This window comes from Tamandua tetradactyla, chromosome 21, assembly GCF_023851605.1.
Source record: "Tamandua tetradactyla isolate mTamTet1 chromosome 21, mTamTet1.pri, whole genome shotgun sequence".
Classification (NCBI taxonomy): domain Eukaryota; kingdom Metazoa; phylum Chordata; class Mammalia; order Pilosa; family Myrmecophagidae; genus Tamandua; species Tamandua tetradactyla.
The window spans coordinates 25,622,987-25,695,075 of NC_135347.1; the positions used below are offsets into that span (position 1 = coordinate 25,622,987).

A 72,089-nucleotide genomic window follows, 5' to 3' on the forward strand; every position below is an offset into this window, starting at 1 on the left:
TGGTTTCCATTGAGCTTACTAATCTACTTTAAGAGGGAACCATTTTAGAAAGAGTTTGAGAGCCACCACAACAGAGCCCAGGCAGCCAGAGACCGTTCCCCTCCAGGAAACCATTGAGGAAGCCTGAGAGAAAGCTAGCAAACGTTGCCATGTGCCTTTCCAGCTCAGAGAGAAACCCCGAACATCATTGGCCTTCTTGAGCCAAAGTATCTGTCCTTGAATGCCTTAATTTGGACATTTTCATAGTCTTAGAACTATAAACGTCCAACTTTATATATTTCCTTTTTAAAAGTTGTTCCATTTCTGATATATTGCATTCTGGCAGCTTATAAACTATAACAGCAATTAAAGGAGGGTTTAGAATGAAATAGAGCAATTATGAATAAATCAACTGTAAAAATCCATAGTATTCATACTCATACATAAAGCTTTTCAACAATCTGTGTTTTAAAAAAAATTTTTGGTCTTAACTTTTTAATATAATTTGTCTTGGGAAATCATGATTCCATTAAAAAATATGGAATTGTGTAATTGTTTTAGTCTTTAAATTTAAACTATAGGTTAAAAAACAACTTTAGTCTAAATTTACAAAACAATTTAAGATTCACCATATTTAAACTTAATTTCTTAGAATCTATCAATTGCATACTTGGCAGTTCATTTGATTAGACAATTCAGGAACTTAAAAAGAAAATAAATTGTTGGGCGGGTCACAGTGGCTCATCAGGCAAAGTTCTCACCAGCCATGCCAGAGACCTGGGTTAGATTCCTGGTGCCTGTCCATGCAAAACAAACAAACAAAAAAAAAAAAGGAAAAGAAATTGTTAAAAGCATAAATTCTGATAATTTTATATAACCTTGTAAAGAAAATTATGAAAGTCTTCTTAAGAGTGATGTTATACTACATTTTTAGAGATATTAATAACATTTGTTAGTTCAATTAAAGTGCTGTTTTTAAAATATATTGATTCACCAAATTGAATGTCAGTTTAAAAAACTCAAGTTAACACAAATAACTTTTTCTGTTTACTAAGACCACCATCAATTACTAAAAGAAAATACAACTCAGTTTAAAGCACGTATTAAGTTCTCAAGAAATATTTGTTGAATAAATCAATAAATGAGTCATTGGTGTTTTTGTTTTTTTCCTTTATTCAATCTTCAAAATCATCTATGGTGTTTATGTTTAACAATTCAGATTTGCAGAGTGTCCCTCACCTAAAACTATTAATTTTGTGAGTCTAAATGGAATCCAGCAATCTGTTTTTCACTATTGTCTCATTTTATTCTAACAATTAGCAAAATTGTAATACAATGCCCTAAGGCACACACCTAATTGGCTTCCCCCCATATTTGTCAAGGCTCTGAAGTCTTTGTATTAAGGCCCAAGTCTTATTCCACCAATAATCTTAGTGCAAATTATTTCCTTGCAGTAGACATGCATCAATGCTGGTTGATTCTCTGTGTACCTAACTGAGATATTTAGTTGTCTCCAGATTAGACTTCTTTTATTATTTATCTTGACCTAAGAATCTTGGATAATGTGTTCTGATTCATCAGCATTGCTAGCCAAGCTCATTCCATAATTTTTTTTTAATGTATGACAGCCAACTGTTGATAGAAATAGACATGAAAATAGAAAATCTGGATGGCGACACGTACTCAAACTTGTCTATGTTTTAGTCCTTTCAGAGAAGCAACTCACCTAGTATGTTTACTTGCATATGTTTAGATTACACTAAGGATCTTGAGTGACCTTTTTTTTTTTTACTCCTTCCTAAAATGTACCCATTTTTTACTATTTATAATCAAATGAATACTTCATCCAATTGAAAATGAAGACAATAACTTTCCAGTTTAGTGATCTATCCCTGAGATAGGCTATTTGAACATTAATAGCTCTTTTTCTAATTCGTAGATCCTCATTTTTCTTTGAAATGATGTACTTTCCTGAGTAAAGTCACAGGTAAACATGCTTATTCAATAGCCACGAGACAAAAAGTTTACTCAGACAATGGCATATTGATTCTTAAAGTTATTGAAATCTATGCCATTTTCTCCTGTCGCTTTATATTCAAAACACTTCATCTGAATGAGAACTGTGATTATTGAAGACCATCTTACTCTCTGCCAGCAAAATTACTAAAGCATGTGAAAATTTAAAATCAAATGCTTTTTTCTCAAAAAATAAAATGCAGAAACCTATCATCTAAGATAGATGATTATCAGGTAGCCAGTGAATAAAAATGTTTGCTATCCATGAAATTTTTATCTACAAGGTAGAGCTAACACTCTGTGTCCCAACTAACTCGAAATTAAATTCACCCTTGTATTTATGCTTATTTTCACTTTCTTTTTCGTAGATTGAAAGCACAATTCAGTCATTTTTAAACCTAAAATAAGAACATTACCTTTTGTTAATCTTGCCATCTCTTAATTGAAGTCAGAAAGTTTGAGACAGCAGGGTCTTATAGAATCACCATAGTTGCTAATTTGCTGCACAATAATTGTGCAACATGTGCTAACTAACTGTCCAGCTGAGCCAGTCACTCTCAGTCAGCAAGTAAGGAAGAAAAGAGGAGAAAAATAATCAATGGTAACCATACCCATGTTTTTCTTTCCCTTCAAATGCACTGTTATTTCATTTATAGGAGAAAAAGAAAAAAAAATAGTTATCAAAATGAAAAGTGCAATCCAGAGGCAGGGAATATCCATGTGAGTTGAGCAGAAAGTTTAATTTCTTCAATTAATTTTTGCAACAAGAAAGGATAACGATATATTGTTATAGTGACAGTGGTTATTGCAGTAGGAATCCATAAGAATTGTGTGATGAATTGAATCAGACTATGCATATCAGTGGTAGATAAGTAGACAAACTGGATTAGAGATTATAATAATACATGGAGACTCTGATCCATAGTGTATCACTTTTTGAACCTAATGACAAAAAAAAAATGAGTACTATACTGTTCTAAATGTACAGCTAACTGAAAACAGTTTCTGTACTAAATAAAGCTGACCATAATATACATTTCCTTTCCAGTATACTTTTCTAGTGTGCAGATATGTAGGTCCCATCATTTATACCAATGTTAAACTGAGCTTAAAGCTTCTATCATTCCACATAATATTAATTTGTATATGTATGCATATAAGTATACTTTCAGGCATGAGCTCAATTTGAATAAAGATATGCACGCAATGTGATTTAAAGCTAATAGCCTAATCAAAATTCTTCAAGCAATCAAATTGCAAAATTTGATTTTATAATATTCTTGTATAACCTACACATAATAAGGCAAACTCAAATGAATTCACTTACATACTTGGATTTCTTTTTTCTTTCAGGATGTTGAAATAGTCTATCCAGAGACAAAATGAGCTGTTTATGTCTAAGGTTTTAGACATAATCTTAGTGTGTTTGGATCTCACTTTCTGCCTCTTATATAAGTTCTCAAATTATTTGGCTCTCCACACAGGTGCCATGATTATTTCTAGCTATCTGAATAATGTTCTAAAGGCCAACATTCCAGATACTCAGCAACATACACAATTACCTGTTGATTGAGTGACTAGTTCTCTAAAGTGAAATCTACTTCTCAGATAAATTTTTCCTGGCTGAACAGAACTCATGAGTGATCACATCAATGTGTTTTTCTCTTAGGTAATATGGCCCAGTGTGAATCCCCAGCAAGGTATCAACCAGTCAGACAAGAATCTTTTTGACACTTCGGAATTTATCACATAGAGTCTTCTCCCTTTCACTGATGAGACTTTGCAATCTTCTTCCTTAAAGTGATAGGAGTACATATGTGATCAAGTTGCTCCCAAGTTTGCTCAAAATACAGGTACCATTTCCTTATAGATATCCCCTACGGTTGAAATGAGTAATAGACACCTTCCACATTTTCAAAGATTTATTTCTAAATCTTGAAATTATATTTATATAAATATATATGTACAAGTTCAAGCTTCTTGAACTTATAACTTTGGCCCTTGGAGGCATGAGCTTTATTTTACTTATTAAAAGACACTTATTTTAGAATACTTCTACATTTACAGAAAAGTTGTAGAGATAATAAATTCCTCAAAATGTCACAGCTGATTTCTGCTATTATTAACATTATGACACATTATTATAATTAATGAACCGATAGTGTTATATTATTAATAACTACACAAAAGCTTACATGAATTTTGATTGCATTGAATCCATAGATCAAGTTTGGAAGAATTGACATCATAAGAATATTGAGTATTTCCATGTATGAACATGGATTATCTTTCCATCTCTTTAAATCTTCTTTAATATCTTTCATCTTATAGTTTTCCAAATACAGATCATACATATTTTGTTAAATATATACCTAAGTACTTTTTAAATTTTTTTAGTACTATTGTAAATGACATTTTTTCCATTTAAATTTTAATTTTTCATTGTTGGTATACATAAAAGTTATTGACATTTTTATATTGACCTTGTACCCTGTGACCTTGTTATATTCGCTTATGAATTCCAGCATTTGTTTATTTACTTATTTTAGAAACTTCAGGAGTTTTGCATACACTGTCATGCCAACTGTGCACAAAGATAGTTTTATATCTTCTTTTTAATCTGCGTATAATGTATTTGTTTCTTACATTGTTGCACTAGCACAATGTTGAATAGGAGTAGTGACAAAGTGCATCTTTGTTGATATGAGAAAGGGGGAGAGGGTCTCTTCATTTTTCTGAGTCTGGGTAGGAATTAATTGAAGCTACTCATTGTGCCTTACTCCTATACCATGGGTGTGAGGGACACGATGTACCTCAGTATTGTTGCCTACTGGGCCTTAATTGACACTACAGGTGGTGGCCCCCTGAAAACTATGTCGGTGACAGTCCTGACTCACCAGTCAATATCCTTTGACACCATCTCAGCAGGAAAAGGGAGAGGTGCTGCATTGCTGAGAGATGGGGCTGGAGTTCAGGCTCCTCCACTGGGGCTGCAGGGGTGGGGTAGGGAGGTGGTGTCTCATTAATGTGGGCTCTGGTGAAAGTGTCTGGTCTCCATTCTGCCTTCTTTGATTGCACCTCTGCAGAAGGAAAGGGAGATGCTGAAGGCCCTCAACACAACCTGGTGAGAGTGGAACTCTCACTCTTCCCAACTCCTTGGTTTTTGCTGCTGGAGGAGAATATCTGGCCACATGTTTTTTCCGTTGTTCTTTGCTGTTGAAAAGCAGTCATTATTCAACATTTCCTATCTTACCAGCCAGCTCCATTCCTAAACTCTTGGTTGGAGAGAGCCAATACTTGTCTATACTTGTTGACCCTTCCAGGTTGCTAGTTTCTCCAGCACCCCATTTGGAATACATGAGGCAAAAAAAAAAAAAAAAAAAAACTCAGAAAATTCGCTGTCCATTAGGTTTCAAGGGCCTTAGCTTATCTGCTTTCTCTCTACCTTCCAAGTCTTCTAATGTTTGTTTTATACGATATCATCAGGCCTTTTAGCTGTACTTAGAAGGTGGAATAGGAGACAGTATAACAGCTCCTTCTCCCTAGAATTTCTAGTTCTGTTGAAGCACTTTGTACGTGGAAGTGGTATAATCACATTTATTCTTTAGAGAGAAAAATCTTATAAGGGAAAACAATTGCAAAGTACGGGAACATACTAAGCAAGAAATGATGAAATGCATAACTAAGACATTGTCTTTGCCACTGAAAGAAGGAAGACATATAAAAACTACTATTGTTTGAGACAAAATGTCTTCTAGTAAACATTTACAATTTACAAAAATTCATGGTGGCCCTAGAGACTTGTCTTCCCTACATTGAAGTTCTAAAGAAATGTTTTCAATCACCAGACTCTAATTCATATTTTAATGTATTTTGAAAGATCCCAATCTAAAACATGGCAGAAAATGTGCTTTAATCAATTGCAACAATGTGCATTATAGATCAAATAACAATTCCATAAGAGTTACCAAGCTAGTTACATTCAGAGTCACATGAATTTCTGGAGAGTAAGGTGACATAATCAGAAACACTGGTAATTTTTTAGACATATCTGTAAACACTGGAAAAATATCAGATGAAAAAGATCAGTTTCTAGTGATAAGTGCCTTAAGTGGTGAAACTTACTTTTCTGCACATGCTAAAAATAAAATATAATAGGAAGAAAAGTTATGAGTAAAGAGGTGAAATTTTAAAAGCAAATACCTAAAAATGACAAGTAAATGTGGATTTTATATTTGCATTTATTAGGGATGTATACGTATGAATGATATTGGCTTTTCACCCAACATCTAAATACATACACACACTTTGAATATCCAAGCACATTTTGCTCATTAACAAAAAAATGCACCTTGTTTATTAATAGCGATATTTGTTTATTTCTTCAACAAATAGTTACTGAAGTCCTATCATGAATTAAACACTATTCTAGGCTCTGCAAAGACAATAGCATTCAAATCAAAACAAGCCTCTTGCCCTTACAGAGTTCACAATCTAATTGGGGAAGACAGACAGCATGTTCGATGGTCATAAAACCAGGAAATGATAGTGTTCTGTAAAACAAAAGATAGCTATGTATGATGGTGAGAAACGCAACTTTAATCTGTGATATTGTTCATCACTGGCTTAGTTCAAGAAGAAAGGATAGTAGTGTTCATGTTTATTAAATCTGAATGTTTTGAAATTTTAGCATGTACCTTGGCATCATGGATGATTATTAAGGTATGCTTTTTATCTCTTAGACGCTAATACTATAATAATGTAAAAATATTATGGATCATCTAGGGTAATTTAATTGATTTCTCTTGAGGCCTGAAATTTTTGTCTAAAGAGAAATTTGGGAGGTTAAATCATTAAGACAATATGGGGGACCCACAACTGGTAGTGAAGAATATAGGATGATTTATTATTAGACAAGCAAAACTCAGAAAATGTCCATATAGGAAATTTCAATGTCACCTTGTAGCATTTTAAGAGAAGAAAGAGTTTGAAAAAGTGCAGCTTATAAGCAACCTGTAGTTGCTCCGCAAAAACATAATCTTCATAGAAGGCTGAGATATATCCGATTCTTGTGTAGATACTCTTAGTCTACAGGCAGTTTCCTGAAATCGTCTCAGATGGTTTCAACCTGCCTGGGAAGAGAACACAGGAACTACTGGTATTTAATGGAATGTAAAAATGTCACAACTTTATGTATTGTTTAGGATGACTTTACATATGGGGAAACTGTGGCACGCTATCATTTAAAAGTTTGCTAGAGTTCAGCTAAACTTAAATATAATGTTCCAAGGTGGTGGGGAGTTGATTTGTTATTTAATACTATTTATCTCTAGAAGCACCCTGACCCTTAGAATTTCATAATAATGCATTGTTTTAAAAATTACATGTAATATTGCTTTTAATGGAAAAAAATAGCAGTGATGCACCTCTAGGAAAAAAAAGTTCTTCAATAAATCTGAATTTCAATTAATATGAAATCCTAGACTTAAGTGTTCATGTTGCTGATGAAAATTCACAAACCAACCTTTATTAAATATTTCATACTCAACTTTTGACAGCAATTCCTCCAGATCCTAAATGTCTTCCTTAAATTTCAAGATCAAAATTTTAGTCATAAAAGCTATAAATCAAGTGACTGTTTATAACTTTTTCATCTTGTAAATGTTGTTTTGTCCTGATAAATAATAATAATGATGATAAAAATAATGATGAGCTGATATTAATAGCTAGAAGTTAATGATACTTAACCCTATAAGATGCTCTGTGACAAATATTTATGTGCACAATCTCATTTGCAGCTGACAGAACATAGCTGTGCAAAGCTAGTAAGTGACAAGAGAAAATAAAATTCCAATCTCCTGCCATATGTCTGTGCACTTAATCCCTATTACACTAACTTGGATTTGGATATCTTTAAATTTTCTTTTAAAATATTTGTGCTTTTTTGATAGGGTAAATAAGACATGTCCTCCAAATCTCAGAATAATTCTACCAATGTCAAGTTTTGATGCCTAAAAAAGATAAAATTACTATAAATGTAAAAAAATAATTCTCTAGTTTACTTTTGGAAAAAATAATACCTCAGCTCACTGACAAGCATACATGGGTATAAACAATGTGTCATGTATCTTTAAAAGTTGTGGACAAAATTAGAAACACTTTATCCATATGTATTTACTATCATTTATTTTATGGAACTCTTTACAGAATTTACTAAACCTGTGGAGAACATTAGTCACCATCCTATATTATCCCTTTAAGCCATACATGGAGAGTAAATTCTAAAGAATACATGTCAAATGCAACATAACTGTTTTTATTTTAAAGTCAGTACTTAGCACATAGTAGGTTTCTAATCATAGGTTTTTTAATTGTTTAAATAGTAACTCCAGGAAAGCATGCTGGCATTATATAGTGCACTTGCTGCAGACATCAATTCCATCAGGTTCAGTCTCATCATTCATTTGTAGCATATGCAACTTTGCTCAGATAGCATTCAATTGTGAGTCCAGGAAAACGTGAGTAAGATTTATCATAGGTAGAGGATGTTTACTAATGGGGGGTGAAATGATCAAGCTTTTTTCCACAAGGGAGGATATAACAAGTGACATTTTTTAATAGTTCTCATATATAATCCTGAATTCTGTTTCTTCCTTTACCTGTAGCTGATTTCAAAAGCAATTTTAACTCTAAACATTAAAGGACAAACAAAAAAGGATGGTATATTTCATACTTTGAAAAATCAATTCTGAAAAGCAACTCTGAACCACATTTCAAATTTTTATATAAGAATTCTTGAGTAAAATACATACCTAATCTATGAAATAAGCCATTATTGGACTGGTTAGTACACTTTTAAGAATAATTTAATGTAATTTCATGTCTATTGCCTTCCTTTTGACAGTCAATAGAGTAACAAAGCGGAAGATGTTAAATACAATGTATTTAAGCAGTCTTAAATAAACATATTGAGGAATCATGCTTATAGTGGTATTCCTTTTCAGAGTTAATCATTTTACACTTAAGAACACACATTTAAACTGTTACAGTTGAAATAGTACCTGAAATGACACTGGCACAAATGCTTTTCTATATTGTATGCTTTTACTGATTTCTTTCACTTGTTTTAAATTAGCAAGCTGTCAGTTTATAGAAAAATCATGCAGAATTTACAGATTTCTTATATAGTCCCCCCCCCATAGTTTTACCTATTTTTAACATTTTCTGTTATATGGCCCCTTTACTGTAACTGATGAAATGATATTATTATAATTATATTATTAACTACAGTACATAGTTGTATTAGGGTTTAATGCTTGTGTTGTACAGGTCTATGTATTTTGAAAATTTTTGTTCTGGTAGCCTGTATGTAAACTAAAATTTCCCATTTTAACCACATTCAAACATACAGGTCACTGGTGTTAATTACATTTCCAATGTTGTTTTACTATCTTACTGATTTTGATAGCAGGCAGAAAATACAAAATTTGAACCAAAAATCTATCTTTCTCCAAATCAGCAGCATATCAGCTTGATGTTTCCTTATCTTTATCTCTTTCCCACACCCAGTGAACAAAAGTTGGCAATTGTCAATATCCTAACGAGCTCTTACTTTGACGTAGGATGACTTAAAACTCATTTTATTTTTAAGACTTAGATGTTTATTATAATCTCCAAGATAATCACAGGAAAAATAACTAAATTATACTTGAAAGGAAAGAAGAGAATCAAAATGATACACCAAAAAAAAAAAATTATCAAAATACACAGGAAAAAAGGCAGAAATGGAGTAACCAATGAGCAAAATCATAAAGACGAACAGAAAACAAATAACTCAATGGCAGAAGTCTTTCCTCAGTGATAATCTGGAATGCAAATAGATCAAACTCACCAGTCAAAAGTTCAGATGTTGACAAGCAAAATACAACAACCAAAAAACATGAGCCACCCAAATGCTGAATATACAAGAGGCTCACTAAATACAATGACACAAAGACTTTTTCCTTGCTATATCTTCTATATATTTTATGAGAGTTTCTCTTTTTTAATTTGCTTCAAGAACATTTTCAAAGCTTGCAGGGACATTTTAATGGCTGCTGCTTTAAAAACTTCGTCAGATAATTCCAGCATCTGAGTCATCTCAGTGCTGGTGTCTGTTAATTGTCTTTTCTCATTCAAGTTGTGATTATCCTGCTTCTTGGTATGATGGGTGATTTTCTACTGTTCCTGGATATTTTGATTATTGCATCATGAGACCTTGTTCAGACTGTTTGGGTATAGTGCACAGGTCCTGGTGGGGATGGATAGTCAGCTCTTCTGACCCCACACTAATAAAAGCAGAACTGACTAATACCACTTCAGTGTAGATTGTTGGTGTGGAAGTTTAACTCACTCCTTGACTCTATTAATACCTTTCCAATGAAAAGAGAGCACCAACTCACATTGCCTTGTTACCAACAAACGAGAGTGTTAGTTCAGCTGCTGGTTGGACCAAGTGACACTGGTAGAGAGAAGGCAAAGTGCCTGTATCCCTGCCTTCAATTGTCTGTTTCACCTTGTTGATGACAGAAGGAGTTGGAATTATGCCTTGTCTGTAGACCCTGCTGACACCAGAGTGGAGGATGCAGAATAGACTCACCTGGCACTGCCTCTTTCAGTCTCACTGATGCCAGATGCAGATGGAGTCTCAGCTTGCTGATGGATTCTGCTGACACAAAGGTGGGTGGGAAGCAGAGTTTCAAGTAGCGTGCTTCACACAATCTCATTCAGACTTAATGTTCTGGATAGGGGCCCTATCTATGGGAAGCACAGTTCTAAGATGGTGCCCAAGATTCACATACATGGGGTATATGCCCTGTATAATCCTGTCCTTTGGTTTGTGGTTAGGACCTTTGATTATGATGGGCTATGACTTTGGTGATTGTGTTTTGTTATGTGCCTAAAGAATTTTTGCAGATGCAATTAAGGTTCCCAATCAGTAGTCTTTGACTTAATTATAGGGAGGTTACCCTGGTAGTGAGGTGAACCCTTTTCCGTGCCCAAATTTCCTTTGCTTATAAGGACTCTAGTCATATGGAATCAAAGCCCACCCTGATTCACTTTGGCCTCATCTTAATGGGATCTTTGGTGATGCCATGGTAATGAGTGCACTCACAGGGTTGAAATGACTCAATCCCCAGCAAACACCTCTAGCAGTGAAAGATAGATGATTACTAAGGATAAGTCTATAAAATGGATTTTAATCATTTAAATTTTTTTTTATATTCTGAGAAAGTATATTACTTCAAATAAAATAGCCATTCTTCATATATTTTCACTCAATAGGCCTAGAAAACAACCTCCTGCCTAATCCTTGCTGATAAATCTTCCCAAGTAGTTAAAATTGGTTAAGCTCCTCCTATGTGGTAGGCCTGGTGTACACATTGAACTTAACATTTCCTACACTAACCAAAAAAAGGCAGAGGTAGGTTTTAACCTCAAATGCAGAGGCTGTAGCTTAGCAACTTGCCCTGAGGACACAGCCAATGAAGCAGAGTAAAGATGTTAACCATCTGTCTGATTCTGGAGCCACTTTTCTTTCCCAGCCCAAATTCCTCTCCATCATTTCTATGCCTCTCCTGTCTATCAGTAGCAACTACTTAGATTGGTTTCCTTTCCCTGGCTTCCTCAAAGAGCATCGTAAGCTTCATTGCCTCTCATCACTGAATTCTGAAGCCAGTTAACAAGCTAAGTAAAATGGAAAAAGCCAAATGGAGAAAATTAAAAAGGAATCATATTCTCCTTCCCCTTTCAGCCTTCCATTATAGAGCTGGTGAAAAGACTAAATATAATGGCAAGCTTGGCGTTTTGATTCTTCTTTTGGGCTGGGTGGGCATTCTTACTTCTGAATCAATACTCTATTCAAAACTAAAAATAATTGTTGGACTCTTTATTGTATATGATGTAAAGGGAAATCATAAGCCTGTCAGAATTTTCATCCAGGGTTCCGGGAAGTTTATACTCCATGAATAAACTAAGGTAGCAGTGGAAGGTGGTAAGTTGCACTTGTTCCAAATTAATGTTTGAAGATGGTATTACCTATGTATATTTAATTTCATGCTGCTCATTAAACTTACTCAAATAGATATAGCCACTATAATGAACTGTTCTGGTAATTAAAAAGTCAACGCAACTTGCTCAAGCAACAAAGAATATATTTACTTATAAGCTACAAGCGCAAATGATGCTACAGAAACCAGGTCATTCTGGTTTCCTTCTACCTTACATCTAGAAACTGCTTTCTATAATGTGTTGCCCTCATTCTATGGCTGTAAAAAACGGTAAGATATGTGGACACAATACAGGCTTCCTTGCTGATTTCCTTGTTAAAGTCCAGTGGAAAGAGAGGTCTTTATTTGAGGTAGCCTGAGACAACCTGAGAGTTATTTCAATCAGACTAGTTCAAGATATCTGTTCACTCATAAGCCAATCACTGCAGCCAAGCAATGTGATGTCAAGGTGAACTTAATCTTGATTTCCATGTTTCACACTTGTTGCTGAAGTGGCGTCTCAGTTTCAGGCCACATAGACTGAATTGGGGGAAGAATGGAACACCAAATGAAATGCAGAAGTTATCTCAGGAAGAAAAGGGGATTGGATGCTGGGGAAGCAAATAATAACTGTCCATGAAGAATGCTTTGGTGAGCATTCTATTCTAGCAATATTTGCTGATTTCTGTCCATTCCAAGCATTATACCACTCTTTAAGAACCAGATTAATTTAATTTAAGTCTTTTGGGTCTATAATTGCAGTTTTTATACTTCCCTTTTCTGTATTAGCTTTTCACTTCTTTTACTGTTATCACCATCTGCAAGTGTTTAGCTCTGGGTTATAATAAGCACGTTCGCAGCCTTGTTTGAGAAGCATAATGACAGCCTTTTTCTCTTTCCCCATTGTCAAAGGTGAATTCTAGCATTGCTCATAAATGTCTTAAGAATTTAGATGAAGTGTCTACATTTGCTAAATGAACGGTTAAATGTGATTTTCATGTGTAGATTTTACTTGATGCTACATCACTGAGATTTTCTCAGAAAATCTCCAGAACTATATATTTTTTTTTCTAGAATTTTGTTGTCAGAACACTCATTGAATTTGAAAAGCTGAACCACAGTGATGAAGCCATATAATGGCCTTCAATTCCATTGCCTTTTGCTTCCACTTGCACATTTAAATTTGTAGCAGAAATCTAAATGTTTAGCTTAATTGCCCTACTATGAAATACAGAGATTTATGAAAAGGCGCTAACAACCTGTCCCTGTGCCATCATTCAAAAGGCTTGCTGGGTATTTGATAATAGGAAGAAAAAAAAGCATAAGTATAAAGAGGCAAAAATTACATTGAAATAAACATGGCAAAAGGTTTCCACGGTACAAAGAAAAATTAAAGCGAACAGTGGGGTTCTTTTCAATTCAGGCCTTTAAGGAAATGGGCAAGATGCAATGTTCTTTCTTTGTCAGACAAATGACACAGTTAATCAGTGCTGATTGCCCAGGATTGGCCTCTCAGTTATGTCAGTTAATTAAACCATATTCTAATATATACTGACCAAACCCCCTATGTGGTGGGTAGGCAGAGAAATGAAAGGCATATACAGTGGGTCCTTCTCTTACTTGGAAAAAAAAATCAATACTGATTTAGCTGTAGCAGAACTGAGCCATTTTGTCTGCAGTCTTTTTTCTCTGCAAGGCCCCCTGGCCATCAGTGTGGGAAAACATTCATGGAACGAATGCATTTAGCAGGAGTAATCATCATCATCGTGAAGTGCTTATCAGAAATGAAGACAAAATGCAATTAGGCTAGATTTACAGTTGGACCAATAATTACCACTCAGATGTTTCAGCTGAATGGAAAATACATGATTCCAAACCATGACATTTGTGTTCAATTGCTTTCTCCTCCTTTCTCTCATGATCTCTAACCTCCCTCCATTTTCTTTTCTTCTTTTTTTTTCATTTATAAAATATGTCAGTCATGATGTAGCACAGCTGAATAATTGTCATAGAGTCAAATGCTTGCAGATGGTTAATGGAAACAGAAAATTAAATGAACAGCAGTAAAGAAACTCATACAAAATTAAAGAACTCTATTGCAAATTTAAAGGGTCATTTGGTTTCATCAAAAATCAAATAATATGAATATGTTATCCTCTGCATGAAAAAGACTATGTTAAATTGTTTTGAGAGCTGAAAAATGAGCAATCAATGGTGTGCTAATGAAATTTGTGAGAAATCATGCACTATTGAAATATGCAGTAAATTGTTATTCAGTCCCTGCAGAAGAAGGCTAGTTTGAAGGATCAATTTTTTTCTTGAGCTTATTGTTTACTTAAATTATTGAACTGAAGATAAGACTTGGAACAAATTAAGATTGGTACTAAAAAGTAATGAGAGTGGGATTAACCAAAGCAGACTTCTTTTTGAGCTTCAAAAAGAACAAAAACAAGTTACTCTTTCAAGAGAGTCTTGTATGAGAACTTGCCTTCACATAAATAGCAATCCAACAATTCGTAACGCATTCATGATACATCTAAAGAACAGAACCAATGACCCTATAGACCTGCAAGGACTAGAAATGTTTAGTTCAACTAACTTCGCTTCTACCTGGCATTTTTTAAATATGCAATTGATAAAAACTTTTGCAGAATGAAAAGCTGTCTGTCTCGTAAAGCATTAGATATGATGATTTATGGTGTTATTTAGAAGTGGATTTCATCTACAAATTCTTTTAAAATAGATTTTGAGGCTATAAAGCATTATTTTCTTTATTTACTCCTACTTTTTCATTATTCTCTCCATTCTCTAGGAAACCCAGAAGTCAATATGAAATGTCTTTTTTTCCACCATAGTAATGATTTTTTGTCTTTGTTAGTTGCTCTTATTAAAGAGAAGGAAAATAATGACATATAATTGAGTCTTTCTAGAAAATAACTGAGACATTTGTGACATTGCCATGAATAGCTAACTAATAGCTGAATAATTTTAATGACTAGGAAAATCTTAGAGGGTGTTTGAAAGTTAGCCTGTTTTTCAGATTTAAAAAAACAGAGTTGGAAAACATTCTTAAAAGGAAGAGCTTTAAAAAGGTTAAAGTAATGTATAACTTTTTATATTATCCTTAAGAGAAATTGTTACCTTTTCAAGTGCAAAATATAATGTACTTATCTTGTGTTAATGAGAGAGAAAAATATTAGACACATACATTTTTTTCTTTTCAATGGTCCTTGATGGTTACATCATTAAAAGTGTCTCCAATAGTATTTATTTCTCTCAACCTTCATCTTTTTGCATTTGACTAAGTAACAAAATCCCTTAACATACCTAGCAAACATAAAGTTTGGTTGCTTTCTATTTCATATTAAAGTAAGATATAAAAATTAACTCACCAATCTTGAATGGTTTGTATAAAAGGTTATAATGAAATGCCAAATGTCATTCAGTTAAAACAGGTTTCCTCCATATTTCTCAAAGATGTTACTCCAATTCTGAATGTTATCTGCCATTTCTGCCAACTAAAGCACCTTAATACACCTATTTTTATGAAATAGCAATATAGCTGCCACTTGAAATAATCATCTAAGTACTAAATGTAGAGGCATTACTTATAAAACATCTAACAGTAGTGTTTTTGCATATTCATCATTAAAAATAATTATTTATAGAAGAAACTTGCCAGAGGGACACTGTCATTGGTCCCACGCAAAATCACTACTCTTCTGTTTTTCTTATTTGTCAACTAAAAATTTAACTTTTACTTACTTTTCAAGTAAAATAGGAGAGATTTTTATGGCAGAGGTAAATATCTTTATTTTGTTGTATTAAACTGTGATTTCTGTACAATCCTAGCTCTGCTAACAACCTACTTTCAATATCCCTGTTCAGTGCATAGTACGAGGATGTTTTACTTATATATATATATATATAAGTGCATGGGTATTCCTGAAACGTTATATGTCTTGAGACTTTTATTTCCTTAAATTAATGCATATCATAGCTGCAAGTTGTGAGGAAAACCTAATGTACTTATACTAGTATCTGGAGCTTCCTTCTGGGATTAAGGTGATGTTAGATTCTATGGAATATGCTTTTGCATCAGTTTGAGATTCTGTGGATGATATAAGTCTGACAAACATGAAATAAGTCCAAAAGATGCATTATAATTTCTAAGTGCTGCCAAGGAAGAGGAGAGAAGTGAATGTTGTAGTACGTTGCTCAGGTCTACTCTCAATGTAGGGCACTCACTATTCCAGCTTCTTAAGTGTGTGCTGCTGAGCTCATAATTGAGTTCCCTGTCTTCAGGGAGGCTGCCTAAGGGCTCAGCCTAGCATACTTTTTTTTGTCCCTACCCAAGCCTGCATCACTAATTGATATGGATATAAGGTTTTTAGCACCTTTGCCTCAATTTCAGATGTCTCTCAGAGGCCATTCCAATTTTAGTGCTCCCCCATGAGATCAAACAATGCCATTGTTGTGACCACATTGCAAATCTCTTTACTCTGTCCAGTACTCTTCCCCTTATTCCCTGATAGGGGTTGCTTCTGGAAAACTTCTTTCACGTAGATCTTAGTCTCAGAGTCTGGTTCCCAGTAACCCAATCTGAGATCCTGACTTAAACGTGAATAATTAGCAGCATTTGGATGGCTATTAGCAGCACTTGGATTAGCAGTATTTGCAAGGAGAAGGAAAGCATCTTAGACTGGCATGGCATGGATCATGGATCAATGCAAACAACGATGAAAAAGTGGAAGAGATTTGCAGTGCTTGTAAGGCAGTGAAAAGAATCTGGTCTGACAATATAGGAGATTTTCAGGGAGTTATTTGAAATGAGAATGGAGAAGATGGGTGGCATCAGGATATGAAGGTCATTAAAAGTCATGTGAGGGATTTGAACTTGATTGAGTAGATGCTTGAAAGCCACTAAGACTGGAATAAAAAGGCAGTGTTTTCCTGGAGCCTGCCCATGAAAAAAGAAAAAAGAAAAAAGCAGTGTTTAAGGAAGCATATTTGGCAGGGGTATATATTATATGTACTATGGAATAGATTTAGAAATGACACCACAAATGTGTGTCTTAGTGACTGAAAGCCTGCGTAGTTACAGAAGGGGAGAAGCAATTTTTTTCTTTCCACTTCCTATGTATGTGTGCATGTTATATGTAGTGCAGGTAAAGAAAAACATCTTGACTATACTTTCTAATGAAGCTCTGGGAAGATATGAACAGATCACAGATCTTTTTTTTACATGAGCAGGCACCGGGAATAGAACCTGGGTCCTCTGGCATAGCAGGTAAACATTCTTGCCTGCTAAGCCATCGTGGCCCACCCTGAACGGATTTTTTAACTCTTCCTCTGTTACAAATTATTTCATCAGAGCTGCCTTCAAAGAGATAAATTACCTGGCATATTTTCCTTTTATTATATATTTCCTATTTTATGGAGATACTAATGAAAAATAAAAGAAACACAGGGAAAATGTGGATAGTCAAATGTCCTAATAATGGCATATAAACTGGATGATCAACTTCTGCTATAACTGAGAGTTAACAGTTTATCTTTAACTCAACCTAAACTCTGTGTTCAAGTTGCAAATTAAAATAATTTCCTCTAATTAAATTAGTTTGTCACTAAATCTCAAATACGACACTTAGCTCTTCCCAAGACACCTTATCCCAAGGACCATCTTCAATATTGTACTTTCCCACCAAGAACAGTTGAAGAATGTCTTTGAATGTGAGAAAATCCTTCATCCTTCAATGAATTAGCAAATGTTCAGTAGATTATCACCAATATCCAAACAAAATTTTAGAAACAACTCTTTATAGTTTCATAATTGCTGCCAAATACCATAGATATCTGTAATATTTATTTGTAATTTATTATTTATTGTAAATAAGAAGATTCTAAATCCAGGTGATCTTGCAATATCTCCTCATAAAGAGATGAAAAGAAATCAAGAAAGTGAATATGTTTTCAAATCACAAATAACATATCTGTTCTTTAGAAAAAAACGGAGGCCAAACTAACAGAGTTCAAGGTACTATACCGGCACAAGTCCAGGTTACGTGGCCATGACATAAAAACATATTGTATTGCCATTGTCTCCTCTGAATTTTGATCTTCTTGAAAAAAAAGTCATCTTATTATGCATTGTTTTAAAAATTGTAGGGTATTAACATTTGAATTAAAATTGCTCCCATTCATTTTGAATTCACTTTCTTTCATGATCCAAAATGGAGCCAACATTTAGATCCTTTCATGGAATGATGAAAAAGGGCCAGAAAAGAATACTTTAAAATTCCACAAAAGAGTAAGTGTCCATCAACTAAATCAACAATTCTAAATGTGATCCTGTGACTACTACATTCCAGATATCTGTTATGAATGATTATCTTAACTTGATTCTTGACAAAACTCCTTATTAAAACCTCTTATTAACAAAATAAACAGGCTCTTATTGAAAAATTTAGAAAAGACACTGCATTAGACTGAAATTTACCTCAGAAAAGCCATGTTCTTTAATCTTGATTCAATATTGCCTGGTGTGGTCTTTTTAAGTTGTTCCATGGAGATGTGACCTACCCAATTGTTGGTAGAACCTTTTGATTAAGTGGTTTCCAAGGAGATGTGTTTCCATAGAGTCAAGGTGGGTGGCTTACTGGAGCCCTTTAAGAGACAGCCATTTTGGAAAATGCTTCAGAGCCAACAAAGCCATCAGGAGACCCAGATATTTGGAGATGCAGAAAATAAACACCCCCAGGAAGCTGCTTAAAACCAGAAGCCAAATACCCCAGCCAGGTGCTTGAATCAAAGTATCCTCCTCTGGGTATTGGACGTTTTTATGGACTTAGAACTGTAAACTTATAAATTAAGTAAATTCTCTTTTTAAAAGCTTTTCCACTTCTGGTATATTGCATTCTGGCAGGGTTAGCAAACCAAAATAGACACTATTCTTTTTTTTTTGTAAGTCTTTGATTCTTATGAACATTATCAAATAACAATGATGTCCCCCCATACCTAGAATTTAATATTACATTACTTGTAATATTGAACAATAATGTGTTCTCTTGCTTTGTCTTCCTAGTTTTGTGAGTGCTCTGACATGATTTGTGATAATGTAGAGGAAATGGATTTTTCTTCTCCATTTCTGTTTTCTTGTCATCATTGTACAAATCATCTTGCATGAATTGATAATAGGACTTCTCGTATAATATGAAAAGCATTCAAAGAATACCAATATTGCCCTAGGAAATGCTAGCCACACTTACCCTGTAATTCCATTTTGGCAATCACATTGCTATTTGGAGACTCAAGTTTGATTAATAGAACTCAAGTTAGGTAACCAATGCCTGACATTCCCTAAACTCTTCCGGAACCCCTTTCAGATCAGCCCATCTCCTACATACTGATGTAGAATAGCTTATGGGTCAGGGGCCAGGATTTGAGGGGAAAGATTAGGAAATTTTTTAAAAGTTGCTTATCACCTAAGTAAAGAAAAATTGTTCTTTCTGGAATCCAAATAGAAGGAGCTGAGATTTATCAGATGGAATAGGTGACTTTGATTTTCTGCAATTTAGATCAGTTTAATTATATTACTGAAAGTTGTTTTCTCATCATGAACAACTCATCAATGAAATGAGTACTAAAGTATTGCCAAAAGTATTTGTTTTTTGTCATTAGAAAGGACTTCAATACTCAGAGAGGAATTAAATAAAAGAACAAGGCTATGTGGAACTGGAACATTTAATAATATAATGCAAATATAGGGACCCAAAATGTCTCCTTACTTAGAGATGGCTATGGAAGATACATTACCCTCAGAATCAATCACTATTTTCAGGTGTTTAAAAATTATGCCAAAGTGTCATCTGTTTAATTTTTTTAATCAAATTTTTTGTGTTAGTTCCACTGTTTGTGTTGGACTAAAATTTTTGAGGCAACAGGAATTTAAGTAGGCAATCTCATGGATGCTAATTTTTATTTGGTCACTTAATAAGCAGACAAGACAACAAAATAAGCCCCTATTCTTTGCTTGGAGAATAAATGATAATATCAGTGAAAATTAACATTCACAGAGCACTTTGTATAGGGAACAGTGTGAATCATGTACTACATTATGTCAATTCATTTATCTCATTTAATATAGTCCCAAATAGTCTTCCTGGAATTTCTTTTTAAAATTGCTCAAAGTTCCCTTTTGAATTCATTTATTTGAATTATGTAACAAATAGAGGATTGACATTATCAGAGCCAATATTAAAATCTCCCAAATAATCTGAACTATGAATCTAAGGAAGAGATTCTATATCTTACATGTATGGAGAATAAAAACTGTCTTTGATTGTTCATGATTCTACGGATTCTAGGCTGATGAAGTTATGGCAAACTGCAGAACAGTTTTAGACCTCCAAAACAAAAACAAATTTAGCATCAAGGTAGTTTGCTGATTTAGAAAGTTTTATGTTTTCTAAAAGTCTGAGATCAAAGACTTTCAATGTATTAATAATATATCTGAGAAGATGGAATTCAAGATAGGTAAGTTGCCCTTGGTATATTAAAGATAAAATTCCAGAGGATAGCAGAGATGATGGGAGGAAGGTGATGGGAGGAGGGGCAGCTGCAGTGATGAAAAGCCATCAAAATATTTCAGGGTTTAGATTTACACAGTTTAAAACAACAATGGCAGAACACAATTACCACCAGTCTCAGAAGCAAGCCTTGCTTGATTTCCTATGAGAGAGAAAACTGTTGTTCATAAATATGTCCCTGTGGATATATTCAATTTTATTTACTCACTAACTCTTCAAAACTATCTCTTTATGGATATTGTGAACCATGAAATTTTCTTCTCAGGAAAACAGCCACCAAAGTGTCAAGGCTAAACGGATTGTGTGGTGGTTTCTCTAATTCAAATTGCTGAAATGTCTTTAGAAAGAAATTGGTTTTTAAAATGACTGCACAGAACAAAACAGTCTTCAAATTGGTTCCTTTCTGAAGATTTTTTTGACTAGACTTATTTGTTTAACCATGCTAACAAGTTATAAGTAGATATGTGAATCCATTTTTTAATAACAAGTCTACTGAAGCTTCAGATTTAGATTTCTTCACATACTGGTGTTATAATAGGTTTACAAAATGAGCCTTAAAAATACTTTAAGGATACCTAATATTGTTTACTCAGAATATAGTAACCAATAGAAATAAAGTTGCATAACTGTAGGCTGAATCCTAGAAAAACCTTATGTTTCCTCTACCATTAAAGAACTGAATTAACTGGAGAATTGTCTAAAACCTCTTCAGAAGTACATAAGCTGAAGCTATCCAGTGGAGAATATTAAAAACAATATTTGAAAAAACAGGGAAAAATAAATTTCTTTAGTGGTAGACTTTTTAATGTACTAGTAGTCAAGATTTACAAGTCTTTCTTCAATTTATGCTTTTCATAATTTCCCATGAGTAAGAAACTGACCAGCATTCATTTGAGGCAGAGGGGAAAATAACTTTTAATCTTGAATTAACTGCTTAGGAGACTCAAAATTGGTAAGGTATATTTGCTATTTATGTTCCACAGGTGCAAACATATTTTGAATTATTTTATTACAAAGACATATGGTCAACACTCTTCCCATACATAGTACAGGAAAATGCTGCATTAAAATATTGAATTTTGCTGCTATAAATCAATACTTGACTGCTTGAAATTTACCATACATGTGCCAGTTTTAAGGAATCAAAGGAAATTAGTTTTAAATTATATAAAGGAATATAAGACTGAATTTTAATGTTATTTACCCACATTGACATTAAGGTATATCTCTACATGAAAATACTCAAGACTGATAACTGTGCTGATTTGAAAGGATGTTTGACCTCTAGAAAAGCCATGTTTTAATCAAAATCCCATTTCATAAAGGTAGAATAATCCCTATTTAATACTCTATGTTTGAAACTGTAATCAGATCATCTCCCTGGAGATGTGATTTAATCAATATTGGTTGTTAAATTGGATTAAGTGATGACATGTCTCCATCCATTTGGGTGGGTCTTGATAAATTTCTAGAGTCCTATAAAAAAGGAAACATTTTGGAGAATGAGAGAGATGCAGAGAGCAGAGCAGAATGACACAGCCACAAGAAGCAGAGTCCACCAGCCAGTGACCTTTGGAGATGAAGAAGGAAAATGTCTCCCGGGGAGCTTCATGAAACAGGAAGCCAGGAGAAGAAACTAGCAGATGATGCCACATTCACCATGTTCCCTTCCAGATGAGAGAGGAACCCTGACTGTGTTCACCATGTGCCTTTCCAGATGAGAGAGAAACTCTGACTGTGTTTGCCATGTGCCTTCTCGGATGAGAGAGAAACCTTGAACTTCATTGGCCTTCTCTAACCAAGGTATCTTTCCCTGGATGCCTTTGATTGGACATTTCTATAGACTTGTTTTAACTGGGACATTTTCTTGGCCTTGAAAGTATAAACTAGCATCTGATTAAATTCCCCTTTTTAAAAGCCATTGTTTCTGGTATATTGCATTCTGGCAGCTAGCAAACTAGAACAGAAACTATCTACCCTCCAACCTAAATCTATGCACTTGTTTCTCCAAGGATTGGAAAAGCACAATTAGTAAAAAGCTTTGTATCTAAAAGCTATGAAATAATAATGGAGATCTATTATTATTTTCCAACTCATTAAGTGATTATCTTCTGATAATAGCACCAAATTTTCCTTTACAGAACTACCTTTCCCTCTTGCTCAGCAATTCTCGTTAAGTGTGGTTGACCTGGTAGTCATTCTGTGTGGATGTGAGTACCAGCAATCGGCCATAATAATTGCTGCAGTGATGATAGGTTGACTTAAATTCAGTCCATCAAACGCAGTCAGCACCAGCACCATACATTTCAATATAACTTATGAACAAGAAAATCCCTTTCCATTGGGGTTGCCAGGCTAAAGCTTTGGTGACTATTTTGTCACTACTTATCTGAAACCTATCTGCAAATGAAGGCAAAACACATGACAGCAGACTATGGTACATAAATAGATGGATTCTTCACATTTTATAATAAAGATTCTGTCATGTTGAAGCTAATATGAACATAATGTATATTTGTTCTTGAGCTTGCTGACATTAGATTTCTAAAAATCAAAATTTACAGCTTATATTGGGTTTCTACAAAGTAAAATTTAAAATATACTGTTCATTAGAAAGTTAGAAGAATATCATCTTGAAATAACCTTGAGGTATTAAGAAAATAATGGTAAATTAGTCATACATACGACAATTGCAATCTTAATATATGTATTGTAGTTATGACTGATTAACTCATTCAACTCCTTCCAATCCTTTTATAAACTGTTTTACTATTTCAATGTGCTTATGAAACAAGTTTCAATGTGTTTATGAGTCGATCTGGAATCTTATTAAAAGGGAAATTCTAATTCAGTAGGTTTTGTCTGCGACCTGAGATTCTGCATTTCTAGCAAGCTCCCAGATGATGCAGGTGCCACTACATCTTTAGCGGTAAGAAGTGAGAACATGCTAGAGGCCAGAAATCCAAAGACAAACACTCCCCAGAATTATTTTCAGCTTGGATTCTGCTTGTGGCTCAGATTCTACCAAGCGGACATACCAGTAAGAGACTTCTAAGGAAATTGGGGGGTGGAGATTGTTCCTATTTTTCACTGCTATTTTAGCTAGTAAGCTCTATCATGGCATGGGACGTTCCTTTTGCTCATAAAATAAAAAAATGAAGGTGAAATAATGTGGTCCTGGACTCAACAGTTATGAAGATAGTCTCCTAGTCCTCAAATAACAGCAAAGACCAATGTGGTTTGCAAGGCAGCAATTGGAGGAGCAAGTTTGAATTTAACTGGCTCCTAATGACATTATGTATTGTAGCTCCCTTGTAAAACAAATTCTGGTGTATTGTTCTGGGAGTCCTTTCTGAAGAGAGACAATGGCGTCTTCTTCTCTAGGCCCTACATAAATTGACAAGTCTGTAATTTTCCATGATCATTCCATTTCGATTTAAATTGCAAAAAATTGTTATCTTCCATGTAAAAGGATAAATTAAATAGATCTTTGGATGTAAATAAAAAATAAGAGAACATATGAAGAAATGGAAGGATTGAAAAAATCTCTAAAGCACTAGAGTAACAGAAACTTTTCAACACTCTTGCAGGAATTTCCTTCTTTAGGCTTCCTATACCTTCCTAAAGCATATGGCCAGGCACATCACATGAGGCAGAACAGTGTAATGGCAAGAGTGATTATGTGATACATAAGAAACCCTAAATTCTTGTTCTAGTTCAATGCATATAAGTGTCTGTTGAGACCTGAGTTAATCAGAGACAATGCTGAGCTAAACAGTCTAGTGTAAAAAGTAGCCAATTAGGGAAGCATGGGTAGTTCAGGGGTAGAATTCTCACCTGCGATGTACTCCGAAAGAAAACAAAAGTCAACTAATGGTGCTGCAATAATGGTATATTCAAATGGAAAACATGAAATATGAACTCCACAGCACAGCATATAAAAAAAGTAAGTTTAAGATGAGAAGTAGAAATGAAAATAACATTCAAGCAGAGGTTAACCTGGAGAAAAGCACCAGCTTCCTTGTTCCATTCTCTCCCATGGAATAGCACCACTGGGCAAGGATCAGATAGAGCAGCAGGGACTTTGGGGACTTCTTGTGCTGAAGGAGACACACACAAAAAGCTACTGCAGTTTTATGGGCCAGGGGACTGGGGGAGAAGAGATATAGAAATGGAAAAGAATCTAATACTGTATAATGAAGTGTCTTCAATGTCTCCTTCTCCACCCCACCCCAAAAGATGGTCTCAGCATAAGTGCTTGAGGAAGACCTTAGTTTAGGAATGCAAAAATGTGTGATCACACAAAGGACCCTGGGGCCTGAATCCTCAACTGCAACTCCCTTCAGAGATATCAGTGCATTGGCTATGTACCAAGTCTGGTGTGGAGAGACCAGATTTCTGCACATGAAGCCTGTCAGGGAAAGAAAGCCTCTGTATTTGCCTACAGTAAAGACTGAAACCTCACACATAATTTTCTGGTCAGGAGCTAAACTTCTCTATGTCTCTGAGGAACAAAAAGTTGACATAAATGACTAAATCTGACTGGGAACATTCAAACAGGGAGACACTGTAAGAATAAAATTAAGTTTAACTTTCATGCAAGATGGTGCAGGAAAGGGCTGCAAGGACAGCTCAAACCAGTCTTACAGGTAGGGAAAGGAGAGAGCCTCTGATGCAAGCCTAGAATTGGCACCAAATAGGTAAAAACAAGTTTAAATAAGTAATGTTCAGGGTCACTGAAATGAAAAACATAATCAGAAGCAGGAACCTTTGGCAGGGAATTTGAATTAAACTATCTGGATAGGCTTTAACCTCTGCAGTATCCAATCAGTGAAGAAACTGGGAAGGGACCAGAGTGCTAGACTTAAGGAATAAATATTACTGTTTGCTGTTGCTCGGCATGCCAGCCATCATTTTTGCTGGTTGGGTGTTCATTCTTGTAAGATCGTGAATAAAATCTTTTCTTCTCCATAATTGGATGAGCATTTGGGTTCTCCTTCAGGTACAGCTTTCTGTTCAACAGACACTATGCAGCCCTTTGCAAGAAAGAGGCCCTAGTCCTGCCAGATCTAGCAATCTTCCACGGTAACAGAAATTTATATTATCCTGATTTTTAAATGTTCATAATTATTTTTCAGACAAATATTTTGTGGGCTAAATAGAATATATTTCCCAGGGCACATTTACAATCATTTGGCAACATCTCTGCTAGTTTTGTAAATTACTAGCTGTGTCATAACCTTGAGCTACAACACATTTCCATCGCATCATATAAATATAGCCTAGTGAACTGTAAGCAACCAATAAGTGATGGCTGTTGACTATTCTTAGCTGTTCTCTTATCTTTTAGAATTAAGGAAAACCTTGAAAAATAAAATACGAGTGTTTTAGTTTCCTAGCTGTTAAAGCAAATATGATACAAAGAGTTCACTTAGCAACAGAAATGTATTGGTTCATGATTTAAGAGGCTACAAGGCTTGCTTTTTCTCAGGGTTGGTATTATCTTGTTGACCAACAAACCTTTGGGTTCCTTGGATTTGTAATGTCACATGACAATGTTCCTGGCAGTGTCTTCTTTCTCTTCTGGGTTCTGTTGATTTTCAGCTTGTCTTTTCCCCATGGCTTTCTCACCATCTGGCTTTCACTCTGCTTTTAAAATACTCCAGTAAACTGAGATTGAGGTCCAACCTGATGTAGTTGGGCCACACCTTAACTCAAGGAATAACTTGAAGGACTTGTTTACAATGGGTACACATCCACCAGAGTGCATCCCAGATCAAAAATATGTCTAAACTAGGATACACAATTCAATCACCGCTGTTCTGTTTTACAATGGTCATATTATATAATTGAGAAGCATTAGTTTAGACGAGAGATCTGTTTTATGAGCAAAGTAAATGTCAAAATCACTGTTAAACAGGTTACATAAACTACCCCGAGTCTATCAGAGTTGCACTTAATTTGTGAGTAAAGGTTCAAAATTCTTTGGTGGTGAGTAGTAAATAGGCTATTTTTTAACATAATTATTCTCAGATGATCAAGAACAAGTTTTAAATAGTGATTGACCCTGTAAATGATGAGTTTATATTTTGTATACAGAAAAGAACAGACTGCGTGAATTTAATATTATTTTTAGCCCACCTGCTTGGCTAACTGTAGATGGATTATTGGTTTAAAAAATGGTCCATCATATGTCAGATTTAATTGAATTTTTAAAATCATGACAAAGATGAGACTTATCTAAAGCTGACCAAAAGGAAGATCAATTAATCACTAAAATTCATGATTGAAGACATCAAAGCAAAAATGATACTATTTTTCCAAAATGAGTCATTAAGGTTTATTTCAATAACATCAATAATATATAAATAAGCACTAAAATGGAGATGCTAGAGAAAAATTTATGTATACATTTCCAATCTTAAATAAAAAATATTTTGTACTTTCGTAAGTCTTTTGTCAAAAATTTGAATTTCCTGTTTTACTTTATTTCTGTGTTTAGTTTTTCCTTGACGAATGATGTGTAATTCAACTAGTCCATAACGCCTTGGCAAATATATGCTGTTTAAAGTCTAATCCTTTTTAAAATGCTATTTATAATTTGACTATTCCGTATGAGATTTATTAAATCAAAGTGTAGTAATTTTGGAATCAGGTATATACATGCAAATATACACACACATATAGACATGTATGCTCTTTGAAAATATGCATTCTATCTAACACATTAAGAATTAATGCTGATAGTAGAATCTATGTATTTATTAACTAAGAAGTATAACTTTTTTCCAAGAAATTTCAAAATTTATGTATATATAATTCTGTGATTTCAACTAAAAAAACAACAAATTTGAACTGAGAATATGAAATTAATCAATGAGCAATAACTCTTCAGAAGATCTAGAAAATGTTTCACAGGAAAGTCAAGCTTGAATTTTGCATTTAAGGGTCATTATTGTTCCATTCTAACTTAAAAGGGACACAGGGAAGAATACTTCAACAAAGAACAGTGCAGAAGGAAAAAGTGAGAATGTAACCAACTAGTGCAAGAAAATGTAGGAGGTTGGGGGAGTTAAAATATAGGATATTTTGGTTTGCAAAGGTAGCTTTTACAATGGAAATTAATTCACTTACAAATTTACAGTTCTAAAGCAAAAAAATGTCCAAATTAAGGCAGTAAGAGGGAAATACCATCTCTGAAGAAAGGCTGCTGGCATCTAAGGTTCCTCTATCACATGGGAAGGCACATTCTGGTCCTTCACTCCCAGAATCCCTTGCTTTCAGCTTCTGATTCCAGTGACTTCCTTTCTGAGCATTTGTGTGTCCTCTATTATCATCTCTGTGGTTTTGCTCTCTAAGCTCTCTCCAAATGCCTCTGCCTTTTATCTTTTCATGAAGGATTCCTGTAAAGAATAAAGACCCACCTTGAATGGGTTGGGCCACATCTCAATTGAATTACGCTAATCAATATTCCCACCCACAATAGGTTGACCCCCTCAGGCATGGATTAAAAGAGCATAGTCTTTTCTGGGGTACATAACAGCTTCAAACCAACACACTCCACTCTGGACTCCAAAAAGACTTGTCTTTCCATATGGAAAACACTTTCATTCCATCACAGTATTACAAAAGCCTTAAATCATTTCAGTAACAATATTGTGTACAAAGTCTCATGAAAATCAATGACAGGCATGGTCTGGACTAAGGCAAAATTCTCCTATGGTTGTGGATCTATGAAACTAAAACTAAACTAAAACAAGTTATCTGCTTCCAACAGATAAAGAAGGGACAGTCACAGATAAATATTCTTGTTTCCATAGGGAATAATTGGAAGGAAAACATGGGAGAAAGATCCAAAATACCTCTTAAAGCTTGCAGGGCAAACTTCATTAGATTTTCAGGTCTGAAAGTCATTTATGTATTGATGTTTCATCCACAGAGCTTGAGAGACTGGCTGTCCCACCCTCTCCATGGGAATAAGCAGTGGCCCTGCTTTTTCCAAACACTGGGGTGAGGATTCCAACATCTCTAAGCATTGCAGAGATGGCCACGTTCTGGAACCCACCCTCCTCAAGCAACTGGGTATCAGCTGGATTCTCTGCCATCTTTGGAGCACACTCTCAACCCCCTGATGTCCAGGCCCAGTTTATGGGGAATGTGCTTTACCCTCTCTGAGGCCTGGAATGTCAGCATTCTTCTTGAACAATGGGGCATCCAAGCTCTGCTCAATTCACCAAGAATCTGAGAGCTCTGGGATGGTAACACTCTCCGAACAATGGGGTAGGGGGACTACTCTGTGTGCTCCGGGAGAGACTTACCCTTTACACAAATCTGGGTGGTTTCAGTCACCTGGCCTGGGATTTCTTGGCTCCAGACTTCAGTTTCCATAGTTCTGCCTTTGAAATTGTTTTTCCTTCAATGTGTCCCTTTTCTGTCCCTTTTTGTCTAGGATGACAATCATTCCATTTCTACAGATTTTGCAAAAATCATGTTGGCTCTGCATGCAGCACACAGGGGTCTCAACTGTCAGACAATAGGACTTTCTACAAATCAATTCTGGATAACTCCTTTTCAAACCCTGACTTGTCCTGAAATGGCTGACTGGTTGTATTTTGTTAAATCTTCACATGGAGCATTAGCTTCTGGGGTTTCACTTTCTGGAGCCCAGAATTTTCCAAACCATCAGTTTCTGGTTACTTCTTAATCAAGAGTTCAGTTCTCAGTTTATTCCTTTCCTCTAGCATTTTCCTATAAGCTGGAAAGAGAATCCAGGCTATATTTCCAAATTTAGTTAAGAAGTTTCCTCAACTAGATATTCAAGTTTGTTGCTTTCTAATTCTTCCTTCCATCTGATACCAAGATTCAATTTTGCCAAATTCTCATGCCACATTAAAATAAGAATTGCTTTTCTTCCAGTTGGCAATGACACATTCATCATATCCATCTAAGCCTCATCAAAAATACATTTAGAGTTCTTATTTCTAGCAATAGCCTCTTCTAAGCATTCTAGGCCTTTTCTATGAAGCTCCTCACATTTTTTTCCAGAATCTTCCCCATATTCATCTATAAAGCTGTTCCAACATTTTTTGTATTTTCACATCACAACCCCCTCCTCTGGTACCATAATCTCTTTCAGTTTGCTAAAGCTGCTGAAATGCAATATACCAAAAATGGATTGCCTTTTACAATGCAGATTTATTGAATTACAAATTTCGGTTCTCACAAAATGTCCACAATAAAGCATTAAGATGAAGGTATCATCCCTGAAAATAGACTGCTGGCATCTGTGGTTCATCTCTCACATGGAAAGGCACATGACCAGCATCTGCTGGTCCTTCACTCCCAAGATCCCTTTCTTTCATTCTGATTTCATTCAGCATTCTCTGTGCATCTGTGGGTCTTCTTTTAGCATCTCTGGGGTATTTCTCTCTAAGCCCTCCCCAAATGACTCTGCCTTTTATAATATCATAAAGGACTCCAGTATAGGACTATGACCCATCTTGAATGGGCTAGGGCACATCTCAATTGAAACAACCTAATCAAAACTCCCAACTATAGTAGGTCTGCCACCACAGGGCTGGATGAAAAGAATGTGACTTATTCTGGGGTACATAATGGCTTCAAACTAGCACATATGGTATATGAAGAATGGGAGATGGAAGGCAGGGACTAAGATATTTTCCTCACCAAGAAATGTGTGCTTTATTCTAGGGATGGTGTAAAAGTACCCAAGCCTTTTGGGGATAGAATGTTTTTATTTGTGTTTTGAGAAGGTCATTTTGGTGGTAACATGGGTAATGAATTGGAAGAGAAAATTAAGTTACAACATTAACATAAGTATTTTGCTTTGCCTGTGTCTGTATCTACAGAAAGTGATAATAGAATATGAATAAAGGAAAACATCTTAGATGCCTTTTATGATCATTCTTCCATAGTATATTAAAGATGGAAGTGGAAAAGTAGATCCAATCAAGAAGGGCCCATGGGTTTCTACCTCGAGCTACTTGTTGGATAGAAATGTCTTTGAAGGTGACAAGATTTGTATGCAGAATATCAGCCTTGAGGAATCCTAAAGGGAGTTCTGACATGAACTTGGAAAGATTCTAAGTTTGAGTTACCAATGAAAAAATCAAGATGGAAGTTAGAATAATATCAGAGATGAGTTGGAGATCAGGATAGAAAGGGATATTGAAGATGTAGATTTGGGAAACCAGCATTTTAGTTAGATAAAAATCAGGGAAATTAATAGGATCATCCAAGTAATCCTAGTATAGTGAAATTGCTAATGGCCCTGGGAAAATTTTTTCTAAAAATACCAATATTTAAAGTGTGTGAAGATCAGCCACTTGTTTATTCATAATTTATATAGCAACTGTTTGGTGAGATTCTTCTATGTACCAAGCACTTTTACAAGACAAATGAACCGAGGTGCAAGAAGGCCTATGAAGTTGAGGGTTTCTCTCTAGACTGGAAGGACACATGGCTAAGTCTGCTAGCTTTCTCTTCTGGCTTCTTGCTTCATGAAGCTCCCCCAGAAGGCATTTTCCTTCTTCATCTCCAAAAGTCATTGGCTGATAGACTCTTTGCTTCATGGTTCTGCAGTATTCTCTGTTTTCTCATAATCCCATGGCTTTCTCTTTTGTTGTTCTCTAGCTTCTTCCAAAGTGCTTCTTCTTTTAAATGATTCCAGTAAAACCAATCAAGACCCACCTGGAGTGGGTGGAGACACATCTCCAATTAATCAAGTTTAACCCCCAGGCTTGGCGGAGTCACATCTCCATGGAGACAAACTAACTAAAGTTTCTAATTTACAGTACTGTGTAAGGAATAAAAGAAACTATTGCTCCTGCAAGGTTGATTGAATTAAAACATGGCTTTTCTAGGGTACATAAACCTTTTCAAACCAGCACAGTATCTTTTTCGGAATTTTCCCATTTTGTCTAAGTTATTTTAATTTGTTGACATGTAGTTTTTCATAGCATTCCTTTATAATCCTTTCATTTCCGTTAGGTAAGAATAATGGCCCCTCTTGCACTCTTGATTTTAGTAGTTCTAGTCTTTTTTTTCTTGTAGCTAAAATTTTGTTCATTTTTGTTGGGTGAATTGACATATGTATCTGTTATATCTAGTTGGTTTAAAGTGTTATACAAGTCCTCCATTCTTTTGCTGATCTCTTCATAGTTGTTCTATCCATTATTGAAAGTAGGGCATTGAAATCTTCTAATGTAATTGTTTATTTGCATATTTCTCCCTTTCAGTCAGGTTTTACCTTATGTATTTTGGGACTCTTTATATAATTCTTTTATCTTCCTAACTGGTTGAGAATTTTATCATTATAAATTGCTTCTCTATAACTATATTCTTTGTGGTTTTAAAGTTTAAATTGTCTGATGTTAGTATAGCATACCGGTTCTTATCCAATTGCTGTTTGTGTGATATGTTTCCATCTTTTGCTTTGATCTTATTTGTATTTTTGAATATAAAATATGTCTCCTATACACAGCATATATAGTTTGAGTGTGTGTTTTTCTTTTTTTCCTCATTTAGTCTGACACTCTGTCTTTTATTTGGATTATTTTAATCCACCCACATTTAATGTGAGTATAAATATAGTTGAATTACCATCAATCATTCTATGTTCTATACATCACATATTTTTCTGTTCCTTTTGTTTTTCACTGCTTTCTTTTACAATACATGTAACTTTTTAATTCATTTAACAATTTTTCACTGTATTTTTAAACAATCTTCTTAGTAGATGCTTGAAGACTAACCATGTATGTCTTAACAGAATGTATTTCCAATTTACATTAGCTTAATTTCAGTGAGATATAGAAACATTAGTTCTATCTAGCTCTATTTACTCTTTCCCCTTTCATACTATTATTATTAAATATATTACATCTATAGATGTTAAAAATCCAACATATATTGCCACCATTAATATTCAGTATAATTTCAATCTTATAAAGAAGCTGAGAAAAGAAAGGAAAGCAAGTGAATGTGTATATAATTTGTTATATTGAACATTTTACTTCCCATTTCTTTATCTATTTATTTGTTCCTGTATATTTGAGTTAACATCTTATGTCATTTCCTTACCCCTAAACAGCTTAACTCCCCTAATGTCTTTTGTACTGTTCTTGTCATGTAGAATTTTTTTTTCTAGGTCCAACAGTACAATTACATTCAATTGCTTATTATAATTGCTTTTTAAATTAGTTAAGAGAAGAAAAATTTTGTACTATTTTTTCTATATAATTACATATCTACTTACACTGGTACCCATTTTTTATGTAGCTTCAAGTTACTCTTGGGGATCACTTGTTTTCAGCCTGAAGATCTTCCTTTGTTGTATCATGTAAACTGGGTTTACCAGCAACAAATTGTGTCACTCTTTGTTTATCTGAAAATATCTTTATTTTGCTTCATTTTATTATTTTTTTACTAGAGAAGTTGTAGCTTTACAGAAAAATTACGCAGAAAATATGGAGTTCCCATATAATTTTACATTCATTTTTTAAGAATCATTTTGCTGGATATACAATTCTTAATTAAAGTATTTTAACTTTCTTTTTTTCCTCAACACTTTGAATGTGTCATCTCACTGATATCTGGCTTCCATTTTCTTCAGATGAGAAACCAGCTGTTAATACTGGGTTCCCTCATATGTGATGGATCATTTTCATTTCCTATTTTCAAAATTTCTCTTTAGATTCAACATCTGACTTTGTTGTATCTCGGTTTGGGTCTCCTTGTGTTTATCCTTCTTGAAATTCACTGACTGTCTCAGGCATCTACATTAATGTTTTTCATCAAATTCATCAAGTTTTCAGTCACTATATATATATTTAAATAATTTTTCTTTGCACTTCCCTCCTTCTGGTATTCCCATTATAGAGTATGTTGGTATACTTAATAATGCCATATAATTCTCTGAAGCAATTCATAGGCTGTGTCATTTTTATTTCCTTATTAGAGAAGCTGCGGATTTACAAAACAATCATGAAAAACTGCAGGATTTCCATATACCATCCAATTATGAACACCTTGCATTTTCATTGTGGAATATTTATTAGGATTGATGATAGCACATTCCACAGCCCATAGTTTAAATTAGGGATCACTGTTTGTGCGCTGAGTTCCATGGATACATTTAAAAAAATTTTTTTCTATTACCATTTATATAATTTAACATTTCTCCTATTAATTGCATTCAGATGTATATTTTAATGCTGTTATTTGCATGCAAAATATTGTACTACCATCACCATCAGTTGAGCAACTGCCCAAATTTTACACTGCCGACAGTTATGGATGAGTGTTCCTATTTCTCTGCATCCTCTCCTATGCTTGCTATTTTCTATTTTTTTTTTAATAGCAACCATTCTAATGGGTATGAAATGGTATCTCATTGTGGTCTTGATGGACATTTCCTTGAAAGCTCATGAGGTTGAGCATCTTTTCAGGTGCCTTCTGGCCACTTTTATATCTTATGTGGAGAGATGTTTCTTCAAGCCCTTTTCCTATTTTAATTGGGTTCTTTGTCTTTTTGTTGTTAAGTTTAAGGATTTCTTTATTTATTCTACATTGTAAACCTTTATTGCATATGATATTTTTAAATAATTTCTCCATTTTGTATGCTGTCATTTTATTTTCGTGATGAATTCCTTAGAGGCACTTAAGTTTTAATTTTGATGAGGTTTTAATTATGTTGTTTAATTGTTGTTGCTTTTGCTCTGAGGGTAAAGTCTAAGAAGGCATTGCCTAACACAGGTTTTAGGATGCTTCCCTACATTTTCTTCTCTGAGTTTGATAGTTTTCATTCTTATATATATGTCTTTGATCCATTTTGAACTGGTTTTTGTATAATGAGTGAGGTAGAAGTCCTCCTCTTTTTTTATTCCCCTTTGGTAGTTGAAATGCAGTTTTCCTGGCGCCATTTGTTTGAGGCTATTAACATGCAAATAAACCACTCTGATTAAATGTTTTTTTGCCACCTTATCAAAAATCAGTTGGCCATAAATATGAGGATTTATTTTTGAACTCGTGATTTGATTCCATCGGTCTGTATATTTGTCATGTGCCAGTACCATGCTCTTTTGATTATTGCAGCTTCATAATAAGCTTTAAAATTGGGAAGAATGAGTTCCATGACTCCATTCTTTTTTAAGAAGGCTTTAGCTATACAGGGTCCCTTATCCGTCAATATGAACGTGATGATAAGCTGTCCCATTTCTGCAAAGAAGATTGAAATTTGGTTTGGGATGACATTGAATCTATAAATTGCTCTGGGTAGATTTCACATTTTAACGATACTTGCTATTCCAATCCATGAACACAGAAGGCCCTTCGATTTATTTAGGACCTCTTTGATTTCTTTTAATGATATTATATAGTTTTCTATGTACATGTCTTTACATCTTGGTTACACTTATTCTTAGATATTTGATTCATTTAGTTGCTATTGAGAATGGGACTTTTTTCATGATTTCTTCTGATTTTTCAATGATTGTGTGCAATAACACTGCTTTTTGTGGATCTTTCAGAATTTTGAGTATACATAATCATGTCATTAGCAAATAGGGAAAGTTTTACTTTTTTCTTTCCAATTTAAATGCTTTTTTAATGTTTTTATTCTCTCATTGTTCTGTAGAATGTCCAGTCCAGTGCTGAATAGCAGTGGTGGCAGTGGGCATTCTTGTCTTGTTCCTGAAATTTGAAAGGAAGTTTCCACACTTTTACCATTAAGTAGGATGCTAGCTGTAGGCTTTTCATATATGTTCTTTATCATGTCGAAGGAATTTCCTTCTATTCCTAACATTCTAAATGCTATCTAGAAGGAGTGCTAAATTTTATCAAATGCCTTTTCTGCATCAAATGAGATAATCCTGTATTTCTTTTTCCATCATTGCCTTAATGTGGTGTGATATAATATTGATTTTCTTATGTGGAACTAATCTTGCACACTAGGCAAAAGGCCCACTTGATTGTACTGTATATTCCCCTAATATGCTGTTAGATTCAGTCTGCTAGCATTTTGTTGAGGATTTTTTCATCTATATTGACAAGAGATGTTGGCCTGTAGTTTGACTTTCTTATGATACCTATATCTGGGTTTCACGTGAGGGTGATATGAGAATGAATTAGGTAGTATTCCCTCTCCTTCATTTTTTTGGAAGAGTTTGAGCAGAAATGGAGTTAAGTTTCTTGTAATGTTTTGCAGAATTCACCTGTGAAGCAATCTGGTCGTAAGCTTTTTGTTGTTCTTAGGAGTTTTTTTTTTTTTTTTTTTTCATGTGTGCACTCACATGTGTGTGTGCGTGTGTGTTTCATGGGTTCATGGGCAGGCACCGGGAATTGAACCCAGGTCTCTGGCACTGCAGGTGAGAACTCTTCCACTGAGCCACCATTGCCCGCCTGTTGTTAGGAGGGTTTTGATTGCCAATTTAATTTGTTTGCTAATGATTGGCTTACTCCGATCTTCTATTTCTTTTTGAGTCAATAAAGTTAGTTTGTGTGGTTCTAAGGATTTGTCCATTTCCCCTAGGTTGTCTAATTTAGGGCATACAGTTGTTCATTATATCCTCTTATAGTGATTCTTATTACGGTAGTGTCCGTATAATGCCACCTTTTTCATTCTGATTTATTATTCATATCCTCTCTCATTTTTGTCAGTCTAACTAAAGCTTTGTCTATTTTATTGATCTTTCAAAAACCAACTTTTGGTTTTGTTGGTTCTAGTTTATTGTTCTGTTTTCATTTATTTCCACTCTCATCTTTGTTTATTACATTCATTCTGCTCTGTTTGACTTTAGTTTTCTCTTCTTTTCTAGTTCTTCCAGTTTTGAGATTAAGTATCTGATTTGAAATCTTTGTTATATTTTAATGTAAGCACTTAGAGCTATAAATTTCCCTGTCATCACTGCATTCACTAAATCCCATATGCTTTGGTGTGTTTTACTTTCATTTTCATTTACCCAAGATATTTCCTGTTTCTTCTTGTGATATCCTCTTTAAAACACTGGTTGTTTAAGAGCATATGATTTAATTTCCACACACTTGTGAAGTTTCCATTTTTCCCTTTTATTAACATCTAACTTCATTACATTGTGCTCAAAGAATAACCATTTTTTTTATCTGTTCAAATTTATTTTGAGTTGTTTTGTGACCTAACGTTTCTGTTCTGGAGAATGAGCCTTGTGCACTCAACTGGAATGAGTATTCTATTCTACTGGGTTTAGCATTCTATAAGTGTCTATTAGGTCTAATTGGTTTCAAATATCATTTAAGTCTTGTATTTCTTTATTGATCTGACTAAATGTTCTTACGTTATTGAAAGTGGTATATTAAAGTTTCCTACTACTAATTTAGGAACATCAATTTCTCCCTTCAAAACGGCCTGTATTTGCTTCATATAAGTTGGGGCACTGCTATTAAGTGCATACATAATTATAATTGTTCCACCTGATTGCTGAGTTCACCCCTTTATCAGTATATATTAACCATCTTTGTTCCTAGTATTTCTTTCTTTTTACTTAATGTCTCTTTCATCTGATATTAGTGTAGTTACCCCAGATCATTTATAGGACTATTTGCCTAGTATTTTTTTACCATGTTTTTACATTCAACCTACATCTGTTTTTGAATTTAAGGTTAGTCTCTGGTGGAAAGCATATAGTTGGATTATGGTATTTTTCTCCACTTTGCCAATCTCTGTCTTTTGATTGGAGAGTATAATCCATTTAAGTTTAAAGCAGTACTGACAAAGAAAATCTTTCTTCTATTATTTTGCTATTTCACCTTTGTATGTCTTATGCCTCTTTTACCTCTCATTTGTTCAATTAATGCCTACATTTATATTTATTTGATTTTTTGTATTGTACCATACTGAGTGACTTTATTTCTGTACACTACTTCAAAACAGACAAGGTTCAAGGGCTACAGTGCTTTGCAGGTCCAATGGTTATGAATCTCTCAGGTTTTGTTTATCTAAGAATGTCTTACTCAACCCCTCATTTTTGAAAAAAAATCTTGAAGATATAAAATTATTGGTTGGCATCTATGTTCTTTCATTACTTTAAATATTTTAAATCACTGCCTTCTTGACTCCATGGTTTCTGGTGAGAAATAGGTCCTCAACCTATTAGGGACCTCTTTATTGTGTAGCTTTTTCCAAGCAGCTTTCAAAACTTTTTCCTTGTCCTTTGCGTTCAATAGTGTGACCAATATATACGTGGGTTTATTTTTCATCAGGTTTGTCCTGTTTGTTGTTCTCTTTGATGTGTATATTTTCATATTTGGCTAATTTTGAGAAAATCTCTGTCATTATGCCCTTGATAATTGTTTCTCCCTCTTTCTCTCTTTTCCTTCTGGAACTCCCATAATGCATATATTGGTACACTTGATGGTTTACCAGCTGTCATATTTTTCCTAATTCTTTTTACTTTATGAGCCTATGACTGACTCATTGCAAGTGTCTTGGCTTCAAATTCACTGATCATTTTTTCTTCCAACATCAACCTTCTCCTGAAACTCTCCTGGGAATTTTTCATTTCAGTTATTGTCTTCTTTAACTCCAGTAGCTCTGTTTGGTTCTTTTTTTAAAAATTTCTTTTGCTTTAGTAGAACGTTCATACTGCTCTTTCCTTGTTTTTCTGATATCCTTTCATTCTTTCTGCATTTTCTTTTACCTCGTTGAGCATTTTTAATATCATTTTTAAAGCTATATTCAGCATGGCCACATTCTAGTCTTCCTGACTGGTGTTTCTGAGTTTTTATGCTCTCCTTTGTATGGCCATCATTTCCTGCTTCTTTGTTTTTGACTCTTTTATTGTGCATTGTACATCTTAATATTTAAACATGTTAACTCTTGTATTGTTTCTCTGGGATGTTTATTTCTTAGTTATGTAATAAGTTGGTGATAAGATAGAGATCTTCTTGAGCATTACCCTTCCTTTTGGAAAGATCTACCCAGGTAAATGCAGTATACAGAATTTTCCCTATATTGCTGTATTTCCCTGTATTGCTATGTCCTTGACTTTTGTTTTATAGATATTTTGAAGTTTCCCTGCTATCTGGTGTTTTGTTGTTTTCTTCTTTTCCCTGGAGACAGACCTTCCTCTCCTGAATGACGTCAGCAAGCCTTGGTCCCAGACTATCCATTTCCATAGATTCTTACACTTCTTTTGCATGGAGAATAAATTCTAGGAAGAAGGTCATATTGGAGAAGATTTTTCCTAGACAATCTTTTCCAACCAAAACAGAATCAGAAACCATGAAGGGGGTGTAGACTGGCTCTAAGTGTCTTCTGGCAGGAATGCTCCAGGAGATTCTTCCATGATCTCCAAAGCTGAGCTTTCTTGGCCTAAGCAGGAAAGCAGAACTTCAACTGTCTTCCGCAGCTCCAAGGAAGTGCACTGTCTTTAATTTTCCTGTGCCATGGTTTATTCCCTGGGCAGTTTGAAGCTATGGTTAGCACTGCTTTTGTTCTGGGTAGCTTAAAACAATGGATGCCCTCAGAGTTTGGCAAGCAATCTATAATCACTAATCAAAAGCTGTGATCAGTAATCAGCCATGCCTTCCCCTGGTCTTGGGAAAGAGGATTTTTACATCACTTTCTGTCACCAGCAAAGTAGTGAGAGCCTGTACCCAACAATAGTCTGCCATGAAAATGGGGTATGAGTGCTGGGCACCACCTCATAGTGGGAATAATTGACTGTTCTTTACCATAATTTATCAGCTTTCCTCCTGCTCCTCCCTGGATGCTATACACTGTTTTTCTGGCCTCTGGAGTTTAAAAATAATTGCAGATAGGTCCTGACTATTTAATACTTGTTCTGGTGGGCCATCTCAGTTCTGGTACTCCTTACTCTGCTATCTTCCCACAATCTTCCCTTTAGCCACTTCCCATCATTCTTCTATTTTTTTTTTTTTGTTTGTTTCTTATACTGCATAATCTCTATCAATTTATCTTCAAATTCAGTAATTCTTTTTTGAGACTGTTTGCATCTAGTTTTGATAGTTTTAGTAAATTTTCATTTCAGTTATATTTTTCTCCAGTGCAAAATTCAACTTCTTTCTTTTACTAATTTCTCTATGTATTTATAGTCCTTCATGAGACATTGTCCATCATACTTTCTTTTATTTATTTAATTATATGTTCCTCTAAACTTTGCATATATTGATAATTTTTGCTTTGAAGTTTTATCTGTAAACTCTCAGAGGTTGTTTCTTTTTCCTGCTTTTTTTCTGTGTGTATGGGTCATGCTTCCATGTTTTTTCCCATGTCTCATAAGTTTTTTGTGAAAACTCTTCACTTTAGGTAATATAATATTTGTGGTTACTAGTTCCCACCTCCTTTTCTATGGGTTGTTTTTGTCATTGTTAGATAGTTTGTGTTTGAATGTTCAGTGACTTGTCTCTAGTATTCTCATGAAGTCTATTTCCACTCAAGTGTGCAGCCTCTGCTGACATTCCTCAGAGGTCAGGCTTGGGCATGTATATAGTCACCTGGGGATGCCTGTGGTTTTCACAGGGTTATTATGACTGCCTTCTTCACTGATCTCTACAGCATCTTCTGTTTGCATCACACCCAACTATTAGCCTCCCACCAAATGCCAGATGTTGTGTCATTTTTAATTTTTTTTTGTAAAATCTATTCCTTGGGGCATGAATTGCTCCATAGACAAATTCATTTAAAACCAGAACTCTTTGCAGAGTTTTTTAGATCAGTCTTTGACCTTTGTTATAACCTTAAGAGGGTTCTTCTTAATATCTTTTCTTGATTCTCTCTTTTGTATTTCCAGCTGGCCCATGGTTTAGCTTGTCATTCTCATGATACTAAGAACTTCCTCTTAATTGCTCACCACCAAAATATCCATTGTGTATGCTTGAATTTCTCTACACCCTGTAATAACTAAAATCGTTTCCCTAGAGGAAATCTTCATTGGCAAAACCCCTGATATTTTTCTGGAATAAGGGGAACAGACAAGGATTAGCTTCTCTTTGAGTGACATCACTGAATTTGTGATCAGCACCCTGGTTAGGAGGTTAGCTTCTGGAGTTCTCAGAGTGCCTCCCCTTTTGCTTTAAACCTCCACTTTATTAGTTAGCTGAAGTAAGGAACATTGAGACCCTAATACTCTCATCCTGCCATGCTTGGGAACTAAGTGGAGGAAGAGATCACCAGACCTCTCAGCCATTCTTGATTGGAATAGAGCTTCTGCACAATGGAGCTGCAGGTGTTGAGAAATGCTGGAAACCTCCCCTTCAATTAAGATCACATAACCCTCCACTGGGTTCTGGGGGTAGAGGTTGTCCTGTGTTTTTGGCTGCAACTGCATGGAGCAGATCTTCCACCATATTGTAAAGAGCTACATGAAGTGGGAAGGACCAATTTATGGCTCCAATATCAAAGATTTTTGCCATTCTTTTGGGACTTAGTGGCTTTCTTGATAAAGATTTCAATTTTCAGTGAATATATATATTATGAATAAATAATTTCACTAGTTATTATTCTCTCACTGGGAAACTGCTCCACAGAGCTCCCCATGCCACTATTCTATGTCATACATCTAAAATATCTTTCTAAACACTATGTCAGAGCCATCTATTAAAATATATCAAAGGAAAATTTTCATAATGCAAAAATCTCTCCGATTTATAATTTATGTATAAAAATGACATTGAACAATATATGTTAAATTATTCAAAATGATTTTATTTTTAAATGTTAGGATCAAATGAATGATAATTCATCTTAATTTTTCTTTATCTCTGTTTTTTTTTTCCATTGGTATAGCATTAAAACACAATAGCTATAATGTTAAAGGTATAGATACCTGTGCTGTTCTTTAAAATATTGAGAGAAAACATTTTGATTTGGTCAAAGCATACTGATGATGGATTCTATTGGCCTTATTAAAGTTTCCTTACCAAGAAACAAGATAAAAATCATTCTGTTATTAGAAATTCAAAACAGAAAAAATATCAGATGAAATAGGTCAAGTGATAAGGTTTTATTTCTAGCTTCATTACTTGTGATATTTTTCCTCACCTTTTAACTAATTTTATGAACTAAACCCCACAGAATTGAATTAATCAGGATTAGTAGCAATAGTCCTAGTGTTTATATTGAGTTACAATGAAATAATGCAACCTCTAAGAAAATAATGTTTTTTGATAATTCTTGATTCATAATTTAATGTCACTATATAATTGAAACATTTATTCTTCAATAAGTAATCATGTTTTTGTTCAATGGCTCACAAGGGTAAATGCTTTTTAATTAATTAATTTTAAAGGTGATTTTCAGATCCTCTTATCTTTCTTATTTCGTGTTCCATTTATGCATTTATTGAAAAGAGGTAAGTTATGTATAATGCAAATTAATTTCATAGTACACTAGAGCTGTTAAGTCACCTATTCAAATTCTTTTCCAATTTCAAATAATTTTAAAGCTTAAAGTTATTACTAGTAACAAGTATTTAATTTGCTTACTTTAATTACCCTGTATTTAATTAGTTACCCAAAAACATTTCTAGCAGTCTTTGAAAGTACATATGATAATAATATCCATGGATTTAAGAAAAACAATGTGTTGCAAATATGTCTCCTTATATTGTAGAATCGTTGAAGGATAATAGTTCCTTGAATCCTCAATGAAGTTTTCTAAAAAGATAATGATTAAAAACAAATCATACAACAAACAATGAAGGGTAAAATTAACATATAAAATATTATTTTTCATTGAACAAGAAACCTGGATGACACTTCAAATTCACTGCAAAACATTATCAATAGACACAAAAGAAGCATTTTCCCCCACAAAGGAATAAATTAAGACTGAGAAAAAAATCTAAAACAAAAACTTAATGAAGTCAATGTCTGCATGCTTTCTTCTCATTTCTTGTCTATGAATTATGGATGGTGGAAACAATACCATGTGAAAGTTTCTATTAAGATCTACTATGCAGTTTTTTTTTTTTTTTTAGTACACCAACATTATTACAAAAGCTTATCCATATGCATGGAGAGAAAAAAAATTATAATGGCTTTTCATTCTTAACTAAAGCTTACACATTGAATTTCTCAGAGGCAGGAAACATGGGGGCCACTTATGAATAGTGTGTTGTGCAATGGCTACACGGCTAAAGCATAAAGTACAGGCAACCCATCCTCAGACACTGAACAGCCCATTCCACTCCTTCTATTAAAGGCATTTTACACCCAAAGGGTTAAGGGCATCCTCTGGATGAGCTCACAAGATGAACAATCAAAGCTTTAATGTGTGCTTTAAAAGCAAAATCTCCTGACCCAAACGTGTCCCTAATTCACTTCTTATTCTTGTAGGCTATCAGACTTACCACCTCCCCCCCACCCCAACTACACACACATACTCCTTATGCAATTATTTAGTGTGTGCTTGACTTTTTCATGCATTGAACTTTTCGCTCATATATGACTTTATACATTATCCTTTCCTTTTCTTCACTGTTATTCAAGAAATTTTCCCAATAATATTTTTCACTTTCTTTCCTTTGCTTTCCTTACTCTACCTCCCATTTCTCTTTATACATTTAATAACATTCTTATCTGGTTTTTAAACATATTCAACAAAATTATTTTCTCACTCTTTCCTTCAGAAAATGTTTAAAATTGTTTTCCTCAAATGTAACTATAAGTGAGAAGCCCGTGGCACAGTCGTCTTCGACATAGGAGTGGACTTGGCAACTTTATAAAATTGAGAAGAAGAATGGCAGAAGTAGAAGTGATTAACAGAAAAAATTTAAATTAACAAATGCAACTGAAAATAGGTCAGTTTTGGGCAATGTCTCAGAGGTAATGATGGGAGAATAAGGAAATATGCATAGGAGAAGAGAAGAGTGATACAAGAATTCAAATCATGGGCAGGCCATGGTGGCTCAGCAGGCAGGAATGCTTGCCTGCGATGCCAGAGGACCTGGGTTCAATTCCCGGTTCCTGCCCATGTAAATAAATAAATAAATAAATAAATATATAAAATAAAATAAAGAATTCAAATTGTCAAGCAGTAGGAGTAAAAGCAACCCCTATGTTGAGGAGACTTACAGACTACAGAAACATTTCAGAGGAAAGGAAGGCAAATTTTATTGGATATTTTGATAAAACATAAAAAGACCAAAAATTCTAACTCAGGAAATGTCTAAGGAATAGAATGCAAGCAGATTAAAAGCAAAATAAAAAAGCTATAATCCAGCATTCTTTGTGGATAGAAAAATAAGATAAAATAAAAATACCTCAGTATTGTGATACAATCCATCTCTGCATATTTTGTGGGGTGCTGTGGACTATACAGCATATTTTCATATGACAAGTGCAGTCTGGGCTGCTACCTAATACAAAAATATTGCTCTGTAATAGATGAATCTTTGTAAATAATAAGCAAAGAGAAAATGGAATTTGACTGTCCAGGTCCTAAAAAGATACTATCTCTGATTCTTAGAGATAACAAGAGGATCATTGATACCAATGATACTGAGCATAGATCAGTGACACTCTGAGTAGGAAAGCAGAGTAACCTCCCAAAATTACATTATTTCTTACTATTGACACTATTGAATTCCTTAGAGAAGAGCATACACATTTCTCAATTTCTACTCATAAAGGCCCATGCGCTTGGAGATGTGATCGTTACCATAAGAGATAAAAAATTTTATTGAAGACTTATAATATATCATTCTCTTAATTATTACAGTCTTATTTCAATTGTATTCATTTTCAATTAAATTAGATAATTCATTCCTAGGTCTACATCACTAACTCTTCTGTCATACAAAGTGCTGTGTCCTCACTTGGGTTGCTTAATGTTCCTTTCATTCAATCCTTTAATTTCAATAGTTGCATGTTCCAACTCTCTGGAAATAGTCAACATGTACAATAGCAGTTTATAAATTTCATCAAAAATTGGATTAAATATACAAGGATACTGAATATAACTGGGTTTTGCAGTCGAATCATTCAGGCTATCAATAAGCTTTTACCTTATAAATAATGTCTCAGAATAGAAATTCATGGAGCCCAGTGCAACGAAAAATATTATTTTCACTATTTTCAAGGGAACTAGTCTTACAGAGTCAACTAGCTTTATTTTTTGTATGTTTCAGGTAGAGTGCTTCAGATTAGAAGTATACAGATGAACACATAAAGTAACCTTGATCTATGAGACTTTCACAATCTAGAGAAAGAAGCAATAATATAAATAAATAATTTAAATTCAGTATAAAGATAGCTAGGATCGTAACATGAGCAACAAGTTCAAATAATAGAGATGGTTAGCTAACTCTGGTGATTCAAGCAAGTCTTCACAAAAATAGAATGTTTAAGGTAGTCTTTTATTTAAACATCTTTATTGAGATATAACTAACAGCATAAAATTAATCCACTGAAAGTACAGAGTTTAGTAGTTTTTAGTATGTTCGCTGAGTTGTGCAATCATCACCATATTAATTTTAGAACATTTTCATGATCCTCCAAAACAGCTGCATACCCATTAGGAGTCACTCTCCATTCCCCTTCCCCTCATCCCCACCCCCAAAAAATGCAAAGTTGCTTTCTCTTGATCTCCACAGATTTGCTTTCCTAAACATCTCATATACATGGAAACAAACAATAAGTGCTCTTTTTAACTGGCTTCTTGCATTTATCTTAATGCTTTTGAGATTCATCCATGTTGTATCATGTATTAGTCTTCAGTTTTTCATTGCCAAGCAATATTCCATTGTTTGGATCCACCACAATTTGTTTCTCAATTGATCAGTTTCATATACTTTGTGCTTACCAAACTTGCTAATCCCCATAGTTATGTGAGCCAATTCCTGTAATAGATCTCATAATATTTGCATTATATATGTAAATAAATAAATAAATATATAAATCCTATCACTTCTGGTTCCCTGGGGCAACCCTGACTAAAATATATTTCTGCACTCTCAATTCTATTTCATTGAACTATTTATGTAATTAAGTATTACACTTTCCCTTTTTAGTAAGTTTTGAAATGTGAAACTTATTTTTCAAGATTGTTTGGCTATTTTGAGTCTTTACATTTGGTATGAATTTTAGGATCACTTTGTCAATTTCTGAAACAAAAAAATGCATCTGGAATTTTGTTAAGAATTGCCTTGAATCTGTAGATCAATTGGGGGAGTATTACCCTCTTAACACTATTAAGTCTTCTGATCCACAAACATGGAATATCTTTATGTTTACTTAGATCCTCTTAATTCTTTTCAACAATGTTCTGTAGTTAGTTTACAAAGCCTTGCTTGTTAAATGTCTCCCTAAGTATTTTATTCTTGTCAATGCTATTGAATATGGAATTGTTTTCTCATTTCATTTTTGGATTGTTTAGTGATAATATGTAGAAATTCAATAATTTTTAATATTGGTCTTGTATACTACAAGATGTACTTGTGTATTAGTTCTGAGTGATTTTTGATGGATGTCCAAGGAATTTCTATATGCAAATCATGCAATCTGTAAATAGAGATAATTTTACTTTTTCCTTTCCAGTCTATATGACTTTATTTCTTTGTCTGCTTAATTACTCTTGTTAGAACCTCCAGTAAGGTAGACTAGAAGAGACAATATTGGATGTCCTTCTCTTCTTATAGATCTTAAGATCCCTTAGGATTTTCAGGGAGAATGTTTTCACATTGTTCCCATTAAGTGAGATGTTCACTGCAGGATTTTTTCATAGATGCCATTTATTAGGTTGAGGGAATGCATTTGTATGTCAAGTTTGTTGAGTATTTGTATCATAAAGGATTTTAGCACTTGTGAAATTCTGTTCGTGCATTGATTGAGATACTTATGTGGTTCGTGGCCCTCTGTTCTATTAATATTGTATATCGTATTGATTTGTTTACAGAAGTTGAACCAAGCCTACAAACCTCCGATAAATCCCACTTTTTTTGTGGTGTGTGTGTGTGTGTGCGTGTGTACTAGTTTTCTATTGCTACTGTAACAAATTGCTATAAACCTTGTGGTTTAAAACAACATAAATTTATTATCACATTTCTGAATGTGTAAAGTCCAAAAATACGTCTCAGTAGGTTAAAATCAAAAGGATGGCAAGACCGCATTCCTTTCTGGACGATGTAGGGGAAAATCTGTCTCATTGCCTTTTCCAACTTCTACAGACCTCTTACCTTTCTCTTATCTCATGGCCCCTTCCTCCACCTCCAAAGTGAGAAAAGGTGAGCCAGCCCTTAAATTGCCTTACTCTGACTACTTCTGTCTCCTTGTTCCATTTTCAAGAACCTTTGTGATTACATTGGGTCGACCTGCATAAACAAGGAAAATCTTCTCGTTACAAGGTACTTAAATATATCAGCAAAGTCCCCTTGCTGTGTAAGGTAGTATCTTCACGTTTCTGGTGATTAAAGAATAGATGTCTTTGGGGGTCATTCTTTTGCTTATTACTATATATTCCTATTCACTTTGAAGTGCTCGCTAAAGTAATTTCTTCATATCACTGCATATTTCACAAAATGCATGACAGGTTTATTTTCTTCTAATCACTCTTTGCACCCTGAATCCATTCAGCCTCTTCCAATAAAACTTGTTATTCCTGTTATTTCATTATTGATTGATGTCAAGACCATTCATACTCCAGAAAATTCTGCTTCAATAGGCTTGAGTTGGACCAGGAAATTTGTATTTTTAAAAAATTCTGCATACAATTCTATCAGCCAAGTTATGGAACAACTGATATTTAAAAAAATCCAAATTCCTTATACTTATTTATAAGATACTTTATTTCTGAACATCATGTCTCCTCCTTTCATTTTCATTTTAAAAAACAAAAGCATCCCCCACCCACTCTGATAACCCTAATCATCTGCATAGCAAAACATGACATATTAGTATCTATTTGATTACTTTCAGGAAGATAGCCTTGTTACTAACATCTGTCCAGGAAATACTCCTTCAAGCTTCAAATCTCTATAGATCTCTCCCTTCTTGAAGATTTCTTTGAGCATCTCTTAGGTCCACCAATTATTTTTTCTGTGCTACACCATCTTTTTTGTTGTTGTTGTTACTAGTAATATTATAGTTATGTTGAGTTTTGCCAACTAAATTGTTATTGTTTCTACATATTTTCTTAGCCTACTACATGTAGACTCTTATTATAACGTCCTAAGTCTGAAAAGCATTTTGTAAAATGTAAATAAAGTCATGAATGGCTTAATAACTGACATTTCCTTTAGGTTAACCTTTTATAACTGTTTGCATTATTCTACTTTCACGAGTTTTATGTCCTCTCCAAAGGACATATTTCTTTAATAGAATATTTTTCAATTAATGATAAGCCATAATTGTTAAGCACTTGTTAACTATACAAAACAACTTTGATGAACAAACACTCAGTTGAATAAAAATTCTTTAGATACTATCTATTCCTCTTGTTTTAACCTTCTGGAAATAATAGACAATCAAAAGCAAAAGCAGAAATTTATGTTGAAAAAATATTTTCTCATAGAAATATAAAAATGAGGAAGAAATTTATAAAAGTTTTGCAATTGGATGTTAATAATATATTATCAAAATCAGTAACTGTTTACGATTTCCTAAATCAAGCCATACAGAAGTATTCAAAATAAAAGGAATAAGCTATCTTCTTTTCAGAAATGTAACATTGTCTCTTCAACATTGTAGAATTGACTTTTTCTATTTAAAATAAATTAAATTTCAGGGTGGGCCACAGTGGCTCAGCAGGCAAGAATGCTTGCCTGCGATGCCAGAGGACCCGGGTTCGATTCCTGGTGCCTGCTCATGTAAAATAAATTAAATTTCAAGTAAAGCTTATGCCCACACAATACCCCCATGGATTTGGTATTATTTCTTTAGTGTTGTTCCATGACTTTAAGAAAAAATTAACCTGTTCAAAATTACAATGAAAGTATTTGATTATATATCAATTGCTCTATTAAAATATGATTAGATTTTGGGGTGCTTTTTTGGCATAAGTGTTATGTTTTTATCACTCTCTGGTAGGCATCGTTTATGTTATATGGATACTGCAATGATCTGCCCAGATCCACAAAGAAACAGAAGTACCTAGCCAAAATGTAAGGGCAAGAAATAAGAGAGTATATATAAAACTGCATTCTGAAGGTGCTAGATCAAGGACATAATGCATAACTTGCTTTAGCACTCTCTCAAAGATACAGGTTTAATGATCATGCCAACCCCCTTAAAGAGGCTACAAACACAGTGTTAGGATGACTTCTATAGGAATAGAAAAACATGTTTTATTCATTAGAATACTGAGGTAGAAATTTCAGAATTTTTGTGGCAGATGGATGAAGAATGTGTTGAAAGAGTTACAGTAGTGAATAAACTGTGTAAGGTTAAAAATGCCATAAAATGCCATAAAATGTTCCCTGGGAGTCTCAGGGGATATATCTTTAAGCAAAATAATAAGAAATGTTCTAGTGAGAGAGGCACCAGAACCACAAAGAATTTTGTTTATGACTCAACTCTATAGGTCAAACTAATGACAAGAGATGCAGTTAAGGACTGGACTTCCTGATAACAATGGGGAAATAAGAGTCTGAAACAAACAAACAAAAAAAGTGATTGGGTAGCTTTTAACCATGGGAAGCAAGGTGTTTGCAGTTTTGGTAATGAACCAAAAGTTCATAATAAAATCCTGGGAAGATGGAAATGCGGGGAGTCCAGAATTCAGTGCTTTCACCAGAATAAATATTAAATGGACAGGAATTATCTGAAACAACTATTTTGAAACTCTGGAAGCCAGAAGAACATTGTACAACATTCAGGAAGAGCAGGCAAAGAGGCTTATAAATCACACTAAAGAAAATAAATTACTCTCTCAACAGAGCTGCTACCAGCACTCATCCCCCACTCCCATGGAATTCAACCCATTGTTAGCTCACTGATGACAGAAAGGGACACACAAAACCTCTTCTCCAAGACTAGGAGTGGAGACAGCTAATCCCTGATTACAGTGTTTGATTAACAAATATGTATCACTGAGGGTGGCTATTGTTTCAACCAGCTGTGGACCAAAGCTGCAGCTGAGGAGACTTAAAGATGTTGCTCTTTCTCAAAGATGATAGGGACAGAGGCTGAAGTGCTGCATTTGTTGAGAAGGCCAAGAAAGCTTAGCACTGGGGAACCATGGAAGAAGCTCTGGCACCCATTTTGATCCCCTCTCCAAGGCATTTCAGAACCCATCTGCACCTCATCCTGGTGCCTGGTTCAGTTCTGGCTGGGAAAAATTGACTTAGGAAAGTCCTCTCTGATATGTCCCTCTTCTGAGAATTTGCCCTCTGGGCAGTTGCAACTTGAGATAATGAAAAGAGAAAGAAACTACACAGGTGGACAATCTGGGGAAAAGCCTTGCTACCTTCAAACACCCATGACATAGAGTTCTGTCTCCTGGGAAAGAGGGGACTACTAAACTCTTGCAAATAGAAAACTCCAAAACAACTATAAAGTAAAAGCCCTGGACAAGACATTGGCCAAAAAAGACAGAGAAAACCCTTCCCAATGCATTCACCCTGGGAAGTGCTTCCTAATAGAATGGCCAAAGCTAAAAGAAAATATTTGTCTTATACAGAACCAAGGAATAGACATCTCAGGGAACAAATCATATAATTAATATTTAAAAATTTTAAAAGGTACAGTTTGCAATGAAAGGGTAAAAGCTAAATAAATAAGAAATGACAATTCATCCAAAGTAAAATGATAAAAGTTCCGGAAACACAAATGAAGACATGCAGAATGTGGACATACTGCACAAAGTCCTAAAAAAGGATCATAAAAATTCTCAAGAGATGAAGGAAGACAAAGAGAAAGAAAAAAATATACTGGAAAACAATGAAAGATCAATATGTGTCTTTATAAAGAAATAGAAATTTTCAAAAAACAACCAACAGAGCTCCTGGAGTTGAAGACAAAAATAACTGAAATGAAAAATTCCCAGGAGGGTCTCAACAACAGATCATGGCTTGCAAAATAAAGAATTAGTGAAGTTGAGACAGAAAAGTTGAAATGAGTCAGGCTGAGGAGCAGAAAGACAAAAAAGATTATTAAAAATGAAAATGGCCTAACACATCTCTGGGGCACCATGAGGAATTCCAATAGAAGAATATATGGGAGTCCCAGCAAGAGAAGAAAAAGAAAGACTTAGAAAAAATATTCACATAAATAATGACAGATAACTTCCTAAAAGATGTGAATATACATATTCAAGGTGCCCAGAGAACACCAAATAAGATAAATATGAAGAAAAATAAAATCAATTATAAAGTTATCACAATATTGAATATAAAAGACAATGAGAGGTTGCACAGGTGGCTCAGTGGTAGAATGCTTACCTTCCATGTGGGAGATGTGGGTTCAATTCCTGGACCATGCACTTCCCCTTCCTCCAGAAGAGACAATTAGAGAGTTTTAAAAGCTGCAAGAGAAAGGAAACAGGTTATGTACAGGGAAGTTCTAATTAGAATGAATAATGATAAATCATCAAAAACCATGGAAGCAAGAAGGTTGTGAGTTGGAAGAAAACAATTGCAAACCAAAAATTTTATATCTTATGAGACTTCCTTTCAAAAATGAGAGGGAGATTAAAACCTACTCAGATAAACAAAACCTGAATCAATTTATGACCACTAGACCTGCCCTATAACTAATGCAAACTGGAGTTCTTCTGACTGAAAGGAAAGAACACTAGATAGTAGTTCAAAGCAGCATAAAAATAAAGGCCTACAGAAAAGGTAACAATTTGGATAATTATAAGTGCTAGAAGTATTATAACATGTGGTTTGTGATGATATTCCACTTCTCTCTTCCCAAAGACATTAAAATTCAGATGCATAAAAATAATGATTAAACTTTGATTTTGGACATACAATGTACAGATATAAATGGTAACAAGTACAAAAAAAATGGTGAGGAAACAGAGGGATATAACAAAGTATATGTGCATGCTGTTGAAGTTGTGTTGATACAAAACCAAATATGTTTGTATGTATTTAGGAGTTTAAAACTTAATCCTATGGTAATCACAAGGAAAATAAATGAAAACTATATCCAAACAGAAAAAAGTAGGCACTCAGTATGATAACACACACACACACAAAAATACACAAATATAAAAGTAGGCATTAACTGAAGAATTGAGGGACAAAAAGTTATAAAACTCACAAAAGATGTATAGCAAAATGGCAGAAATTTTTTTACATTATACATAGTAATTTTAAATGTAAATGGAAAATATTCCCCAGACAAAAGGCAGAGACTTGTAGAAAGGATAAAAAAACATGATGCAACTATATGTTATCTGCAAGAGATTCACAGTAAGTTCAATGATACAACTAGATTTAAAGTGAAAGTTGGAAAAAATTATACCATGAAAACAGTATCCAAAAGAAAGCTAAGGCTATACTAATACCAGATAAAATAAACTTTAAGTGAAAACAGTAATGAGGTTATTATATATTGAACAAGGGGACAATTCAAGGAGAAATTATAACAACTACAAAAGTATATGCACCTACCAGCAGAGCCCAAGAGTATATGAAGCAAATACTGGCAGATTTGAAGGGAGAAATTAACAATTCTACATTAATTGAAGGAAACTATAATACACTACTTTCAATAATGGTTAGAACATCTAGTCAGAAGATCAATAAGCAAATACAAGACTTGAATGATACTCTAAAACAACTAGATCTAACAGACATACATATAGAACCCTTCACCAAAAAAACAAACAAAACAAACAAACAAAAAACAGAATAAACTTTGTTCTTCAATGTACAGGGATCATTCATCAGCATAAACCATATTTACATCATAAAATAAGTCTCTATAACATAAAAAATACTGAAATCATGCAACATTTATTCTCCAAACACAATGGAATGAAGTTAGAAATCAACAGATGGAGAAACAGAAAAATCACAAATAAGTAAAAATTTTAAATTAAGTCCTTAAAAAAATTAATGGACTAAAAAGGAGAGCCATGCAAAATTAAGAAATAACTTGAGGTGAACAAAAATGAAAATACAACATGCCAAAAATGTATAGGATACAGCAAAGACAGTTCTGAGAGCTAAATTAATCTCTAAATGCCTACATTGAAAAGAAGAAAAACTTAAAATCAGAGACCTAACTGCAAAACTGGAAGAATTGGGAAAAGAAGAGCAAACTAAACCCAAAGCAAGCAAAAGGATGGAAATAACAAAGATAATAAGAGAGATAAAGGAAATAGAATATAAAAAAAAATAAAGGTAATTAACAGAACCAAAAGTTGGTTCTTTGAAAGATAAATAAAATGGACAAAGCCTTATCTAGTCTGACAATGTTAAAAAAGAGAGGATACAAAGAATGAAAATCAGGAATGAAAAGGGCCACATTGCTACTAAACACACTGAAACAGAGTTCAATAAGAGGATACTATCAACATTTGTGTGGTGATAAGTTAAATAACCTAGATGAAATGGACAAATTCTTAGAAACACACAGAATACCCACAATGATTCAACAATAAATAGAAGATCTCCACAAACTAATTATGAATAAAGATATTGAATAAGTAATAAAAACCTTCCAACAAGGAAAAGCCCAGATCAGGTGGCTTCATAGGGGATTTCTACCAACCAGTCCAAGAAAACATAACTCCAGTTCTGCTCAAAGTCTTCCAGAAAATTGAAAAGAAGGAGACCTTCCCTAATTGATCCTATAAGGCCAAATTCACCCTCATACCAAAGCCAAAAAAAGACACTACAATAAAAGAAAAATACAGACCAATCTCTTATGAATATAGATGCAAAAATACTCAACAAAATACTAGCAAACACAATCAAACAGGATATTAATTATTTATACACCATGATCAAGTGAACTTTATCTCTGGTATGCAAGTTTGGTTCAACATTAAAATCATTTCTTATAATACATCACATTAATGCAATGAAGGGAGGAAAAACAAAATCATCTCAGTTGATGCAGAAAAGGCATTTGACAAAATCCAGCTCAACTTTTTAATTAAAATACTTAGAAAAACAGGGAGAGTAGGAAGTTCCATCAACGTGATAAAGGGCATATATGAAAAATCCACAACTAACATCTTACTTAATAGTGAAAGACTGATGACTTTCTCTCAAAGATAAGGAATAGGAAAAGAATGCGCACTGTCACCACTACTATTCAACATTGGACTGGATATTCTTGACAGAGCAATTAGACAAGAAAAAGATATAAAAGGCATTTGAACTAGAGAGGAAAAAGTAAGACATTCCCAATTTGCAGATGACATGATCCTATATGCTCAAAGTCCTGAAAAATCCATTAAAATCCATAGAGATACTAAATAAATTCAGCAAAGTAGCAGGGTACAAGATTGATACCTCAAAATCAGTATTGTTTCTATGTACAGGCAATGAAAAATCAGAAGAAATTGAAAAAAATACAATCACAATAACAACTAAAAGAATCAGATATCTGAGCGTAAAGGAAATCAAGGATGTAAAGTACATGTACATGGAAAACTATAAAACATTGCCAAAATAAATCAAAGAAGACCTAAATAAATGGAATGGCATTCTGCATTTATGGATTGAAAAACTAAATATCATCAAGATGTTAGTAATATCCAAAGCATTTATAGATTCAGTGCAATCCCAGTTCAGATTCCAATACTTTCTTGGCAGAAATATTGGTCAATCATCAATTTTTCATGGAAGGATGAGGGGCCCTGAATAACTGAAGCCATCTTGAAAAAGAAAAATGAAGTAGGACTCACACTGCCTGATCTTAAAACTTATTACAAACCAACACTATTCAAAACAACATGGTACTAGCACAAGACAGTCATATATACCAGTGGAACAGAATTGAGAGGTTAGAAATCAGCCCACATAATTATGGCTAAATGTTTTGTTTTGTTCTTTTGCATGGGAAAGCACCAGGAATCGAACCCGGGTCTCCAGCATGGCAGGCGAGAACTCTGCCTGCTGAGCTACCGTGACCTGCCCCTAAATGATTTTCGACAAGGTAGCAAAGAACACTCAAATGGGAAAGAGCACTTTCTTCAACAAATGACACTGGGATATCTGGATTTCAATATGCAAAAAAAAAAAAAAGGAAAGGAAGAAGAATTCTACCTTACAAAAATCAACTCAAAATGAACCAACACCTTAATATAAAAACCAAAACTATCAAACTCCTAGAATACTTAGAGAAGCACCCTCAGGACCATGTGTTAGGCAATGGTTTCTTAAACTTTACGGACAAGATGCAAGCAATGAAAGAAAAAATAATGGATAAAATGGGCCTCATCAAAATTAAAACATATGTGTCCCATAGGACCTTAGCATGAAAGTAAAATGACAACCTACATAAAGGGAGAAAAATTTTGGAAACTACATGTATAATTAAAAATGTAATATTCAGAATATATAAAGAGATCTTTCAACTTCACAACAAAAAGACAAATAAACCAATTAAAAAATGTGTAAAAGACTCAAATAAACATCTCTCCAAAGAAGATTTATAAATGGCCAGAAATCCCAGCAGAAGATGCCAAACATCATTCGCTATTAGGGAAATGAAAATCAAAACCAGGAGATTATATTTCATGCTCACTGAAGTGAATGCTATTAAAAATGGAAAATGACAAATGTTGAAGGGGATGCAGAAAGAAAGGAACATTCAATCATTGCTGATGGCAGTATAAAATGGTGCAGCTGCTGTGGAGGACAGTTTGATGTTTCCTCAGAAAACGAAATATAGAACTATCATATGACCTGGTAATGCCACGGTTGGGTATACACCTAGAAGAACTGAAAGCAGGGAACCAAACATATATTTGCATACTGATTTTCATAGTGGTATTATTCACAATTGCCAAAATATGGAAACAACCTAAGTGCCCATCAAACTATAAATGGATAAATAAAATGTGGTAGATACATGTTATTGAATATTATTCCGCTGCAAAAAAAGAATCAAGTCTTGATACATGCAACAATATGGTTGAACTTTGAAGACATAATACTGAGTGAAATAAGGCAGACACAAGACACAAATATTGTATGATCTTATTGCCTGGAAATAATTGGAATAAACAAACTCATTGAGTCATACTTTAGAATAGAGATTACCAAAGGATGGGATAGGGATAAGGATTGGAAAGATAAGTTCAGAGTTGCAACCAAGGACCCTGGACTCCAAAGAGATATGGAAAACCTAATAGAATACAACACCCACAGGTATCAGCTAGGGTATTAATCACTTGGACAATCAGAAAAATTCAAGGACTGATGGTGAGTCAGTTCAATGAAATAATTCTGATCAAATTTTAAATTATATGAAGAGGACTTCCAGTTCTGAAAAAATAACTCAGTCATATATTACCCAGTTCCTCTCACTAAATACATCTTAATACATACTTTGGTTTGCTAAAGCAGCCAGAATGTACCACAAATGGATTGGCTTTTATAAAGGGGATTTATTAGGTTACAAATTTAAAGTTCTAAGGTCATGAAAATATCTGAATTTAAGGCATCCACAAGATGATACCTGAGCTCTGAAGCAAAGGCTACTGGCATCTGGAACACCTCTGTTAGCTGTGAAGGCACATGGCTGGCATCTCCTGGTCCCTGCTCCCAGGTTGTATTACTTTCAGTTTCTGATTCCAGTGACATTGTCTGTGAGCTTCTGTGGGCCCTTGCATACTCTTCTGGGGACACCTCTCAAACACCAGTGTCCTTTTGTTCTCTAGTGTCTCTGGGTGTCTCTCTCCCTCTGTGACCTTAATTTAGTTTTATCTTTCTGATGTCTGTATTGGCCCTCTTAAAGGACTCTAGTTAGCAGATTAAGACCCACCCTGATGGGTGGGGTCACATCTCCATGGAAACAACCTAATCAAATTGTCCCACATAGCACTGCATCTGCCCCAACAAATTGGATTAGAAGAGCATGGCTTCCTCTGAGGTATCTAACGGTTTCAAACCAGAACATTCCACACTTTGGACCCCCAAAAGACATGCTCTTTCCCTCCACAAGACACATTTATTCCATCATAATATGACAAAAGCATTAAATCATTTCAGTAACAATACTGATATAACACAAAGTAAAAAACTGTACAAAGTTTCATCAAAATCAGCTGTAGGCGTGGTGTGTCCTAAGGTAAAATTCTTCTCTGGCTGTGAATGTGCAAAAATTAGAACAAGTTATCTGCTGTCAATAAAAAAGGAGGAGAGTCATGGAAAAAATGTTTTCGTTTCCATAGGGAGAAATTGGAAGGTAAATACGGATCAAGGGTCCCAAACAGTTCCTAAAAACTACAAGGCAAACTTCATTAGATTTCAAAGACTGAGTTACTAATAGAATGGCATTTTATCCTTAGGACTTGAGAAAGCAGCAGTCTCACCCTTTCAAAAGGCTCATGCAGCGGCCTGGCTTACTCCGAACACTGGGAAGAGGGTTGTGTAATTGGGGGGCACTGGAGAGACCACATTGTTCTTGGCTCCACCCTCCTCAAGCATCTAGGTGGCACCCAGCCTCTCGGCCATCTCTGGGACACATGTTCAACCCCTTCAGAACAATGGGGTCATGGCCAGGTTCTCTAGCCCTGCAAAATGTGCTCCACCCTCTCTGAGGCCTGGGGTGGCAAAGCTCTTCCTGAACATCAAAACAGAAGGCCTGCTCTCTGTGAGGGCAGACTCACCTTTTCCACATGCATGGATGGGTCTATTTTCCAAAAATTCACAATTTCCAAACTATTAGTTTCTGATTTCTTTTTACACAAGAGTTCAGTTCTTGGCTTATCCCTTTGCTCTCACATTTTACTAAAATTTTCCAGGCTACATTTTCCACATTTAGTTTGGAAATTTCCTCAGCTAGATATCCAAGTTTGTTGCTTTCAAATTATCCTTTTTTTCCAATATCACTGCTCAATTTTGTCAAATTCCCATTCACTTTAATACAAAGATTGAATTTTTTCCAGTTGGCAATGATAAATCATCATGTCCATCTAAGTCACATCAGAAGTATCTTTAGAGTCCACATTTCTGCCAGCAGTCTGTTCAAAGCAATTCAGGTCTTTTCATCAAGCATATTAAAATTCTCCAAGAACTTTCCACTTGTCTATTTTTAAAGCCATTCCAGGATTTTTTTGTATTTGCAAATCACAGCACCCCACTTGTCATGATCAGCTTCATGTGTCAACTTGGCCAAGTAGTGGTACCTGTTTGTCTGGTTGGGCAAGTGCTGGCTTGTCTGTTGCAATGAGGACATTTCATAGAATTAGATTATGATCTTGACAGTTGCATCCACAGCTGATTCCATTTGTAATCAGCCAAGGGGAGTGTCTTCTACAATGGGTAATGCTTAATCTAATCACTGGAAGCCTATTAAGGAGGATTCAGAAGAGATAGGCTCTCTCTTGCCTCAGCCGGCAAGCCTTTCCTGTGGAGTTGGTTGAGACCCTCTATCCGAATAGTTGGCTTCACAGCCTGCCCTGCGGGTTTTGGAATTTGCATTCCCATGGTCACGTGAGACACTGTGCTGGTTTGAAAGAATGTATGCCCCCTAGAAAAGCCATGTTTTAATCAAAATCCCATTTCATAAAGGTAGAATAATCCCCATTCAATACTGTATATTTGAAACTGTGATCAGATCATCTCCCTGGATGATGTGATTTAGTCAAGAGTGGTTGTTAAACTGGATTAGGTGATGACATGTCTACACACCCATTTGGGTGGGTCTTGATTGGTTTACTGGAGTCCTATAAAAGAGGAAACATTTTGAAGAATGAGGAGAGTCAGAGAGAGCAGAGCAGAACGACATAGCCACGAAAAGCAGAGTCTACCAGTCAGCGACCTTTGGAGATGAAGAAGGAAAATGCCTCCTGGGAAGATTCATGAAACAGGAAGCCAGGAGAAGAAGCTGGCAGATGACGCTATGTCTGCCATGTGTCCTTCCAGATGAGAGAGGAACCCTGACCGTGTTCACCGTATGCCTTTCCAGATGAGAGAGAAACTCTGTGTTTACTATGTGCCCTTCCACTTGAGAGAGAAACCATGAACTTCATCAGCCTTCTTGAACCAAGGTATCTTTCCCTGGATGCTTTTGATTGGACATTTATATAGACTTGTTTTAATTGGGACATTTTCTTGACCTTAGAATTGTAAACTAGCAACTGATTAAATTCCCCTTTTTAAAAGCCATTCTGTTTCTGGTTTATTGCATTCTGGCAACTAGCAAACTAGAACAGACACTTTTATAAATTTTATATTTGCGAGTGTTCCCTGTTGATTCTGTTTCTCTAGAGAACCCTAACTAATACACCACTTCACTAGTACCAAAATCTGTTTCAGTTTGTTTCCTCTGAGTCTCCTTTCATTGAAAATTCAGGTATCAGTGTCTTAGAAAGAAGAAAAGAGTGAAATATCCTTCAGGAACGAAAAAGAAACCAGTCTGAGGTAAGGAAAAACTAAGAGATTTTGTTGTCAATAGCCCTACTATAAAATAATGGCTTAATTCAGTTTTCTAAACAGAAAATAAACAATGAAAGAACGTATTTTGGAATATCAGGATAGACAAAATAAGAACAGAGTAAAATATGAGTAAATAAAGTAGACTTTCCTTTTCCTCTTGAGTTTTCTTAGTCATGGTTTAGGGAAAAAGAAAAACCTATAACACTCTCTACTGTGGTTCTCAATATATATAAGGTTTTAGTTGTAAAATTATTCCCTTATTATTTGGAAGGGAACTCAGTATATATTCACAGTCTTGCCACTGACCTCTCTCATCTTTTGTACATATATATTCTTAGGAAATTTAGTCAACTTTGCATCCTGCAGAACACCACATTGGTTATTAAACTCATTCTTTCTATACAGATGTCACAAGAAGAGCAATAAGTGACCCATATTTTTGGATTACATGGTGAAACATATGCACTCTAATCATAGGAGATAAACCTTATAAAATTTAAGGTATTTGGAAAATTAGTCAATTATGTAGTGGTCTAATAGCTTGGCATGGCAGATTATCCTTCCAGAATAAAGGACAATTTTTGAAATTTTAACCCTCTGACCATAAAGAAGAATGAAAATCCCCAGGAGTCATATTTGAACTTCGCCTGTGGATACTACTCCAGCTCATAAACCAGGTGCCACAAAAGACTTACAGGGTCGAATCCTTTGGAAGATATTTTACAATAGCAGTTTCAATCTGCAGTGAAAGCAGCCCAGCTGTTTGGGCCATATAATAAGCAACCCCTATGTTGTTAGAGTTTTTAATATTGGAAAAAGACACCAAGGTGGAGTTTATGGCAAGGCCCAATGGAAAAATCACAATGCATATCCATAAAGTTTTGAAATAAATCCAGATCATCTTCAGTGAATATTTACACACATTAGAAAAAATGTCGTAGCTTCTGACATGCTTTTAAACTTTTTAGAGATGGAATTTTCTACCACAGTACAAAAAGTGACCTTCAGGCAGAACTACCCATCAGAGCTGAGTTATGTCAGACATGTACAGTCATAAAGTGGAACAGGTTCAGTCACAATTAACCATAAGTTAGAAGCTACTTAAGGAATCAAGCACAAGCAGGAGTAGAAGGTATAAAGCAAGCTGCATGAACAGGTAACTCAGACTCCCATGCATCGCCTATTGTTTGCACAGGTGCCTTCCCATTAGCTCACGCCTATTAATGTATAAGGTCAGTCCCTTATGGCCAGCTGCCAGCAAAGGTAAAAGTTTGAATTTGGTATGCAATGTGCTGGGTTTTATGACAGCCACAATTAAACCCCATAAGAAATAACTTTGAGAGGCAGTGACTGGTAGGAAATTATCTCAATGGGTAGAATAACATTTGTCACACCCAGTTATCCAATTCATATGGAAGAAAAATAATCTGAATTTAGAATAACTAAAGACTCATCATCAGTAAGTGCCAAGAAAGTCTGGGATGTATTGACTGTAGCAGTGGTTATACAAGTGTTTACATTCATTAAAAGCTCGTCATTTGGGTGCACGGGTGGTTCAGTGGGAATGATCGCCTTCCATGTGGGAGACCTGGGTTCAATTCCTGGACCATGCTCCTAAAAAATAAGAAAGAAAGAAAAAATCTCATAATTTTTGGAGATGTAGTTGATACCGCAATAAAGTTGTTTTTAAAAGTAAAAAAAAAAGACATATTTGGAGGTAGAAGCAAGTATATGTTTGTTTTAAGACAAGTACATATAGTGTTAACAGACATTAGAAAGCATCAACCAGTGAAGAGATCCTAAACAACAGGGTAGGAAAAATGATTCTAACAACTGATGTCAGAAAGCCTCTTTCATTGACCATCTCAGGGTTGACTCAATGGGTGCATGAACAAAGTTGCTATGGAGGCAAGGACAGTGGCTATGCGTGGATCCAAATCCATGGATTCCCAGTAGACAACTCTGATGCAGTCATTACTATTGTCAAAGTGTTCAAATCCCATTAACAGACAACAAAACCAAACCACCAATATTGCACCATGCAACAAGGAGAACAATGAAACTTTTGGTGGCCAGTTGATGATATTTGACCCCCTTCTACACTGGAAGGGGCAGAGTGATTCATTTAGTCAGGCACAGATAGACATTTCAGGTATAGGTTTTCCTTTCTTTGCAAAAAGTCTTAGCCAACATCACTCTCTGAAAGTAGATATTTGATACACAAATATGGGATTGTACAAAACCATTGGATCCTTTCCAATACATGGGAAGTATGAGAGAGGGTGCATGACAAAAAAAAATCCACTAATAATTTAAAGCTGCCAGCATGTAGAGCAATGGAATAATCTGGTTAAGACACAGCTAAACTCAGAGCTTAAAGGCAGTATTTTGAGAAGATAAAAAATCATCCTTAGGCATGCACTTTAAATCTATAAAATTCTCTATAGCATTGTATCTGTCAGGTTTTCCAAGGAAACAGAAACAATAAGATATTTGTGTTTGTGTGTGTACTATAAAAAATGTGTATTTTATAATACAATTAATTTTTATGCAAACTAATACTTATTTAATATAAATAATTGGCTCATGTAATTGTATGATTGTATAGAAAGGTACAAGTACAAATTCGATGGAGCAACCTGAAAGCTGGAGATTCTATAAAAAGTATTGTTGAAGTCTTAAGGCAGAAATAATTCTTCTGATCACTGGGATATTCATTTCTTACCATTAAGGCCTCATACTGATTGGATGAAGCCTACTGACATTATGAAGGGTAATTTTCTTTACTTGAGGTATAACTGAGATGTTAATCCCATCTACTAAATAACTCCATAGTTACAACTAGGCCGGTATTTGACTGAACAACTTGGACAACTTAACCTAGGAAAGTTGCCACATAAAAAAGCATCAAAGGTGTTCTGTACCTGGTAGGTAGAAAACATAGCACTGGGGGCTAAATGGTGATCAGGAGCTCAGACCACCTATGCGTGTCTGGACCATGTCATCTAGAGACATAGAGCTACTGGAAGAAGGTGAGTCAAATTTTATGGGTTTTGACCCCAAGCCAGTTATGAAAATGTAGCTACACTTTCTGCTGCCAACCTTCCAGTTAGGAGATTGCATCACTAGAATTCTCAAAATGTGGACAATATTAGATACCATGATGTGCCATCAGAGTCACCTTTAGGATCAAAATGGGGAATGGTGTCAACAGACAGCCATTAACGGTCAATATTCTCTGCAATTAACTTGTCTAAATAGAGTTACATTTCCCAAGGCCATGTTCCTATCTAAGGAATAGGAACTACTAACAGTCAGGAAGTAACTCTAATTGGTCATACTAATGTCATAGTTCCTTTTGGTGTCATCTGAGACTTTTACTCTATCACCACCCCACATTCTCCTGTTAGACAACTCTGCCCCCCTTCCATTTCTTTGAAGCACATTCCTTGATAAATCTTCTGAATTCTACTTTCTACCCTGAGTGTGAACCATAAAAGAAAATTTGTGATAGTGCTGTTGAACTTAACGGGAAATTCAATTTCAAATAAACACTAATTATCTTTCTCCTCAGTGTTCCAATATATAAGAAACTTTAGTTCATTAGGACATTATTTTAATGGTTGCTTTATATCATTTCAAAGTCAATAAAAATCCTATTTTGAGAAACTAACGTAATTCTATGAAATTAAAACAAAAGATTTCATAAAATGAAGTTGACTAAAATTTGTTCTATGATTTTCAAATTTCAAATTGACCCTTATTTTCCAGACAAAGCAACTTGACATTAGACATTGCAATTAACAACTGAAATATAAAAGAAAGCAATAGAGTTTTGAAGTTCAGAACAGAGGGTATTAATAAATGATTACTTCTGTGTGTGTTACCAAAGTAAGGGAATTAACAAAATTTGCTTTCCTGTTAGCTTGTGATTCTTGTTATTAACATATTTCCTTAGTGGAATTAATCATATTCTGAATGAGGGTATTGTATTGAAGTTGATTTAAAATATGTTTACCTTCCTTTTCAACAGATTTATATGAAATTAATTTTACCATAAACATTTAGGTAACCAAAGTGAAACAAGTGAAGGCATGGAAGACCTATCACATAAATTCATAAAGCCACAGCCTTTTTGTAAGAATAAACAAACTAGAATATGAATATTAAACTTGAAGAAAATCACTGTAGTTTTCCCCTCTATTTATTCTGTGGGCAGAGTGTCCATATGAATTAGGTGGAGGAATTGGGAAATATCCAAAGTGAATGAATGAGTCTTCTGCCCTATATTTAAGGATTTGTAAAACACAATTTCATTCTTTCACTAGAGATAGTGTCAATTTTAAGATCCTTTCTCATCATCATAAGGAAAATGGCAGGTATTCAACCACAGCACATCATTATATTTGTAAACCTTCCCTTCGAACACATTCATTCATATGCATTTTGTGCCAGTATCCAGCCTTTACTTTGTCTGGTTCACTTAAAGAGAAGGCAATGTTTTCTCAGAAACATTATTATTTCCCCCTTATTCTGTAATGGAAAGTTATTCAAAATAAACAAATTTTCCATCTCTTCATCTGTATTTCACACATTTCTATTCTCTCCTTCTTCCTCCATCTAAGCAAGCCTTCAAGGACATAACTCTTCAATGAATCACTTTTTCTTTTCCATTTACAGTGTATATTATGAATAACATAGTTGCTTTTACTTAATGCTTTATTGCCATGTATGTACTTAAACTCATTTGGCTTTTAATTCAATTGGCTTTTGCCATGGAAAAAGTCATTACAATAATTAAGAATGCAATATAAATCCAATAATTCCAAATCAAAAGTTTCAGGAACATTAATTTTGTACTTAATGAACTTGAAATAAAATTTAAAATGCATGCAACATAGTTTTTTTTTCTCTATAGCAACTCTTTATGTAATGTATTTTTTATTTTAAACAATAAAATCCAGAGAGCAAATTGACACTATTAGCTTTATGAGCATATTCCAAACTATACACACCTCAGAAATCCAACATTTTCTCAAAACCAGTATTATTTCTATGCAAATTACCTTTAATTATGTTCTCTTTGCAACTTATCACTAATGTCACTAGTAGATATCAAACAGTGTGTAGAAAACTCATGCATGGCCAGAATAAAAATTATACAACCATTACCACCTAGGGGATTCTATACAAGAAAGACATTTCAAAATTGTTATTTTATTTTTAATTTATACATCGAATATAATGCCTCATAAAAATTCTAATATATACATCTAGATGGATGAAGAGATAGGTAGATAAATGATAGGTAATCTCAAAAAATCAAAGTCTATTTCTACTTTTGTCTCCCAATTAAACTCTCTAGGTATAGCCATTGAAAACAATTGAGTGAAATTCTTTTAGCTATTTCTTACTCTTTTAATGTGATATATACAGTTTTATTGGTTATAACTTTGAGTTTCAACTTATCAAATGACAAAATTAATTGAAGTATGTTTTAAAGAGGAGAGCAAAATAAATTCATTAAATATTTTAATTGGTCCACAAACAAATAAACAAGCATCTCGTTGGGTGATAGAGAGAACTGCAGCTATCACCATTAATTATTTATGATTGTATATCAAGGGTTTCAAGTTAAGTTCCATGAGGATAGAGGCTGCACTTCTCTTGCAAATTGATATATTTCCAGGGCCTCATACAATGCTCGATACTGCAAAAAATGTATGTAATATAATACATTACATATTACGTAAATTATATAATATCTATATTCATTATTTCTTGACGCAAGATGGAACCAGAAGATATAATTATCCTTCTTCTAGTTAGGTATATGATGGCTTCATGGAGAAATACATGACATCAGAGGAAGGAAGAGATTCTGGCAAATAGGAAATAGGAACTGAAAGACAAAATACATTGAAAACATGTAACATCTATAAGGATTTATAACATATTGTCAGTATTCACTCAGTTGATTATAAAGATTTTAATCATGATCCTTCCAAAGTAATCTAACGATCACTGATTGGGTGGAAAGACTTGCATGTACAGATAACATAACTGTTTCCTGCGTTGTATGCTGCAATTCACCATCCAATTGCAAATGTCTGTGTGTTTGTGTGTTTGTATGTGTGTGTGTGAGAGAGATTAGCATCAATAGCATTTAAAATCATTGAGCAATCAATAGTCACATTTAAAATAGAATCAGGGTGGTGTGACAGTGGCTCACAGTGGCAGAATTCTTGCCAGCCATGCCAGAGACCTGGGTTCCATTCCTTGTGCCTGCCCATGCAAAAAAAAAAAAAAAAAAAAAAGAATCAACTATTCCATAGAAGCACTTGACCATTTTTGTTTTTGCTGTCATTGATGATGGTGATGATGATACTTATGAATGCTGATTTAAAACAAGTCCTCGTCCTTGTACATTCACTGTTCTCATCAACACGCAAAAGCCTTAAAATGTCTACAAAGAGTTATGTTGCAAGCTATTTAGCATGATTATATCAACTGTGAACTCTGTGCCAGTCTTGGCATTTGAATCTACTCCTACAGTCGTTGCCATGGTAATTGTGAATATTATTTTTCTTATTAAATGAAAAGGATATTAAATAATATAAAAGAGTAGGTAAAAATGGCCATAGAGGCAATAACTACAGTTAAAGTTCTGGGACATAAAAATGGAGCTTGAATAGGCATTGATTTACTCAGTTATTTTAACCTAAAGACTTTATTCCAACTTACAAAGGAGTCAGAACCATCTCAGGTTCACTGTTTAGATAAAAGGTAGTGACAGTCCTATTCCTGAATGACAGAAGATTTTAGCAAACAGACATTACAAAAGCCTCAAAGAGAGACTATCTCACAGATACAATATAGGGTATGAGAGAGAGTGAGAACACAGAGAACTGAAGTACTAGGACTACAATATAAAACTATGGTTTCAGAAATCATTTCTAGGTATAACTTGGATTCTGCAACTTTCCTCAGATAACAAGTCTTACATTCAATAGTCTTGTCAAGATTGATTGAAACTCCCATTTACCAGCCACCATTAATTCAGAACCAGTGCAAAACTTCCAGATTAGGACTGTCAAACTCAGAGATTTTAGGATTTCAGGCACATAGATGGTGATATTAAACTTAAGGTGCATAAAAATAAAAGAAGTAATGACACAATTCTGATATAAAGGAATCCATGCTATTGCTATTGCTGGCCCATGGACTATATAATTTCCTAATGACTTTCCATTTCCTGATTCTTGTTTCTTCCTTAGGACTAACTGTATTTCTACACTTAACTTTTGTAATATATGTAAGTCTTTGCAAAATAATTTACAAAGATATTATTTCTCTCTCTTTTCCATCTTTCCCTTTCCCACCCTCCCTCCAAACTTATCCCCTCCCTCCCTCTCTTCCTACATTCCTTCCAATTTTCCTTTGAGTTATCCTGGGTTGTTTCTCAATTACTTGGAAGGGAAGAAATTTAATTAATGTGAATATCAATTTTTAAGTTTATACTTTCATGCATTTATACATTACTACAACAAAAGCTTTCATTATAATTTAATATTAGGAAAGAAATGAATTTATAACAATCATTATTTCAACAATTGTGTTTACTGTGTGGCCACATATGTTCAGTTTCAAAAATTATTTTCTGTAACTTAATAATGCTTTTGGATTACTCAGTTAACCTCACTGAAATTCAGTTGTCTAATCTGTAAAATGGACTGGCAATAACTATAATTAATATTTATAGAATACTTACTATATATCAGATATGATTCTAAGTGCATTACAAATTAATATTTTAAACCTTACAACCATAGAGCTAGGTATTAATATTATCCTTATTTTTAGTGGCACATAGATGTAATATTATTTGCTTGACATAACACTATTATTGAATCATAGCTGCAAGGTTCAAAATTAAAATTTCCTGCCTTCATAATTGATGATTTTAAAAACATACAATATTCTGATTCAGAAGGTTGCTTGTATGTGGCTACATGGGGGTGGGGGTCATTAGATTAGTGAATAATTGAAAGATTTTGTGCACAGTTTAGTAAAATAGTGAGAGTAAAGGCAAGCAGTGTGTCATGTATAAAGGATGACTAGTACAGGTGATCACTTTCCTTACTTATCACTTCATTCACAAATCATTCATGAGCCTTTCCTATGATCTCCTTTATATAATGAAAATAGAATGAGGAACACACACATTATATATGCAATAATACAGACAAAAACAAACATTTCAAATAGGATAAGACCTATGGAGAAAATAATATAATGTAATGTTATGGAGAATGACTTCAATGGCAATATTAGATTGTGTAGTGTTTTAATTTAGTGCTACAGGAGTGCAATATGCCAGAAATGGATTGGCTTTTATGGAAGGGGATTTATTAAGTTACAAATTTACAGTTCTAAAGCCATAAAAATGTCAAAACTAAAACATCCAGCGAAAGATACCTTGACTCAAGAAAGGCCAATGGCATCTGTAACAGGTCTGTCAACTGGGAAGGCATGTGGCTGGCATCTGCTGGTCCTTTGGCTTCTGGCTTCAAACAGCTTCCCCAGGGGTGTTTTCGTTTTGCATCTCCACATGTCTCTGTGTTGACACCAAGCTTTTGTCAAACTGGATCCCTTTTGAAGGACTCCAGTACACGGATCAAGGTCCTCCTTGAATGGGTAGAGACACATTTCCATGGAAACCACCTAATCAAAGGGTCCAACCCACAATTGGGTGGGCTACATCTCCATGGAAACAACTTAATAAAAATATCATACCCAAAAAAATAGGTCTGTCCCCACAAGATTGGATTAGGGAAAAGAACATGGCTTTTCTGGGTACATAATAGTTTCAAACCAGCACAGTTTGTCTTTTGAGGAGGTGGCATTTGAGTTAAGTTTTGAATCATTAGAAAGAATTAGGCATATAAAGATCAAGAGCACAATATACCAATAAGAGTAAATGACATGTGAAATTCCACCAAGTAGGGAATGCACTTGGTGTGTTGTGAGAGTAAGAAGATAGCCACGTTATAGATCGATGGGGAGAATGGTTACAATAGTAAATAGGAAGTGAATAATGTATGTTGTAGATATAACTTCTTTGCATTTATTAAGACTTAGGGGATTTATTGTATTAAGGATTCCATTAAATGATTTTAAGCATAGGATTAATTTGAACTCTTTCCTGTTTGGTAAAGGGGAAGATTGATTATGTCGTAGATGTTTTTACATTTTATTTTCCAAAATTTTCTCTCTAGTTTGTGAATTAGAATATATTTTTATATGGATCTTGTAACTTGCAACCTTGCTAAATTCAGTTATTAATTTTAATAGGCATGTGAGTGTTTTAGAAACGTTTCAGTTTTGTATGCATATCATATTTTGTCTGCACATAAATAAATGCTACTTCTTCCATTTGAATATTTGTGCTGCTGATTACTTTTACTTGCATTGTTCACCTAGTTGTAAACTCACACCATAGCAGTGTATTGGATAGAAGTGGGAGAAAGGATATCTTTAGCTTTTTCTTGATCTTAGAAGATATGCTCCCAATAATTAAGCTTGTCATATGATGTGAGCCATATGTATTCACTTCAGATCCTTTTTATGAGACTGAGGACATTCTCATCTGTTCCTACTTCCTGAGAGTTTTTTTCATGAATGGATGCAGATTTTGTCAAATGATTTTCTTATATTCATCAGATCATCTCAAAATTGTCCTTAAATGGTTAAATAAACATCCTATGACAAACCATACGGTCAATATATATTATTTTTGTATATTGTTGGATTTTATCTGCAAATTCTTCGCAAGAATTTTTAAGTATATTTTCATAAGGAATATTAATCTTTAATGTTTCTTATTTTATATTATCCTTGTGGGCTTTGGCATCTGGGCAAGGCTGGCCATACAAAAAGTTGAAAAATGTTTTCTCCTTTATTTTCTGAAAGTATGTCTTTGAGATTGGCATTATTTCCTCCTTAATGTTTTAAAGAATTCACCAGTAAAACCGTCTGTGTTTGGAATTTTCTTCCTGGGAAGATTGTAAACTACAACTCCAATTTCCTATACAGATACCGAGTAATTTAGAGCTACTTCTCAGAACGGTTTCTTAAGCTTTTTTCTAAGGAATATGTCACTCTTATCTACATGGTCAAAGTTATAGGCTGTAAGTATTAAATTATTCAGAATATTCTCTGATCCATTATATTTCTCCATGAAGTAGAGTGATAAACCATCTTCTTAATTAAGGTTGGTAGTTTCTGTTTCCTCTTTTGTTTTCTTTATTGGCCTTGTTAAAATTTCACCAACATTATGAGTTACTTCAAATAACTAATTTTTTCATTAATTTTGAATTATTTATTTTATTAACTATTATTGATATTTTATTAAATCATGCTCTTTGTATTGTTTTATGTCTTCTAACTACAATGGGATTAATATAGTCTACATTTTTGACTACTCAAGGCAAATAATGAAGTTATTAATTTGCACTTTTTTCCTTTCTAGTATAGACATTTATATCTTTAAAATTTTCTCCCAATTAATGTTGTAGTTGAATATCATAAAATTATTTATGCATATATAAAATATTTCATTTACATTCAATTAAAATATTTTCTAAATTCATTTGCTATTCCTAATTTAATACATGGGTTATTTAGAAGCATGATTATTTAGTTTCAAAGGATGGAAATGGTCTCTTTCTCTCTCCTTTTATTTATTTATTTATTTGTTTTCACATGGGCAGGCACCAGGAATTGAACCTGGGTGACTGACATGGCAGGTGAGAATTCTGCCACTGAGCCAACATCGCATCACCCTCTCTATATTTTTGTTGCTTATTTCTAATTTAATTCTACTGAGGTTAAAGGACATGCGCTATATGATTTCAATTATTTGAAATTTATTGAGAAATTTTTTTCTAACCCAATATATAGTCTACTTGGCAAATATTTCACTTGTATTTGAAACTAGTGTCTTTTCTATGTCTGTTGGATATTTTGATGTGCAAATGTCAGGTAAGTTAATCTGATAGAGAAAGCCGTTCACATCTTTTATAATTTATTCGTTTTTTGAGGCACTTATATTAGTTACAAAGATATATTAAAATCCCTAATTTTACTATATGTTTGTCTCTTTCTCATTGTAGTTATGACTGCTATTTTTTCTTTATGTATTTTGAAACATTATTATTGGTATGTACATATATAATATTGTATTTTCTTCTTAAACAATTTATAATTTTGTTATTGAATTCCTCTCTTCTGAGAAAATGTTTTGTCGTCTGCTAATAAACCCATGCTGTTTTTTCTTAAGATTAATATCTTTGTGATATATAATTTTCCTGTCTTTTACCTTTATACCGCCTTTCTTTATATTTAAGTTCTTTGAAGTTCTTTTCTTCTAAACAGCAAATGTTTGAGTATTGTTTATTTTTCCATAGTTAGCTGAGGTATCATTTGTTTTTTAACTTTTTCTGACTATCCTGAGAGAGAGTATTTTGTTCATTTTTTAATATAAATCAGTTATTCCCATTGGAATATTAAATTTCATGGTGGGCTTTTATTTCTTTTTGTGTGTTTATGTGCATTTAATATGGCTTCACAAATGTTGATATGTGAATATTATAATCAGAATAAAATATGTGGCGACAGTGAGTAGAGAGAACTTAGATTCAATAGATATTAAAGAAATATCAGCAATTTTCAGTGATCAATTGAACATAAGGGAAAAGTGAAATTAAAGAAGTAATTTCTATTAATAGTAACTTCAGGGCTTGTATATGTGTATGTGTGTGTGTATAGCATGAATTAAAATATAAATATCATTTATTATATATCTCTCTCCTCTGCTAGACTATTAACTTCTTAATAGTAGACAGCATGTTTCTAACATTCGTGTCACTAGTGTTTTGTATAGAAACTGAAGAAATGCAGGGTCTCCAATATTGTATACTGAATAAATGAGTGGTGTTCCATGAACTGACAAGGTACTACGATGAGGACAAACTGCTGAATTTTATCTAATCCCTAAAATGTTAAGTCAGTATACTCTTCTCATCCTAAGGACAGATTTTAAGTCCCTTTCATTATTCATTAAAATTAAACAGACATTGCATAGCTTGATCATACTCTTTAAGAGGCACTTTAATTCTTTATCCTATAATGTATTGATTTTGTGCTTGATGTCAAATTAGGTTATTTTAACTGAATTTGGTTATTTAGTTTTATCTGGAAATCTTTAGGTTTACCCAATTTATATGTCCTGAAGATGATAATGTATAAATTGTATGACTTAAGTAAAAGCAGTACTTGAAATAAAAATTAGCAGAAGACAGGGATGATACAATCAGAATCATCAAAGCATAGCATCCTGGTGTCCAGTCAGTGATAGTATAAGCAGCTTATAATCTCTGCAGGCATTCAGCAACAATACCATTATTTTAGTTAATGCTGCCAGAAATGCGATGTACCAGAAATGGGTTGGCTTTTATAAAGGGAATTTATTAAGTTCCAAATTTACAGTTCTAAAGCCATAAAAATGTCAAAACTAAGGCCACCAGAAAAAGATACCTTGACTCAAGAAAGGCTGATGGTGTCTGGAACACGTCCATCTGCTGGGAAGTCACACGGCTGGGTCCTGCTGGTCCTCTGGACTTTGGGTTCAAACAGCCTCCCTGGGGGTGATTTTTCCTGCATTTCCAAACATCTCTGTCTGAGTTGTTTCTGAGATTTTTCCAAATCGTTCTCTCTGAAGTCCCTTAAATCCCCTTAAGGGACTCCGGTAAATGAATTAATACCCACCTTGAATGGGTGGAGACACATCTCCATGGAAACCACTTAATCTAAAGATCTGACCATAAACAACAGTTCTCCCCTCACAGGATTTGTTTAGGAAATGAACTTGGCTTTTCTGGGGTACATACAGT

General features: G+C 34.3%; 1 long non-coding RNA gene across 2 annotated transcripts; it reads right to left on the bottom strand.

Annotated features, from left to right (window-relative positions):
* Positions 1–6,880: 6,880 nt before the first annotated feature.
* Positions 6,881–28,663, bottom strand: LOC143665314 (uncharacterized). 2 transcript variants are annotated; one of them, XR_013166870.1, is made up of 4 exons: positions 28,474–28,663; positions 27,803–28,014; positions 10,634–10,699; positions 6,881–7,127 (listed from the first exon to the last, which is right to left on the bottom strand). It is a non-coding gene; the product is annotated as an uncharacterized LOC143665314 (long non-coding RNA). The 2 variants fall into 2 exon arrangements; XR_013166869.1 differs by lacking the exons at positions 27,803–28,014; positions 28,474–28,663 and adding an exon at positions 18,523–18,648.
* Between the last annotated feature and the right edge of the window lie 43,426 nt (positions 28,664–72,089).